We start from the raw sequence: 69849 nt of genomic DNA on the forward strand, positions 1-69849 counted from the left end.
GTAAGTTCATCTGAGTCCAGGTGTGGCAACGGCACATCTCTTCTGGCCAGTGTTTTTGATGTCTGGCTAGGCTAGACAGTCACTCGGGGCAGGGTGGGGGGTAGCCTGACTACCAATAGGAAGTGAGCCTAAACGGGGGCATGTTGAGCCCAGAAATTCTAATGAAGTTGTAACTTGGGAGGGGGGGACTGGCCCTAGCTGACCAGAAATGAGAATTTGAGGCTGTGGGAAGCTCAGTGAAATGTCCTGTTACGACATGAAAGAAAAGACTAATTCTATGTTAGAGCTTCTTGGAAAAGATAATGGGAATGAAATGGCCAGCATCATTTTATATAAATCTGTGGTGCAGTTGCATTTGGAATTTATTTATCCAGTTGTTTATCTCCTGTCTCTCTTCAGCAAAGTGGCGTATAATGCAAACACCAATACAGTAGGAAAGGAAAAAAAACCCCAGGAGAATGTGATAAGCAGGTCTTCCCTTCTCTTTCCACTAACTGATCACCCTCTCTTGTGGGAGCTATAGCCTCTGGGCACACTCAGGCCTTAAACACCTTGAGCAAAGAACAAAAGCAGAACTAGTTCTGCTTGCTGCTAACTCACAGGGTCTTGCCCACTTCCTGCCCTGCTTATTATGCCTCTGAGCATGCCCAGGACTTCAGTCCTTGTTAATATCTTGTACATCAACAGCTCTCAAATGTTAGCAACCTGTGTATGTGATGTGCCATCAAGACACCTCTGACCTATGGCGGTCCTATGAATGAGAGACCTCCAAAATGTCCTATCATTAACAGACTTACCCAGATCTTGCAAACTGGAGGACGTGGCTTCTTTTATGGAGTCCAGCCATCTCGTTTTAGGTCTTCCTCTTTTCCTACTGCCTTCCACTTTTCCTGGCATTATTGACTGTTCCGGAGAATCTTGTCTTCTCATGATGTGACCAAAGTACGGTAGCCTGTTTTGTCATTTTACCCCTATTTTGATTAGCAGTTGTTTATGGCTCTCCCAAGCCCTTTGCTCTTCCCATGCTGGCATGTACAAGGCAGCTCCTTTTCAAAGCATGTCCTCCAGTCATGTATGCCTGTGGAGGCCTCTGTCCTGCTTCATCTTCTAAACAATACGATGAGGCTCTTTTTATATCCACACTTGCTTTAGTTTCAGGAAAATGTTTGTATTTATACATTGCCTCTAATAGTTGGTTGATTCTATTAGGCCAGAACTTCAAGGCCTTCCCCCAAATTCTAATCAATTTGATCTCTTGGTTAGAAGGGGATTGGATTGCACTAGAGTCAGCAAGCAACTTTTACAACTTGTCACAAGCTGGCTGAACAGAGGTAGGAAAGGAAATAAAAAAAGACCGAAACCATTGGCTTTTATTGCATATGGCAGAGTGGCATTTCTAGGGCAAAATAATTTGCTTTGGGTGATAGGCCTAAGACTGAACTGGTTTCCACTCTATTAGAAATATAGCTACTTGGTGCAGCTTAAATCAGTTGACGTTCCTTGGTCTAAGCCTCTGGTTCCCAGCAACCAATCAGTGCACTTTCTGGTTGGTGTTTTGATGCGATTGCGAAGCTAGGGGACGGTTGGTGGGGCAGCTCTACAAGCTTTTCCCTTGGGAAGGGGGGTGGGAATCCAATTCCATTCCACTGCAGTCAAGTTAGGCTGTGTTTGTGTGTGTAAAGTGCTGTCAAGTCACAGCTGACTTACAGAAACCTTGTGGGTTTTCAAAGCAAGAAATGAAGGGAAATGGTTTCCCATTGCCTACCTCTGTGTAGCAACTCTGGATTTCCTTGGTGGTCACCCATCGAAGTATGAACCAGAGTTGACCCTGTTTAGCTTCTGAGACCTGTTGAGATTGGGCTAGGTGGGGTCAGCTGGGTCAGGGTAGGCTCCAGCAAATGCCACCATGAATAACTCATATACAAGCAATGTCAGCAGAATGTCTCTATTTGCTATTCTTCGCCATTCTGTGTCAGAGCCAGACCCTTAGAGGTGGAGAGAAGCACAAGTACTACAAATACCTTCCGCCTCTGCCTGCTCAGGCAATACCTAGGCCGAGAGAGGTCATCCAGAGGTCTGAAGTGCAATGTCATGATGGTGCTTGTTCTCCTCCTTGGAAGTCATGTCATCCATGACCACAGATTCCTGAGCCAGCGCTTGGAGAGTACAATAGGCTGGCTTGAGGGCTAGTCAGGGCTGCTGACTGAGAATATTGCCAACCAGGGACTAGGGAGCCAGCCTGTCCTAGAGAAGGTTGATCTGCTCCCAAAGGGCCAACTAGCAGCTCAGAAGCTCCGTCTGGGAGAAACTGATAATACCAGCTTCTCAAGAACCACCCAGGTTGCTTGTTTGCTTTGTTTCCGGGCACAATTCAAAGGGCTAATCCTGACCTTTAAAACTCACAGTGGTCCAGAACTCAAGTACTTCAAGGACAATGAGCTCTCATACAAACCTGCTTCGTCAGTCAAGATCTTCCACCAAGGCCTTCTCTGTGTAATTGCATTTTCAGACACAAGCTGGGTAGTTATAAAGCAGGGCCTCCTCTGAGCCGGCCCCTCAATGATGAAATTATCTCCCCCCAGATACCCTCAATTTGCAGGAAGGTTAATCTAAAATATCAATTTAAAGTCACAGGCGCTGGTTACCTAGTTTTGCGATGATTTCCCCTCCTCACTGTTCTCCTAAATTCCGTTCAGGTTCTTTTGGAGCTGGGTCGTTCCTACGACTGATTATATTGGGCTTTGCAAACATCACATTGATTTGATGCATTAATGACATTTTGCAGTTAGCCACCTTAGAGGCAGGATTTTTAAAAAGTCAAACAAAACCAAGACACAATTTTCGAGCCACTGACAGGCATGCATTTATTTAAATATTTGTAACCCATCTTACCCCCATGGCTCCAGGCTGCTCGCAAACTGAAATTTGAAACATGCAAAGTACAACAAACTCCTCCGCAACCCCCTCCTCCCTCCACGTGCATCCACTTGGGTGGGAGGCGGCGGCGGCGGCCAGCTGCCGGCTAGAGGCCTCTCAGTCCTTCCGACGCAGAACAGTCCCTGCCCTTCCATGCGGTGGGAGCTGCTCTCCTCGGCTCCCCTCCTCTTGGCCAAGAACCACCATAGGGTTGAAGCAGTTGCACATTCAGCCTCTGACTTCATCCCAATACCATTTCCTGTAGTATGTTGCTTGTTTACGCTCTCTGGCTTGGCTGCAGTGCCTGGGGCTGGGTTTGTTCTTAGAGGCCTCTCTCCGAGTCTGAAAAGGGTCACTCTGGATCCACAGACATTCACAAGAAAAGCACAGCTGATGAAACTTGTGTGATCATTTTATATTATTGCATAAGCACACCTAGCAGAGTTTCTTATTTCCTTGGATCCAAGCAGTCCTGAAACTTCAAGGTCATGGGCCGTTACAGGAGTCAAAAATGGTTTTTTAAAAAAACTCAGCAACTGAACAGAGAGTACATGCCAAGAAGCAAACACAGAAATATTTCTCAGTATGGTCATAACTCATAACTTTAGTTCTAGGTAAGTGTCACATGCTCCAGCTGGCTTTGGCATCCTTAAACAGGTCCCTCTGTTAAACGACTGTAACAGACCTGGATGGAAAGGCCTTTTTCCCTGCTCTGAAATACCCTGTAGTTGGGAGACAGCGCGTCCAGACTTCTGAAAAGGGGGAGTTATGCTTCTAGCTGGTTCTGCTCAGGCAGGCTCCTCTTCTCTCCTTTGCCAGACACAGGCAGGATGAAAGAGGAGGAAGACGGAGGGCCAAGCTACAAGTGACGAATGACGCTTGTACACAGACTTACGTGTATTCCTCCCTGTTCCCTTGCGCTCCACTTGATCACAGAGGCCTTGTCACAAGTGGGGGGGGGGCTGTGCATGTCAGGCACCAGCAGACCTCGCCCACCCCTCTCCCCACCTCCCAGAAACCGGAGCATCAGCTGGTGTTCCCTGGTCACTCACTCCCCCCTTTGCATCTATGGGAGCAGCCTAGGGTGCAAAGGAATGTGGGACATCCACTCCCACCACCAGCAGTGGTGCCAAAGGGGGCTGAGACAGGAATAAAAATAATGTAAAACAAAAGGATGACTTTCCCATTTTTCTTGGAAGGGGTTCAATATCCCCTCTCTCTTCATTTGCGGCTGCCAGGAAACTTGGTGGGATTTAAGGCACACCTCCCAGGCCATCTTTCTCCAGCCCAGGTTCTGAATACCCTCCTAGGCTGTGCCAGTGCAGCGCGCACACACTCACTAACCTCCTGCCCTTGGGCTCCGACCAAAGGGAATTGGGCTTGGGCAGCTGGCTTCACTGACAAAGCTGGTATGTAGCAGAACTCTGGCCTCTGAGTTCAGCCCTGTCTAGACTTGCATCCCATAATCCAGGAACCTGACATGGGGCACACCCAAGCACTTCAATAGGTCTGTTTTCTATTCAAAGGCATAGATCCGGAGGAGTTAGAGGTGGTAGTCTGTTGTTGCAAAACAGTGAAGGTTCCAGGAGCACCTTTAAGACTAACCAACTTTATTGTAGCATAAGCTTTCGAGAACCACAGCTCTCTTTGTCAGATGCAAGGTGCCATGCATCTGACAAAGAGAGCTGTGGTTCTTGAAAGCTTATGCTACAATAAAGTTGGTTAGTCTTAAAGGTGCTCCTGGACTCTTTACTATTCAGAGGCAGACAAGGTGGCACTAGGAAGGGGCAGCTTCGGTCTGCCCCTTGCCTGCCATTCCTGGACTGCAGTTCCAGATCCTTGGAAAGTCAGGAGCTGCAATACCAGAGGGATGCCATTGTAGGCTAGCCAGAGAGGACAGGAGGAAGGGGACGGAAGAAAATTGACACTGGGTGGCAGGAGGAGGAGGAGAGCAGCAGAAAACTGCCCCAAGAAGTCTGAAAAGTTTGTGTGGAGGTCTGTGGCAGAGAATTAAAAGGGGAAGATATCTGGGATACTCACAAATACAGTATGGCTGTCCAAATGTCTCGGGGTTGCGGCATGGGGGTCCACTCTGTTTATCTCGGCATTTGTTCAGGGCAGAGGGGCTTCTTGGGACATACTGGGTGTTCTTCCTTTGGCACAGCCAGCTCAGAGCCAAGCTACAAGTGATGCCTGACACAGGTTGGACACTTGTCAGCTTCCCTCAAGTTTTGATGGGAAATGTAGGCATCCTGGTCTTACAGCTTGGCTCTCCATTTAATTGAAGTTTACAGAACACCCACCCACCCCCACCCACCCACCCACCCAGCGGAGGGGAAGGGCGCCCGGCAAGAGCCCGACGCCTGCAATCCCCTCCCAACCACATGTTCTCCCTCCCATAGACTGCTGCTCTGTAAATTTCAATTAAATGGAGAGCCAAGCTGCAAGACCAGGATGCCTACATTTCCCATCAAAACTTGAGGGAAGCTGACAAGCGTCCAACCTGTGTCCGGCATCACTTGTAGCTTGGCTTTCAGCCATATAATCTACACCATCTTCATGATGGCTGGACGAATCAAAAGTCAACTAAAATGGAAGGAAGAACCTCATGCATCAATAGGTGCATTCATTCCACATTCAGATGAGGTGGAAATTAGGCACCATGCCAGTGTGGAGGCACTAACCTGTCAAGCCATACATGCCAAGCATCAGGGAAGCCATGCCTTTGGTTCCCCGAGCAAGGCCAGCTTGGCCACATGTCAGCGAAAGGGTGACAATGCAAAGGGTTTGGATTTGGGGGAGGGGGAAGAAGGGCGCCCTTTAGAAAAGGAGGCAATTAAAAGCCCTTGCAAAAAACTTTGAAACAAACCAGGGTTAGAAAAGCATCCCCTTTACGTATAAATTAAGCACAGTGGCAAAGAGGACAGCTGAGAAGCCGGCAAAACACACCTGAAAAGGAATCACACCTGTCTGACTCAGGGTGGAGGCAGCAGCCAGCAGGCACCAAGCAGGCAGGCAGCACTGGGCACTTGGCCTCCTTGCGGAGGACCAATGGGGCAGCCTGAGACTGCACCACTTGATCAGCAGACTGATTTGCCACTCTCAGTAGCTGATGGCTGAGCTGAAGCACAGAATCCTAGAGCTGGAAGGGGCCTTAGAGGCCAGGAAGTCCAGCCCTTCTGCTCAGCACAGGAAATCCGTGCCAGGGCATTCCCCCCACTGATGGCTCCTAGCCTTTGCTTAGAAATCTCCGCCAGAGACCAACCCAGATAACTAGTTCCACTGTCAAAATACTCCAAAAGTTTTTCTGAAACTAGTCCTCCAGTGACTTGGGCCCATTAGATCTAGTCTTGACTTCTACAGCTGCAGAGACCAAGGCTTTGCCCTTTTCCCTGGGATGGCCAGCCCTTCAGGGATTTGAAGAGTAGTTCTGGCTCTCTCCCCTAAAAGCCCCCATAGCCTCTCTCCCTTTCTTGCTTCTCTTTTTCACACCCACCAGCCATCCCACTTGTATCCCCTCCCCCTTCTTCAGCTTTCCTTCCTTGCCTCCTCCTGGTAGACTCTACTAGTGACCCAGTTGCACCTGTGCTTTCAGGGGGCATCTCATTTTCTCCAGTATCCCCTTCCCCACACTAATGTGTCTTTTCCTCCTCTGAAAACCCCAATATCCTCACCTTTCCTTGCTTCATTTTCTCCTTCCCATCTATCAACTAGCCTACCTTTTATCTACCTCCCTCTCTTTGGATATATCTGTTAATTACTTCATTTATACCCCATCTTTCTCCACAATGGAGACCCAAAGTAACTCACCTCATTATCCTCATTTTATTCTCCCAACTGCTGAAGGGTGCCAGCTTCACAAAAACGGTCTGAGATGCCCTCCTTTGTTTCTGGGCACAAAAAGTGCTAATCCTGACCTTTAAAAAAAACCCCAGTGGTCTAAGACTGGGGTGCTTCAAGGACAGCGTGCTCTCATACAGGCCTGTTTGCCACTCGAAGTTTTTCTCCAAGGCCTTGCTCTGTGTAGTTGCACTTTTAGGGGCCAGCTGGTGAGTTATAAAGCAGAGCCTCCTCAGAACTGGCCCCTCAGTGACAAAATGGTCTCCACCCCTCCCCCAGATATCCTCAATTTGCAAGATTTACTCTAAATTATTTATTTAAAGCCGCTGATACTTATACAACTGGTACCTGGTTTCTCCACGATATCCCCTCCCCCCATCTCCTCATTGTGCTCCTAAATTCCTTTCAGGTTCTTGCTGACCTGAGTTGTTCCTGCTGTTATCATATGACACTGATGAGGGGATAAATTGATTCTGCGAATGTTAAGCTCTGTTGCAAAAGCTCTGGCCTTCTGGTAGTAAGAGAGGGACACCTCTCGGTCCACCAGGAAGTTGTGGTAGATTATTGCTAGCCTTGTGTAAATCTTCAGCTGAGCTTTCTTGTTTCCCAGTTCCATGGCTGCTGCAAGAGCCAAGTGGTAGTACCCAGCGGCGTCAAAGGGATCCTGAAAGAACAAAACAAGATGTGAACAGCCAGAGCTGGCAGGAGAGGGGAGCAAGAGACATCAGAAGGCCAGCATGGAATTTTACAGGCAGCCACCACAGTGACTGAAGAGAACAAACCAAACTGATGCAGCCCTCAAGAAACTCCCACTTGCAATTTCTTCTACTTCCGTTAAGAATTCTTTTTTAATCCTACCCAACCCTGAAAGCTTAGATCAAGTTTCAGCATGAAAACATGGTATGGAAGATACAAGACTGATGGGGGAAACTTTTTAGGCATCTTTTGCTAAAATTTTCTGGGCTTGCCGCCTGCCACATAAGAGTAGTACCAGCTCTTAGCCAGCTTTGAAATTTTAAAATGAAAAATTGGAAATGCATATATATAATAAATAAGTCCTACTAAAACATTTTATATAGTTTTAAACAACATAAGCTAAAGTCTCTTTTCCCCTCACCCCCGCCCCAATCTAAAGTGTACCTCAGTCCTCAATAGCCACAAAAACAAGGGGCTAAAAATTGCCAACATCCTCCTTGAACTCATCACTGTTCTGTTTTTTTTAAAAAGTATTTTACAAATAAGAATTTGGTAAAGGATATTTTTGGATTTCAAGCCACCATTATGTCAAAATGTATTTTACTACTCTCAATGTATAAGCTTTTGAAAGGAATTACAAATGCGTAGAAAAGTGATGGGTGGCATTTGCAGAAAACGCTTGCCTGACTAGTTCTCTAACCAGTGAACAATGTGATCGGATTCACTGCACGTATACAGACAAGCTGTTCTTAAGGTACCACTCACAAGCCTTTCCAAGATGGAATAATGGGATCCAGCCACCTACCGGAGACTGCATGTTACAGTATAAACCTGATGTACCTTTTTAAAAGTGTGTATTCCAAATCCCAAGTGATGAAAAAACATTTTCCCTGTTCAAGTATTTATTCATTATACTATAACAACAACAACAACATTCGATTTATATACCACCCTTCAGGACAACTTAATGCCCACTCAGAGCAGTTTACAAAGTATGTCATTATTATCCCCACAACAAAACACTCTGTGAGGTGGGTGGGGGTGAGAGAGCTTGAAGCTGTGACTAGCCCAAGGTCACCCAGCTGGCTTCAAGCGGAGGAGTGGGGAATCAAACCCGGCTCTTCAGATTAGAGTCCCGCGCTCTTAACCACTACACCAAACTGGCTCAATTACAACATTTCAGCCCACTTTTCCCTTGAGCAAAAATAGTACCCAAATATCAATTCCATTCCGGCGTCTCACCTTCAGTTCATAGAAAATGATGTCTCCTAGAACAAGGTAGACCTGGACATAGTATAATGCTTCTTCATCATATTCCAGAGGGGAAGGGCAGAGAGACAAAGCTTTCAAGTAGAAGTGCTCAGCAAGCTCACTGTGCCCGAGATGATGGTGGATGACAGCCAAACGGTGATAGGCCGCTCTTTCATTTAACTGCATCCCTAATGAAGGGAGGTAGGGGGGAAATCAACATGGAAATCTAAGAGAAACAAAAGATTTCTAAAATCACTAGACTTCTTATAAGGAATACAAGGTATTAGGTCCAAATTACAGCTACCACGTGATTGCCACGGGAGACTTGGGGGGTGCCAGCGGTGCGTTCCCAGGAGGAACTCAGTTCAGAAGCACTGCAGAGGCCCAATTCAGTTTAGGACCAGAGTATGAGGGGAAGAGGGTCTCCTTGCTTTTGCGGTACCATTTTATTTGCCCCGCCAGATGTGTGCCCCAAATGCTTGGTTTGGGAAAATGACATGGAGGACAAGGAAGGAACCCCTCCTCTCCCTATGCTGTGTTCCTGAGCCAAATTAGGCCCAAGTGGCACTTTTGAACTGAGCTCCCACAGGGCACGAGCAGCTGACCTCCAGATACAAATCCCTGCGGCAATCATGTGGTAGATGTAATGGGTAGTTTGGCTCTTATTCAACCTTGTTCCAACATGCATGTGACTCATTAGACAGCAGCAGTGCCCCAAGATAATTTGCTCGTGTGAACAGGCTGTCACACTCTGAACAGTACATGCCTGTTTTCTCATAAACAAGACTTTCTGATTCTGATTCTATGAGCACATGCAAGGCTCAAAGAAAATACACTACATTGTGCACTATGTGCGAGAGCCAGGCAAGGAGTTAAGGCCTCTCTATGCACGAACCACACATGGATACCATGGATATAGACAGGAATACAGGGAACAGTGCTGGACTTGACTAAGAAGATCATGGCGGATACTTCTGCGGGCCAGACAGCAAGCGGCCCTGGCCTCTCAATTAAGCATGCCAAAGCGGAGTCTAGACACCCAGAACAGAATAGCCTTGCAGAGGCATTCCTCTTGCCAGGAGATTAATGAAAAAGACACACGGTGTAATTAATTCCAGGCTCTGGGAGAAGTTGGCAATTTTTTATAATCGGAGGTTTTACAGAGTCAACATTTGGAGAAGGGACCAAACAGCCGGTATGAGAAAGTCCATGTGCGTAACAGAAAATATACAGCTTAACTCTGATAATTAACTTCCATTTTAAAGTTGCATGAATCTGGGGGGTGAGAAAAGAGTCAGCGTGATTGTCTTAGAGCTTGGGGGAGGGGGAGAACCTCACCCTGCAGGTCCGTACCCTGGGGTCCAGAACGTTCCTGCAGCTGAGACACCAGTGGTTGCAATTCCTTTCTTACAAAGTGGTGCACATAAGGTTTCGCCATAAGCAGTGCTGGTTCCAGAGAGTTATGTTCAGGGTACTGTACCTAACCCTTACCAGCGAACCCTTCCTCGGATAGTGACTACCCCTCCCTCCTCAGCCTTCTCCTTCGCTCTTTTAAGCCTCTTTCCCCCAAGTCTCATCAGGCTTCCACCACCAATTCCTTTTGCCCTTCCCAGCTGGTGTGGCTTAAAGATTCGCAGCAGCAGCAGCCCTCCAAGGTGCTTGCACATGGCCCCCGTCCGGGGCTTTTTTTCTGGGAAAAGAGGTGGTGGAACTCAGTGGGTTGCCAGCACAGGGGGCAACTCCTGGCAGGAGGTGGTGCCCCTGGTACCACATGCGTGCGCACAAAGTGTGTGCACACTCCCAGGACCGCACAATGACACCACTTTGGGTCAGCTGGAACAAGGGGGGAGTTTTTTAAAGTTTAAATTACCCTCGGAGAAAATGGTCACATGGCCGGTATCCCCGCCCTCTGATCTCCAGACAGAGGGGAGTTGAGATTGCCCTCCGTGCCGAGCGGTGCGGAGGGCAATCTCAACTCCCCTCTGTCTGGAGATCAGGGGACAGGGCCACCAGCCATGTGACCATTTTCTCTGAGGTGCCAGAACTCCATTCCACCGTGTTCCAGCTGAAAAAAAGCCCTGCCACCGTCTTAAGAGTGGCCAGAGAAGTTGAGGACACAATGTGGGAGGGAGTTCTGCCACTGTCCTGAGCTCCCACAACAGCCTAAGACCACCCCCTGTTCTGCTGCCACCATGTACTGGCTAGGGCAGCAGGAGAAGCATGTCTGGTAGAGAGGCAAGTATCCCCACATGCTGCTAGATCCAGGTTTACTTCTGTACTGAGCCATATTCCCTATTCTGGGAGGCAAGCCCATCCCAATGAGGCCAAGGAACTGGAGAAACCCAACAGAATGAGGCAACAGAAATATGTTGTCAAGTCCAGAATCTCCAATGTAACATTCTCAGATATCCTACCTTTTCCACACACTGGCCTGCTAGGACAGGTGGAGATTAAGAAGTCTCTGTAAGTTGGTGAGATGGGGGAAGGAAGGTTTGGATTTGTTAGGCACTAAGAACTTCCTGGGATAAGTGGACTTGTACAAAAGAGATCTGCTCCACTTGAATCAAAATGAAAACAAACTGGTTCAAGTTGTTCAAGAGGGACCATGCCAGATCCTCTTGTTTGACCCAAATCACCTTTTATAGTCTTAGAATGGCTTTAACGTCTCTGAGGTTTCAATCCAGATGGTCATTACACACAAATACTGATTTGCTGCCCGTATTTGTATTTGTGGAGTTCAGTCCCGAATACCTTCCATGTTATCTTTTTTTTTGCCCTTTGTACACTTGAGCCTAAAAATACATTTCTGGGGGAAATCTTAATATGCATCGATTCCTCTTCCATGGTGGAAAAACTAACCTTCTTTCCTATTTGGATCCATATGTCTCTTATAGAGTAGAACAGCTCACCCGGGCAGCTAAGAAAATCTTTACTTGAGCTCTGCTTAATGGTTGAAATTCATTCACTTGTATACAGTGAAGGTGCTAATGTGTTTTAATGTGCTTTTATGTGTTTTTTTATCTTTCTATTTTTATCTACTGTTCATGTTTTAATTATGTGTTTTATTTGCTCAACTGTGATGGCCTTTGGCTGCATACAATAAACATTATACTGATTCTGAAAACAAGCTGCTAGCACTTAACACAGTTACAGAGCCATTTCTAAACTCACTCCTGTAGGAAAGCAGACAGAAAATGGGGAGCATCTATAGCTTGAAAAGACATCCCCCCACCAATTGCTCTGGGCCAACAAAGTGGAGACATGACAGAACTAGACAATGGATGCAGGAATTAAAGGAGCAACCCTCAAATAAGCTAACAGAAAGGGCCAAAAAGGCAGAGGGCAAAACCAACAAATTATGAAAAAGTGATAAAGATATATTATAATTATTTAAAGTGCAGTGTGCTACAGTGTCATATAAGGAACCTCATACAGTTACGTATCAAGCTAAGGGATACAACTTATACATGAATACTTATAGTCAGCAGCGAAGAAGCAATACAACTGTAATTCTCTATAACAGGTGCTATAAAAGGAGTAGCGATGAAACATCACAGCGACAGGTAAGTGTAACAATTCAACAATAATCTAGTTAATATTTTTCTCTCTTGTTGTTACTTTTCACAGGTGTGCAGAAAGAGGGTGCAGAGAGCCAGAGACTCGACAAGGAGCCAGCAAGTAACTTGTTTCGTGGAACCTTCCTCAGGAGTTGCACCAACAAATACACCTGAGAAGAAAGAAGACCACTATGTGATTCTTTAGTGGCACATCAGACACCTGAAAATGGTGGCCGCCATAAGTATAAGTTGTATCCCTTAGCTTGATACATAACTGTATGAGATTCCTTATATGATACTGTAGCACACTGCACTTTAAATCATATCTTTATCACTTTTTCATATTTCATTGGTTTTCCCCTCTGCCTTTTTGGCTCTTTCTGTTAGAACTAGACAATGAGCACGTGGCAGGAAATGGCGACCCTTGGAGAAGCCCAAAGAACTGTAGGGGAAAATGTGCATATCAAGGATGAGTGGAGAGGGGTGGGGGAGAGATACAGGCTTTTAAGTAACAGATGCTGGAAGACTCCAAGCCAAGTTGGGCAGACCGCAATGCTTAGTGTTAAATGGAGATGGGAAGAGTTTTCTGTCGGTTCTGGCCCTATGGTGGTGGTGGAAAGGGCTGTTAAGTCATAGCTGATTTATGGTGACCCCTGCTGGGGTTTTAAAGGCAAGAAACTGAAAGAGGTGGCTTGCCATTGCCTGCTTCTGCAACCCCGGACTTCCTTGGTGGTCTCCCATCCAAGTACTAACCAAGACCGACCCTGCTTAGCTTCTGAGATATGACAAGATTGTTCTGGTCCCATATTGCATTGATTTATCCTCTGATTTCTGCATGCATTTGTTTGCCTATAGTTTTCATTTCAATTTTTTGTTTGCTTGTTTTACCTGTTTCCCCCCCCCCCCCAGTTATTTTGAGGGTACTTTTATCCAGTCCAAAATTTTTAAAAATTATTATTAGGAACATAAAATAATCAAGAGAAATAATCAAGCAAGAAATGCTAAAAAAATAATTTAAAAAATAGATATAACCATTCAGGTGAAAAAAATCAAGAGGAAAGGATTGCAGGAATAATACCTTGAAAGTTGCAGGAATAATACCTTGAAAGTTAATGAAGCTTTCAAGGCATTATTCCCGCAATTAGTTGTGAATGATCACATTTTAAGTACGTATATGCATGTCTGACACAGGTTTTCATAGACTGTCTTTACCTAAATCAACACTGAGTGTTAGTGATGCTTGTGCATATCCCAGACACTCCTCATATGCCTTTAACGTTAACAGCAATCCCACCAGTTTGTTGCAGAGACGGAGCTCAGCATTTCTGTTTCGGATCTTAATAGCAAGTGGTAGAGCCTTGTCCTAAAATGAGTGTAAGTACAAAGTCATTATTTTGACAGTTTCTGAAAATAAATGTTCATATCCCATGTACTCTGGATGCCCCCACCACGGGAACAGAGGCAGGTGCCCATTCACCTTTTCTTTGGGTGTATCCCAGTTAGGGAAGTCTCAGGTGCCATGTTTTAGGGAAAGCCTATTCTCTTTACCTGAGCCTTCAGTGGCTGTGTGTGCTTTTGCATTAAGTCATTGAGAATGCCACTGGGACAAAAATGGTAGTGTATACAGTTTTGTGAACAAATCAATACTAGAGGAACTGAGTTAACTGTATGCAGTTTCATCAAAATCCATGCAACTAGACAGTGAAGAATTAGAAAAAAATTAAGAAGAACACCAACCCTATAGAAAGACACAGCTTTTCCCTTTTCCCAGTCTCCATTAAAAAATATGTCTCCAGAAGCTTCAAATAATTCCATTTCTAAGTTAGGATCCTGAGTGCAGACAGCAGCATTGTGGGCAACCTAAGAGAGAGAGATGTTTGCCACTGAAACAGAAAAGCTACCATCTCAAACAGAAGCGTAACATAATTCAGTGATCCAGAGGAGTTAGCCGTGTTAGTCTACAGTAGCAAAATAGCAAAGAGTCCAGTAGCACCTTTAAGTCTAACCAACTTTACTGTAGCATAAGCTTTCAAGAGCCACAGCTCTCTTCGTCAGAGGCATCGTCAGACAACACATCTGACGAAGAGAGCTGTGGCTCTCAAAAGCTTATGCTACAATAAAGTTGGTTAGTCTTAAAGGTGCTACTGGACTCTTTGCTATAATTCAGTGACTGTTTTAATTCACTCTTCCCTTGTGCCATACTGTAAAGAGTTACAAAAACACACTAGTGGGTCTTCATTCAGCAGCATTGGGAATAATGACCATGGTGTCTTCCTTGAGGAATTAATTGTTAATTGCGTAATCCTAATTCGGGCAATGCATTACCCCCTGCTTGGCAATAATACACTGTGGTTAATTGGAGATATTCACAGGAGGCAACTAAGTAATTTGATAAATAATATAGATTTGCCATTTATCAGAACATTTCCCAGTATATGAGACACTCCAGTATTCATTTCTCTTCATTAAGGTCTCAGGGATGCTAATCACAGCATCCTTCAGATTGCATCAGGAAACTGTGGCAAAGTTTCCCAGTCTGTGTACACAGCGCAAAAAAAGAAAGAAAAAGATATTGCTTCACATCTTTTAATTTGGTGCTTAGATTTTTCCTTCTTTTCCTATTTGGCACTTCCCCAGAAAAAATTAAGTCTTAGAAAGACTCTTACACACAGTTACAATTGCAACTGAATTTCTAAGATAGCAAATAGAAGTATTAATAAAGATCTGTATTTGGCCGTAGAATCCAGGCAGCTCTCAGAATCTGCAACAAAAGTCATTGTATTTATTTGAAAGCTGTATTGGCTGCTCTCCTTTAAAAGTGCTCAGGCACTCCACAACACTGCAGAAGCCTGCTATGAATGGGTGGAGGTCCTCATTGCACAACATGCCTTCAGCCTCCCTAGCAAAGCCTTTTCTCCAGATGCTTTTCAAAAGGAGCCAATGTGGTGTAGTGGCTAAAGAGACGGACTAGAATCTGGGGAACCCAGGTTCAATTCCCCACTTTGCAGGGTGATCCTGAGCCAGTGACAGATTATCAGCCTAACCTACCTCACACGGTTGTTGTGAGGATAAAATCGAGGAGAGGAGAACAACGTAAGCCCCTTTAGATTCCTACTGGGTCAAAAGGTGAGGCATAAAGGAAGTGATTTTTTTAAAGTCCTATTCATGAGCAACACTCACCACCTGGGCCTTCTTTGCTCTCTCGTGCCTACCTGTCAGACTCTGGATGATAGACTACAGCAGACAGGTTCCTGGTTCATTGTAACAAGACACTGGTTCTTGGTTAAATGACTTTATTCAGAAATCAGTTCTTTCCATAATCAGAGCCAAAGGTCTACTTAGGAGTAAGGTAAGCACCTAAGCAGCTCTAGCAGAAAGTTGATCAGAATGGCTACATAGGAAAATTACATCCCTCTTCTACCCTTGTTCAATCCCCCCTCCCAATTTCTAAACAACCTAGTGTTGTTTCATCTGTGTGAGAACAGTATGCATATTTGTGCTATCAGACTACAAGGAGAGAAGACATATCACAGTCAGGAAGAAAGCCTCAAACTGGTAAACACCCGGCGGCTACCTGGGAACGTGTGAGGACTCATTGGAATGTTAGCAACAGGAATACATCCAGGCATACAAAATGGAGTCACCCCTGACAGAATAAAGCACACACTTGACAGCAAAAATTATTGGCATGAATGAATGGGCACAGTCAGACATGACACTACCACTGTAGAAATGATCTCATGGAGTTTGACTCATTCACCGAGCCTTCTTCATGTGGTGCTTCCAGCCACCTGGCCCTGTACCACCGCCCCACCCTGCACTACCATCACCCTGAGCATTTTACAGGCTGTTGGGGTGCCAGCATCTCTTTGCTTTCATGAGCCCACATATTCAAGATTCTTAGTGTAACTGCCTCACCCCCTTTCCATTAACCAGAGGGTGTGTGTGTGAAATTATTGCAACACAATATATATACTTCAGCTCCATGACCCTCAGTTAATCCAACTATTTCCAACATTTCATTTCATTTCATTTCATTTCATTTGTTGGTTTATTTAGTCTGCCTTTTTCACTGAGATCCAAGGCGGATTACAACAGTGTGAATGAAAATATAATATAGTCAACAGCTAGGACATTCGCTGAGCGAAGTACAACAATGAACAACAGAATACTCAGGGAAACGGACACAATAGGGAATGGTCGCAGAAAAAATTTAAACAAGCATAAAGCTGAGCACAGAGATGAAATCTAACTGAAACAAAGTATAACTCATTTCCATGGCATGTTTAGTAGCATGGAAACTCTCTAGTAGGTGCATAGCTTCACCAGCAGACAGTACCCAGTAGCATAGCATTTAGTTCCCATCCCTTCCAAGACATCTCTCTGAACTATTTCTTATGACACAGACTTGCAATCTGGGTAGAAAGTCCTCCTGAATAATTCAGTTTTGCATAGACTGCGGAAAGCCAAGAGAGTGGGAGCGTTCCTGACCTCCTCAGGCAGGCCATCCCATAACGGTGAGGGCCACCCCAAAGTATGTGTGCAGGCAGCTGCTGATTTTGCCCAACAGCAGGAGGCTATCTGCAAAAGGCCCTCACCGGATGAGTGAAGCTGCCATGGCAGAGCATGGGGGGACAGGCAGCCGCACAGGTATGAGGGGCCGAGGCCATGAAGGGCTTTGAATGCTGTAGTCACACCTTGAATTAAGCCCAGTAACTGACGGGAAGCCAATGGAGTGACTGCAGAACGGGAGTGGAATGCTCCCTCCATCCAGCTCCTGAGTGTAAATGAGGTGCAGCATTCTGCACCAACTGAAGTCTCCGAGCCGACTTTGAGGGGATGCCTGTGTAGCTAGCGAGCATCTCGATGTTACTGCACCACGAATCCAGGGGGCAGATGGGCCTTGTCAAGGGAGGGGGCCATCTTCCAGGCTAGTCTGAGTTGTAAGAAGGCCTTTTTTGCAGCCACATTTATCATTATCGCCATTTAATTCCAAAGACATCTTACCTGAATATAAAGATCTACTAGCTCATTCTGCCGCAACATATAATATATTTTCCCCGCCTGAAGCCAGGCTTGCGCTTCTTTTGCTTTTGCCTGAAGATCAATGAACAGCCCAAGGCTTTGCTTGGTGTATTCCAGGGCGGATCTGTATGCCCTAAAGAAACCAATCTGTATTAGTGTCACAGGCTCTCCTGGGAAGAGATGGAGAGCCCCATTTCCCCCTGGAGTCTGTTTGGCTACGGTTAGCCCATGAAACGTACATGCTGGGTAGCTGCCATGGGATATCTGAGGCTACAACTAGATGTTATACAGGCCAGGGGTCTGACCATGTGACTGTTTTAGCACTTGAAAAGCCACACAGGGATGGGGAAACAAGAGCACTTGGTCCCACCATGTTGTGGGATTGTGGCATTTTTAATGGCCCAAGTTCAGCTATAAAATGGAAGCAGCATCCATAGATCCATGTGTTATGCACATGGACACCATAACTTTTAGTTGTGCCCAGAGGTAGAGTCTCTCTCTCTCTCTCTCTCTCTCTCTCTCTCTCTCTCTCTCTCTCTCTCTCTCTCTCTCTCTCTCTCACACACACACACACACACACACACACACACACACACACACACACACACACACACACACACACACACACCCCTCTCACTCAGTTGAGAACACAGCTTGGTTCACTTGAAAGCTGGCATACAGATAACCCATTCCTTTTACATCTAGCTACAAATGACGCCTGACACAGATTGGACACTTGTCAGCTTCCCTCAAGTTTTGATGGGAAATGTAGGCATCCTGGTCTTGCAGCTGTAATGGAGAGCCAAGCCGTAAGACCAGGATGCCTACATTTCCCATCAAAACTTGAGGGAAGCTGACAAGTGTCCAACCTGTGTAAGGCTTCACTTGTAGCTAGGCTCTAAGTGATGTTGGGACAGACACAGGCTCTCTTAACACAATATATTCTAATTTTAATCAGAGGAAACAGAGTAAGAAAAGAAGGTGGGTGCAATTACTTACAGAGGAGAAATAAAAGAGGGAAGGATTCCATACCTACAGGAGTACGCAGAACAGTTGAAATAATGCAGAAAGCTGAGTAAACTGGTGCCCCAGCTTAATGGCTTACTGATCCTAAGCCACATTGTCAGCACGTGGGCCTATCTTGCAAGGGATCCCCCCGGCATGGACAGGTGCCCTTTTTCGGCTGTGACTGATGCTAAGCCCATCAGGTTTTTTTCTTTTTGGAAGAGAAATGCTCTCCTCCTCTCTCTGTGGGGCATTGTGACTTGCTGTTCTGTGCCTGCTCTTTCTTCTGCTCTGCTCAATCTCTTCTGCTCAAAGAGATTGCCTGATTTTAATGAAAACAGGGACCCAGGACAGCAAGAAAAGGAAATACTGGCTTTCCCTAGGCCCCAGTGCAGCATCATTTCTCAGAAAGTCAAGGATTTTCTAGCACAACACTGCCCTCAGACTCAATGCTGGACACTGGACCACATCCAAAGACTGCATTAAGAGAGACAGTTGGCACAGGTTAGAGAAATGAATCACTTAAAAGTTTAATGAATCACTTTAAATCTGTGGACAGTCAAACAGAACAGTTACTCACGGACACTGGCTAGCAGAGAGAAGATCCAGTACTTAAGTATGAAGAAAAGATACACGTAAGTGTGGGTGAGCCAGCTGGGACAAGCAGCTCAGTTCTATTAGTTCAAGATATTTATCAAGAGACCGTTGTTTGGAAAGTTCCTATTTGATTTCAAAACAAGCTTTTTTTAAGAAAAAAAAATAGAAAGCTAAAAAGGTGAGCCAAAAGGGACTAATTTCTCCAGGACATTCATTCATTATTTAAAATAGCTGCAACATACACCAAAGATGGAGAAAAGAAAGACCAAACTCTGGAGAATGCCAACATGTTTAAGCAGCAGAGTCAAGGAGTATATAGAAAGACTCAAAGTCAAGAAACAAAAAAGGAGAAGAAAGAAATGATGATGGACAATGATAAAAGAAGAAGTTATTTGAGGAATATATTGCTAAATAAATTCAGAGCATTAGAGAAGATTTTAATAAATAAAAATAGGAAGCCAGCTGAGGTTTGATGGCAAAGAAATTAAAGAGAAGCCGGGAGGCGTCCCCCGAGTTTTCAGGAAAAATTTCCACCTGTCTAAACTATACAAATCTCCAGATTTAAGTATCTGCAAATCAGGAGCACTTGGCTATTAGTATTTAAGTTGATGCTAAAAAGCTACACTGCAGAAATAGCCACACAGAGAAAAAGTGTGTGCTCATCCCTGCCTGAACACCTCACTATGGACGAGCGACAGACACTGCCTTCCATTAATTGTTGTGAAATTTGTGAGCAACAAATCCAATAGATGTGGAGGCTGGGCCTCCCCAGCTTTGCAGATATGAGGGAGAATCAAATAAGAGAAGACTTACTCCAGTGACTAGCCTGTGCCACTCACTGACTTCTGGTCTCATTTTTACAGGAAAGTTGACTTCTCTAACCATAGCTCCCCACATACACCCTCCACACTTAAGATAAATAGCAGTGAAATTCGGCAGCATTCAGTTTGAATCGCTGGTCCTCACCTTTCAGTTCCTAGAGACAGATACAGCCGACTGATGGTTTCCAGCACCTGCCCCTCCATGGCTTTGTCAGGCATTTTCCTGAGTAAGGAAAGCTGGTACTCGTTGTAACGGACACACTGAACTTCATCTGGAAGAACCGCGCTGTAGAACTGGCACAGATGCCGAACAGCCTGGAGCTGCCCTACAAGGAAGAAGGAAGACGGGCTTTAAAGGCCTCACGTGGGGCAACAATCCAGTTTTGATAGGCCACCCTTGACAGGATGACTGGAAACTGACGGGAGACTAACTTCTGGTGTGTGCCAAAACACGGTGGCTACGTGAGTTAGGGTTCTGATCTTAAGATGCTACATTTTTTGGCTCCGAGGTGCCAGAAGTTCATTGTTTGGTTCATGTCAGCAACCCCTCCCCCCCCCCCAAAAAAACCCAGAGACTTATTTTTAAATGATTTATGTGCAGTCCATCCCCTTTCTCTCTACCAGGGACCTGAGGCATTCCTTGTAAATAATTTTAAAACATTAATGTATACATAATTTCAGGCCAGCTGGCAAGGGATTTTCTTAACTATCTGTGCTGGAGGGGACAATGCGGGGCTTCTGCCACTGGAGCCGGAACTGCCGGGGGGGGGGGGCTGGGCTGTACCAAAGAAATGGGGTGGGTGAGTTCCCCCTCCCCAGGGGGAACTGCTTCTTACTGCTTTGTTCTCTCTATTCCAGCCTTTGGCACTGGGGCAGTTTAGAAGGCAGGCATGCGGTAGAGTTCATCACAAAAAGGATTAAGGAGGACATTTCCCACTCTAGACAACTCGCCAGGGCTGACCATAAAACCCTATGATGGCCCCTCATTGCTCAGTTACTCTGGGGTGGGACTGTAGTGTCGACTTACCTGGAAATAGGATATATAAGGAAAATCCCTGACAGGTCAGCAAAATTAAACAGAAGTCCAGGGGCGTCTTAACACTTATTCCAGCATACGCCTTTGTGAGTCAGAGCTCATTTCACCAGATGCACAACGGGGACATCGATTAGGCAGACTCCTTTATACTAATTGCTGCAAGCCACAGAAAGCTGGTGGGGTAGAGATGTTGCAGAGACACGCCAGTTTTAAAACAAAACCAGTCCACTCTGATGCATCTGACAAAGAGAACTGTGATTCTCAAAAGCTTATGCTACGGTAAAGTTGGTTAGTCTTAAAGGTGCTACTGGACTCTCTTCTAATCTAGTCCACTCTAAGAGCGGAACTACAAGTGACAAAAGGCACAGATTGGACCCTTGTCAGCTTCCCTCAAGTTTTGATGGGAAATGTAGGCAGCTTGGCGGAATGTTGGACAAGTGACAGTTGAAAAGTCCATTGGACAGCAGTCGGAGAGCCAAGCTGCAAGACCAGGATGCCTACATTTCCCATCAAAACTTGAGGGAAGCTGACAAGTGTCCAATCTGTGCCTTTTGTCACCTGTAGTTCCGCTGAGTCAAGCTACAAGCGACACCTTACACAGGTTGGACAGTTGTCAGCTTCCCTCAAGTTTTGATGGGAAATGTAGGCGTCCTGGTTTTACAGCTTGGCTCTCCATTACAGCTGCAAGACCAGGATGCCTACATTTCCCATCAAAACTTGAGGGAAGCTGACAAAGTGCCCAACCTGTGTCAGGTGTCACTTGTAGCTTGGCTCACAGAGGAATACAAGTGAGTCTGTTCACTTGCCAGGCAAGTGTAATTCGTCACTTGTAGCTCGGCTCCGAGAAGCAGAGTATCCCCTGCTTCTGTACAGCAGCCTACCGATCTTTAGGAGGAAACACCTCTGTGGTGCCATTTCAGCCTCCCACTCTCCCTTCCTAACAGCAAACAGGAATATCTAAAGTATGTCCTGGTCCCAACAGTTGCAGCAAATACAAACATACTGTAGTTACACAAATGACTCTGAATATAAGACAACCGTCCCTTAAAAACAGAGATGCCAATACACAATACAGAATTTAAGATACTTCTCCCAAGAGGGGTCAGACAGCTTAATAGCCAGAGATACCTCCTTCCACCAGCCTCTCTCCCCCTTCCAGCCCTCTTGAGGCCCACCTGCTGCCTCTTCCTCTCACAGCACAGCCCACCCTTGTTGTCAAGCCATAAAAAATGACAATGAAGAAATCTACCAGGAAGAAAATTGACTCATCTGAACTGTGGTCCTGGAGGAGAGCTTTGCCGATACCATGGACATCCCAAAAGACAAATAAGTGGGTTCTAGATTACATCAAGCCTGAATTCTCCCTAGATGCTAAAATGACAAAACTAAGGCTATTGTACTTTGGTTGCATCGTGAGAAGACAAGACCCTCTGGAAAAGTCAATGATGCTAGGAGAAGTTGGAGGCAACAGGAAAAGAGGAAGGCATAAGAACAGAGAACTCGGAACTAGAGCAGACACTTTTAAAAGAGGACAAGAAGGAAATTTCCAAGGTATACCAAGTACTGCTGAAATGGTATACTGAAGATGAAACAGTTAAAGTACAAATGGTGAAGTGGGCCATAAATTTCAACAAAGAAATAACAATGGAGGCATGGGAATACTTGTGGAAGAATACAATGAAGACTACGACGTGTACTAATATTAAAGAGAACATTTACAAAATGATTTATCGTTGGTACATGACACCAAAGAAGATTGCGCTAGGGAATCTGAATATCTCTAACAAATGCTGGAAATGTAAAAAACATGAGGGTTCCCTGTATCATATGTGGTGGACGTGTGAGGTAGCTAGGCAGTACTGGGGGGAAATAATAAGAGTAATAAGTGAGATTTTACAATTTCAAATTAATAAGAACCCAGAACTCCTGCTACTGAACTTGGGAATGGAGGACATTCCAGCTCAACACAGGACATTGTTATTTTACATGACAGCAGCGGCTAGACTTTTGTATGCGCAAAAATGGAAAGTACAAGAAGTGCCAACTATTGAGGATTGGATTTACAAATTGCTGTATATGGCGGAAATGGACAAAATGACAAGAAAATTGAGAAACCTTGACCCAGGACAGTTCAACACAGATTGGGAGAAGCTGAAACAATATTTGGTGAAGAAATAGGAGGTGGGAGGAGAACTGTGGCAGTCCGAGAACTATTGAAACATAATAAAATGCAGAGGGGGGTGACTTTACCGGGGGGTGGAGAGGCAAATGAGAATTTCTAAGCAGTTACTTTGTTAGATTATTATATATAGAATAATATATAGAATATTGATAGAAAATAATTAATTATAAGGACTGACTAACTAATATTATTTTTGGTAAAAATTGTATAACGTACTAAATTGAATAAGATATATATGGGTCAAATTGATTGATAACTTTTGATGATAGTTATATAGATGTATAATCAAAGTAGAATAAAAATAATAATATAATTAAATATAACTAAAGCAGAATGAAGGTAAGATATGCAGAAAAAGTAACATATAGAGTAAAAGTTAAATTGGTTAAATTGGTTGACTTATATGAATGCACGGTTTATATGGTTTATGGTTTATAGAAATATTTGAAATTATGAAAAATGGGACAAATTGTTTGTCTAATATGGAAGAAGGGACTTAAAGATAGGGTACAGAATATTAAAAATAGTTAAAGAATTATTGCTTAGAATAAAGGGAAAGTATATGTTTGTTAGATAGATGAATTTAAAATGAGTAAGGGAAAAGGGACAAAGGGTTGGAAAACTGTTGGAAGTCTACAAAAAGGGGGGGAAAGGGAGGGGGTTAGAAATTGGGAAATGGGGGAATTGACTGTAATGTGAAATTAAATGATTCTAATCCAATAAAAATTTTATTAAAAAAAAAAAAAGGAAAAGAGGAAGGCCCAACATGAGATGGCTTGGCTCAATAAAAGAAGTCACAACCTCCCGTTTGCAAGTCTGTTCAGAACAGGATGTTTTGGAGATCTTTCATTCATAGGGTCGCCATAGGTCGGAGGTGACTTGATGGCACATAACACACACACACACACACACACACAAAATGAAAAATAATGACCTTCGTTTAGAGTAAACATGCTTTCATGTTTCTATTTTAACCGAGTTATCTGTTGCTGCTCTGACTTAATGTAATGCTTTCTATAACCTCTCCCTAGCCTGGAAAATGGCTTCTTACCTTGACGTGGCTGACCTGGCCAACCGGTAACATCAAGACTTGACTATTGTAATGCACTATATACATAGGTCTCCCATCTAAACTAACTAGGAGACTCCAATTGGTGCAAAATGCTGTGGCATGACTGTTATCAGGAGTGAGCAGGAGCATGAACATCACTCCCATCCTGCAGTCACTACACTGGCTACCCAAGGTATAGGTTATTACTTACAAAACTCTTCACGGCCTTGGTCTGGCATACCTATGGGACCACCTCCTTCCCTATGCTCCTCCATGGCAGCTTCGTTCTTCCAAACAGGATCTCCTGCAGGTGCCACCCTGCACATGGGCAAAATCGACAGCAGCCCGTAGACAGGCTTTCTCTGTGGTGGCCCCCATGCTGGGGAACGGCCTGCCAGAGGAGGTCAGGAGAGCCCCCACTCTCCTGGCTTTCCACAAACGATGTAAAACTGATTTTAAAAGGTTTTTTACTCAGATAGAAGGGCTGTATTGTAAGGAGGGGATCTCAGATGATCCACTAATGAGTTAGGAATCCTAGACTTCACTACTGTTTTGCATTGGATTTCTACTAATCCTATGTCTTTGTGAACTTGTATCTATTTACCCTATGGAAATGTTCTTGATATTGACTGTACTAATTTCACACTGTGTAATCTGCCTTGAGTCTTCATGAGAAAGGCAGACTATAGATTAAATAAATAAATAAATGTAGTGCTGTGGGGGCAGCAGTTTCAAACAGCATTGATATCCATTTATGAACCATATGTAAAATGCTATGGCTGCATCTCACAGCGTCTCTTTTTCTGGTGCCAGAACTGAGCATCCACCCACCCCTGGGCCAGTAGGGCTTTTGAAATATTATTTTAAAAATCTTGCCACTTGAATATCACTGTATCAACATACCATTGTAATGACAGGTGTCACAGGTTTTCAGAATTCCCAGCTTTCATTTTTTTTAAAAGTAAGTATAATAATAACATTCAATTTACATACTGCCCCTTCAGGACAACTCAACGCCCACTCAGAGCAGTTTACAAAGTATGTTATTATTATCCCCACAACAAAACACCCTGTGAGGTAGGTGAGGCTGAGAGAGCTCTGAGAGAGCTGTGACTGACCCAAGGTCACCCAGCTGGCTTCAAGTGGAGGAGTGGGGAATCAAACCCGGTTCTCCAGATTAGAGTCCTGCGTTCTTAACCACTACACTAAACTGGTATCTGGTCCCTTCCCTTGCAGAGATCTAAGAAAAAAGGCGTATCTCCACAGGAGAAGGGGCTAGAGCCTTGCTGTTTTAACGAAAGCTGGGAATTCAGAAAACCTGCTACATCTATCATTACAATGCTACAGTGCCACTCTATATACATTTTTAAAAACACGCTGGAACTGGGCAGGCACATCAAAAAGGTGGTGCTGTCAGAAGCGCTATGAACATTTCTAAAACGTACTCTGCAGTGAATGGAAGAAGGACATTGAAAACTTGAGAACAGGAAAAAAAGGTTTTTTAAAAAAACCCACTCAGCCCTGCATTGCAAAAGGGACACAAACGGCTTTGTCTAAAAAGGTTTTTAAAAAACCACTAGCAACCAGCAGCCTAAATGGTTTACAAAGGCTGTGTGGAAAGCACCTGAGAAGGGCGGAAGGTACACAGATGACTTTACAATGTGGAAGAATGCTGCTGCTTCACTTTCCTAGCATCCCTCAGAGCTGGACAGCGGCTTCTCTCAGTAGCCCGGAAGTCTTCAAACGGAAAACAAACAAACAAACTTAACTGGAAGGGACTGGAAATAAACTCACCTTCCAAATGGCCAGTTTCCATTGCCACCAAAAATGCCCATTCATAACACAGCCTTGCTTTTTCTTTATACACACCATTAGAGTAGCAGCACCCCAGCCTGAGAAGAACGGCTATAAAATCTCTGCCCCAATCAACACTAGGCAGTTCGGAGAACACCTTGACTGCCTTCAGCAAGAAGTGCTCCCCAAGGCTTCTGGCAGCTGAATGCAGACAGAGGGCCCCCAAGTTGGCCAAAGCCACCGCCTGATTGTGTATCATGTTCATCTCTTGTGAAATGTGCAGGGCGATATAGTAGCTTTCTGCTGCCCGCTTGGTATCCTGCAACTGTCTCAAAGCAATGGCCAGCATGTTATGCGCAACACCGAACTGCGGGCAGCTGCTCTGCAAAGACTCGGTTATGGCATCCAAAATACCCACAGCCACCGTATTCTGCCTGCGGAGAATGTATAACCAGCTGAGAAAAAGCAAGCGGTTAATCGTTTCTTCAGCGCTTGCCTGCAGGTTTTCATCCAGCACCTTCTCCATGAAATCAGTGGCTTTCCTGTACAGCTTGTGACGGCTGTACAGGACAGAGAGGCGGCGGCAAATGACATCACGCAGTTTCCCATGCTTGTTGCTGGTGTCCAACAAGGGGAGCATCTGCCGAAGGTAACGTGCAATTTGGGACGGGGGTGTTTGCCCCACAGTTTTGGGACCATTTTTTAATACTAGCTCCATGCCCCTGAAGGACTCGGGCAAGGTACCTGAGCTGCAGGAGGAGGCACTGTGGACACAGCTAAGCACCAAGTGGGGCAAACACTTCTGACTATAAAGCTGGCCAAGTGTAAAAAAGCAGTCTGTTGACAAGGCACTATCTGGGAAGCCCATGTCTTGATTCAAAAGCTGCAGCCTTTCCAGGAACGGCAGGGCTTCTTCCCCCTGCTTAAAGTTTAAATAATGCTTTGCTAATAGGAGGCAGGCCCTGGCTTCCGCACTCTTGCTTTGGCTAAGCACGGCTCTTTTTAAAGCGTGTTTCAGGATCTCTGACTCCATGGCTGTGCTGCTGATATAGTTGGGAACTCCCATGAGCAAAGAAGCAGCCTTGTCCAAAACGGAAGCGCGTTTGTCTTTGTTCTTCTGCAGCAGGTAGATCCCAGTGAGGTTTGCATAAAGAGAAGTGACAAGATAGAGGTCGCTGAAGTCCCCCTGCAAAGCTGCCACAGCTTCTTCGAAATAAACCCGAGCCTGAGACAGTTTAAACTTGCGGACACCCATTCTCCCCAAAAGGTAGCACAACCTCGTCAAGGCCCACGGCAGGCGGGCTCGTTTCGCGGCTTCCCTCGCCAAGCCCAAGTAATCAGTCAGGTCTTCTTCGCTCTCATAGCCATAAAACAAAGTCTTGAGAAAAGAAAATGAAAGATCATACAAGTTTTTGAAGCTGGTCTCATACCCTTTACGGTTTAGAAACAGCAGCAAAGAATCAGAGACTTCTGGCCTGCCAGTTTTATCCTCTTGGCCTATACGGAAACAAGGCTCCTGTGGGATAGAAGGTACTTCTGCTTCTGGAGCAGAGAACGGCTCCTTCTCTTCAGCTCTCCCTTCCTCGTACAAGTCTTTCGCTTTCCTTAGCAACTGTTCCACCTTGCATTTCATTCTGCAGGAGTTTTTGTCAAGAGATGAATGTGAAATACCTGAGAAAGAGAAAGACTGCTATATGAAGGGAACTCCAGAAAATTAACGCAAGTAAAAATCAGGAGCGTGTAAGGGTAAGGGTCACCTTCAGAAAACAAATTTCTTTTGCAATTGCCATACCTAACCTAAATCAGTCAGAAGCCAATTCACACGTTTCAGAGTCCATGTGTCCCTCACATGGACTTTTGGAGTTCCCAGATGGGAACCTGATTCCTAGGGGGCACAATCCAGATTCAGACTAGATCAGGGCAAGAAGGGACTTCAGCCTCCCCACCCCGCCCCAGGCCATTTGCCAGAATATAAACACACCAGGGCAGCCACTGTGCCCGTGAGGAAAACTTGTATCTCCTGATAGCTGTTAACATCAGGGCTCATTTTAAGGGGGAACGCACAGGAACGCAGTTCCAGCAGATTTTGGGCCCATTTCAGCCTGGATTGGGGCTGAAACGGCCTGGATCAGGCCTCTGACAGGTGGTAGATCACTCTCCCACTCAGCAGCAGCCCCAGCCTGACCATTTTGGGCCCAAGTTTGGCCCTGAATGGTCAAGATTGGGTCCAAAACAGCCAGGATAGGTGGTCAGCGGGTGCAGCATATGCAAATCAGTTATGCTAATAACACACTTCTGGTGATGTCAAGGGGCAACGCATATGCTAATAAGTTATGCTAATGAATTCCTCCAGCTCTTTTTCTACGAAATGAGCCCTGGTTAACATATGAGCAGAACCACAAGTGACAAAAGGCGCAGGTTGGACACTTGTCAGCTTCCCTCAAGTTTTGATGGGAAATGTAGGCATCCTGGTCTCGCAGCTTCTCTCTCTGACTGCTGTCCAATGGACTTTTCAACTGTCACTTGTCCAACATTCTGCCAAGCTGCCTACATTTCCCGCCAAAACTTGAGGGAAGCTGACAAGTGTCCAATCTGTGCCTTTTGTCACTTGTGGTTCTGCTCATAGTCCTGAAAGCTGATTCTTGAACCCCAAAGAAGTCCAGTCTGATTACTTTGAAGAACCACCCAGAGTCTGGCCTGTTATAGGCCCAGCTATGAGATGGACAAAAAGTATCTCTTTAAAGTGGGAGCATCCTATCTAGTGATCCCAGGAGCCGCAGCTGTGGTAAAGACTCACCAAACAGGAGAATGTAACAGTCTGGTTAAATAAAAAATGCGGGGGGGGGGAGGGAGGGGGGATTTCTTGGCCATACGTAAAGCTGAAGAAGCCACTCTTCTGTGCCAACTATCTTAAAACACACCCCTGCACGAAGGTAGCAACAGGATGGACAATTGAAAGGGTTTTCTTGAAAGCAAAGGGCAAGAAAGGGAGTTTTCTTGAAAGATTCACCAGTCATGGTGATTCCCACCCAAAGGGAAAAGTTTGTATAATTACAGAGGCAGGGAAAACCTGTCATGTCTCCTAAGGCCAGAGAGGCTGCTTCTGATCAATGGAAAAGTGTGTAAACGGCCATCTCAAAACACAACATCAGACTTCTCCCTCTGAAGTCCTAAAAATTCATTCTAACCCAAACTTAGTCCTACGTCCCCCAACTTTTCTCATGCGCTGTGCAAGGCCTTCATGCTTTGCTTATTTCTAGCATTACTGCCTAGCCTCTATAGCTTTGCTTCTTTTTGATTTCTCTTAAGGATTTCACCTGGGAACTCCAAAGCAAGAAGGCGGCGGCTACACAAGCTGCTTTAGAATAAGGTAGCAATCTAGAGCAACTTAAGAGGATTTCACGTAGCTTTTAATTAGATGGGTGAGAGGTGATTGGTTATTGCAGCTATTACATATTTTTATTATGTATCAAATCTATAGAATCATTTACTGCTGCTCCATTTAATGTCCCTTTTCCATATTGATGTATTTCATCTCTCTATGGCATTTAATTGCTTTGCTGAAAGGCATTAGAAAGTACATTTTTCCACTACCGATGTTGTCATCATATTACTTCATTTGAAGAGTGTAAGGTATTAATGTTCTTTATTTGCTGCACTGTGGATTGTGCTTAAGAAATCATTTTCATTTATTTTCGTCAATCAATGAGTCTATGTTCCCCACTGGTCAGTGTTGCCTACTAGGGTAAATTAGGACCTGACTTTCAATGGCTACATAAAGAGCTTCCTCAGCAGGGCAAATAATGCCCTCTGGGCCATTTCAGGTGAAGAAATGAAACCAGGGCGGTGGTGGGGAGCTGAAGCCTGCTTTCCTCTTGTGTCCCAGCCCCAATCTAAACCAGGCCTGCATGCATCTGGAAACCAAGTTTCCAACACAGAACTCCAGTCAAGCATCTGACCCAGAAGTCCTCATGGTCAGCCACGTATCCACTGGCCCAGAGAGATACTTTATCATGAAAGCGCTAAGTCTCAGGGCCTGGCCAGAAGCCAGTTTGGGATCCAAAGAGAGCCCCTTGCCCAATGCTGGGCATGTAGGCCAAGCAGCACATGTGACTCCAAGGGTGCCTCCCATACCTATCAAGTTTGTACAGCACCAAATGATGAGACCCTAAAACAGAATAAAGTCAAAGTGGATGCAAAGCAGCTCCTGTTCAGTGAAGGTCAAAAAGAAGCTTTAAAGAGAAACCTTAATACTATAGTAAAGAGTCCAGTAGCATCTTTAAGACTAACCAACGTTACTGTAGCACAAGCTTTCGAGAGCCACAGCTCTCTTCGTCAGATGCATGGAAGGTATACATGAAGCTCTCTGATGAAGAGAGCTGTGGTTCTTGAAAGCTTATGCTACAATAAAGGTGGTTAGTCTTAAAGGTGCTACTGACTCTACTATTGTGCAACTACAGACTAACACGGCTAACTCCCCTGGACATAATACTATAGGAAGTTTGAAACACTGCAAAACATTAATATAAAACACATACAAAAGATAAAATTTTACCTTGCTTCATGGATTGTTCAAATTCAAAATCTTCTTCTCCATCTGATAAGAAAATAAAAACCCTTTCAGGTGTCTTTTAGTCACATGCTTTAAGCAGAGCAGACAAACTTATTGCAGAGAATGGACCACATACCAAATGTATCATGGGAAAGCAAGTCCTTTCATTCACCTCACTTGGGTCAGTGACCAGTTTAAGCCCTTTCGTCTGCACATGTGTGAAAACAAGCCTTCCATCCCATGCTACTCCAAGCATGCCTCTTTGTTTGCACATCTATAGCTCAGTTTACAAGCTACCTGTGAGTCGCAAATGGCTCAGGAGCATCCAACAGCTTGCATTTGTCAATTCTTCTTGCGTGTTCTCATATTGCTTTGGTAGGATTCCATACACACACACGCCCATTCACCACCACCACCACCACCCCTCCCATCCATCTGCTGTCCACTGCATTTCATAACCATAAAACAGCAAATGGAGACTCCCTCCACCCTTCCAAAGGAAGGGGGTTTGGTATGCCAGATAGGCAAGCTAAATATGAGCTGAAAGGAGCAAAAACTCTCAACTAAAATAGGAAGAAAGAGGATTGTGCATATGTGCGTGCCTCCTGCTGTTGTGGAACGTGGGCAGAAGGAAGATAGAGCATGAGCACAGTTCTCATTCTGCCCTCTGGAAAACTTGCTGCCCTTCCGCCCAAGGGAAGCACAGTAAACTCTCCTTCCCTGGCACTGAGCCTGAGCAGCTAAATCAGTGAAAAATTTCCATGTAGAGAAACCGTCCATGAGGACTGAGAAGAAGCTTCTTGCCTCTCTTCTCTTCCTTTCAGCACCAGCGGAAGATTCCCAATGGAGCTCAGTCTTGGGGTTTAGCCAGCTATTTTCCTATTTTCATTGGGTTGGCTCCCTTCTGTTTGCCAGCAAGGACCCCGTTTCTTATTGGACTTCTCAGCTTTTCCAGTGTGTTTATCAGATAACGTTCATGTATCCAAATAGCACAGTCAGGTGCAATGGGCAGTTCTTTCCACAGGCATGTTTTTCTGCAGCCCAAAGGAGTCTCGGCTCCCCCTTGACCCATAAAACCCAGCACTGCTGCTCATTGCTGGCCAGTCAAGTGTATAAACCAGGGCTTTTTTTCAACTGGAACGCAGTGGAACGGAGTTCCGGCACCTCGTGAAAATGGTCACATGGCCGGTGGCCCCGCCCCCTGATCTCCGGACAGAGGGGAGTGTAGATCGCCCTCTTTTCCCAGAAAAAAAGCCCTGGTATAAACAATGAGCAAACCAGTTAGTCAGCTAGTCCGTTATGAATCAAAACTGTTTTTCTTAAAAGATATAGTTTGATGTTTAAGTCAGTGTTATTGTTGCATATTTTCCTATAACCTTATTGGAGTTTATAGTACCCTCCCATGCCAATTAATTACCTGACCATCCAGAACTGATCTTGCCTACTCTGCAGACACAAAAGCAGCTTGCAAGGAAACTGAAGGCAATGAAGCTGAAACATAACAGCTACCGCACAATCACCAAGCTCTTCAACCACTGCAGGAGTTACATGTTGGCAAGGAGAGACGATCTGGCTCACAAATGATCGCTACCTTCAAGCAGGGGATGTTTGCGTGTTGAACCCATTCACTACAAAGTTTGCAGCATCCCTATACCAAGCTAGAGAGACAGCCACCTGCTTCCTTAGGGAGACTACCCTGCCCCTTCTAGATCTGGAGTGAGGGTCCAGTGAAGAGTGGGTGGCATTTTGTTGTAGGTCACCAGTGGTATAGTCCTCACTAGAGTCTTACAGGAAAGATTATTATTCAAGGAGTTTTCATTATTCTTGGTAGACTGAATTTCTTTATAAACTGCTCTAAGCTGTGGAGAAGGCCAAAGACTCGGTTTGTAACAGAAGAGGGCCAAAGTTCCCTTTCATGGCATAACTACGAAGAGTGGCTTTTACTGAGTCCAATAGCCAGAGACTTCACAGTACTGGGGTGGGGAATCACTGCAGAATCACCTGAGTGGAAAGAGAGACCGCTTGGCCAGTTGACATTTCATCAATTGTGTTCAAGATGGGCTGGTCTATTCATCCGCTGCCCAGAACACTGGAAGCTGGGAGTATTGGCTTACTATAGCAAGCAACATGTTCATCCTTGTACCTCCACAAACAGAACCACTAGGCCCCCTTTAAATTAAAGCTGAATATTCAAAAAGAGGCCTAAAGTATCTGAGGAGCAGAACCTCACAGGCCCATCTCTCTGCTTACAGCCCTGTTTTAACCTTGGCGGTGGAGAATGCCTTCAAGTCAGGCTTGACGTATGGCGACCCCTGGTGGGGTTTTCATGCCAAGATGTGTTATATTCTCATGGAGAGATTTTCAAAGCAAAGACTGCCATTTGGCCTGTGGCTGCCCTCTACAAGATGTGTTATGAAATCTTTGCAAAGAGTTTTGGGGATGGAGCCACATGGTCCGACAAGCCCAGTGCAAAAGGAGTTCATTTTGGGGCACAGAGAATTGCTTGGCACCAATTGTCCCTCAAGACAATATTTTGTATTCAAGACAATATTTTTCAACTTCTGGGGAATGGGGACCCCCACTGGACTTTGAAAAGACTGCAATCCCCTGCCCCAATACCAGGAGACACATTAGTTCTTCAACTTTAGAGAAATATTAAAACTGCCAGTTTACTATCTTCAAGAGGCTACACGGTCAAGCCCACATATGAAACTGGGGGATATTTCTGCCATTTCTTTTATGGTAGTAGAGCAGTTGTGTTGTGTCATTACTTGTTAATTCTTATGAAGTGGTTGGCATGATTGCCAATGCAGTGGCAGAGCTCTGCGCTCAACCAACAAGAGGGGAAACTGCTTTCCAGCATCTCTTTCATGCTTTTGGCTATTCTAGGAAGATTGAAATCAACAAACCAACTAGGGAAGCATCAGTTGCAATTGATATTTGTGGGACGTCGGGATGCAAGTGACTTCACGGCATATAACACATACACACACTTGACAACTGCAGGTAGATTTTATGTTTACCAAGAATTATGCCATTAATTTGCTGGATGCAAATTCATGGACCCACAGGTCAGTTCAGATTATGCTATTTAAGTTCCATGAGATTTAACCTGGCCTCACTAGGCATTCTACATGTTACTTGTGGCAACAGTAGCACAGAACTCAAGTGTGTGCATATGAAAAAGACCTGCATGCCCAATGCAAGTAATCGTGAAGAAACAGAGGTAGTGTTATATACTGGTTAGAGCGTTAGGCTAGAGTTTAGGAGACCTGGATTTAAATTGCCACTCAGTCACCAAGTTTACTGGGCAACCTTAGTCCAGATACTTGACTGTTTAAACTACCTCGCAGGGGGGTTATGAGGATACAATGCAGGAGAAGAAAACCACATATGGTGCTCCAAGCCCTTGGCAGAAGGGCTGGATGAACATACAACAAACAGACGTAGCTACATAATATCAGAACAGCTTACCTATTCGGTACACATTACAGATGTCTTCATGTGATGTTTGTTTCAAGAGTGTTATCATGTTATCTTCTGAAAGGGCTTTTTCTTTGGTGAAGAAAGGATACTCATCTTCAATGAAAGTCAGGCATAGTGATCTGAGAGAGGCACACAATATACAGAGAAGTGAGGATATCTTTTATCCCTCGTTGGTTATGAACTGGAATACAAACTAAAATTCGTCACGAACCAGGCCAGTTCATGGTTCGCAAACCAGTGGTTTGTCAGAGCCCATTTCTGACGAACCATCACGAAATTGATCGGCCTGGCGCCAATCAGTTTCCTAGGCAACAGGAGGATGGGCTTTCTGCTGCCCCAGAAGTGATGTTCTCACAAACTAAATGAACCAGTTTGTGAAAGTTCATTGTTCGTGAAAAGCAATGAACCACAAACCGCACAGTTTAGTATTTTTCCCAGTTCATGCCCATCTCTAGTCAACATTTAATATACTCTGTTACAACTGTGATACAGTTTGGATGCCATGTCAACTACCCATTGAAACAGGAGCCCTTTAAAGTTTACCACCAACAAGGAAGAACTGGTAGACGAGGTGAAGGTAATGGGAACCCTAAGGTAGCAGTAATCACATCATTGTGGAATTCAAAATTTCAGGGATCAGAGCCAGATGAATTTCATCCCAGGTACTAAAGGAATTTGTGATGTAATTTCAGAACCATAGAACCTATCTATGGTTCTATCTTTGAGAATTCTTGGAGAACAAGTGAAATGCCAGAAGACTAGAAGCAGGCAAACGTTGTCCCCCATCTTCAAGTGTAGGAAAAACAAGGATCCAGGTAATTACAGACCTATCAGCTTGACATCCATCCCTGGAAAGCTTCTAGAAACAAATCATCAAGTAGTCAGTCCTTGAGCATTTAGAAAAGGCGGCTGTGATTACTAAGAGCCAGCTTGGGATCCTCAAGAACAAGTCACATCAAATTAAGCTTACTTCCTTTTTTGATGGAGTTACCATTTTGGCAGATCAGGGGAATGCTGTAGACATAGTTTATCTTGGTTTCAGTAAGGCTTTTGATAAGGTCCTGCATGATACCCTGGTAAAATGTGGTTGGGATGCTGCTACTGTTAGGTGGATTTGAAAATGGATGACCGATCGTACCCAAAGAGTGCTTGTAAATAGTTCCTCATCCTCTTGAAAAGGAGTGACAAGTGGAGTGCCTCAGGGACCTGTCCTGGGCCGTGTGTTATTCAACATCATTGCAAATGACTTGGGTGAAGAAACAGAGGGGATGATCATTAAATTTGCAGGTGATGCTAAATTGGGAGGGGTAGCTAAAACAGAAGAACACAGGGCCAAGCTACAAGTGACGAATGACACTTGAACAGCAAGTGAACAGACTCACATGTATTCCTCCCTGTTCACTTGTCGTTCAAGCGGAGCTTGATCAAGTGGAGTGCAAGTGGAGCGCAAGCGAACAGGCAGGAATACATGTGAGAGTCAAGCTACAAGTGACAAATGACACTTGCCTGGCAAGTGAACAGACACACGTGTATTCCTCCCTGTTCACTTGTCATTCACTTGCTCTTCACCTGATCAAGTGGAGAGCAAGTGCAGCGCAAGTGAACATGGAGGAATACACGTGAGTCTGTTCACTTGCCAGGCAAGTGTCATTCGTCACTTGTAGCTTGGCCCATAGAATCAAGTTCTTGACAGGCTGGAAAACTGGGCAAAAACTAATAAAATGAATTTCAACAGAGATATATGTAAAGTTCTGCATTTAGGCAGGAAAATTCAAATGCATAATTATAGGATAGATGAGACTTATCTTGGCTGTAGTATATGTGAAAAGGATCTAGGGGTCTTAGTAGGTCATATACTGAACATGAATCAACAGTGTGATGCAGCAGCTAAAAAGGGGGATGCAATTTTGGGCTGCATCAACAGAAGTACGGTGTCCAGATTATGCAAAGTGATGGTCAGACCTCACTTGGAGTACTGTGTTCAGTTTTGGGCGCTGCAGTTTAAGAAGGATGTTGATAAGCTGGAACATGTCCAAAGGAGGACTACAAAGATGGTGAGGGGTCTGGAGACCAAGTCCTATGAGGAAAGGTTAAAGGAGCTGCGTTATGTTTAGCCTGGAGTGGAGACAACTGAGAGGTGATATGAGAGCCATCTTCAAGTATCTGAAGAGCTGTCGCATAGAGGATGGAGCAGAGATGTCTTCTGTTGCTCCAGAGGACTGGACCAGAAACAATGGGTTAAAATTAAAGCAAAAGAGTTTTCAGCTAAACATTAGGAAAAACTTCCTGACAGAGCAGTTCCTTAATGGAACAGGCTTCTTCAGGAGGTGGTGGGCTTTTGTTTAGAGGTTTTTAAGCAGAGGTCAGGTGGCCATCTGTCAGCAATGCTGATTCTGTAACTCAATCTGAATTCAGGCAGATCACGAGAGGGAGAGCAGGAAAAGATGAGCCAGCACTCAGCTCTCGTGGCTCAGTCTTATGTGCCCAGAGTGCTGTCAATAGCTTTATTGCCTTTATCACTCAATTGGGCTTTCAGCAGGGTTCACTAAAACAGAGGGGGGGGGTAGCTGTGAATTTCCTGCCTTGTGCAGGGGTTGAACTAGGCGACACTTCAGATCCTTTCCAGCTCTATAATTTTATGCGCCACTTGCAGAACAGCAGAAGGGCTCTGATCTCAACCTGATACCAGAAATATCTGATATTTATTGGGAGTGAAATACCACTATTAGGAAATATCAGGAGTACCTTTTACAATATTGGATATTGCTGATCCTGGGATCGTTGGATGTTTTATCAAGTTGGCAATATTCAATGGCACATACCTATAATGACTCACATTCTGTCTGCTGGCTCATGTGCAAGGAGAGCTAAAGGGATGCCAGACATGGAAAGGAATATGAGGCACTTCCATGGAATGTCTTTGTATTTCTTAAACTGGGAGATAATCAGAAAACTATTAAAACGCCAACTACTTATAAGTGCTGTGGCTTACTGCTAGCACACCTGGTTGGGATGTAGAAGGCCCCGTGTTCAACCCCTGGCATCTCAAGTTAAAGGAAATGGCAGTGGGTGATGTGAGAGACCTCTACCTAAGACCCTGGAGAGTGAGAGACCTCTGCCTAAGACCCTGGAGAGTGAGAGACCTCTGCCTAAGACCTCGGAGAGCCATTGCCAGTCAACAGTGATTTTTAGGGATTCAGTATAAGGCAGCTTCAGTTTTATGCATTCAAAGGATCACAAAGATGGCAAGGTAGCCAGATTAGATAGAAAGATCACTGAGATAACATATAGGAGGGGCTCTCAATACAAAGTCCAACTAGTATACCCCCAAAATGGATTTACATTTTTGCTACCGCCCAACCAAAGACTCATGTAATTCAGGGCATGAGTTATCGTGTGAGTTTCCACAGGGCCCAATGTTATCCCCCATCAACATGCAGATGACACCCAGCTGTATCTCTATTCACATCCCCTGGGGAATGCAGTACAGGTTTTAAATAGCTGCCTGACAGCTGGGGTGAAATGACTGAAAATGAACAAATTGAAACTGAACCCAGACAAGATGGAAGTCATGCTAGTTGGAAGGTAGAAATATTAAAGGATATTGTACTCCCTGCTTTAGATGGGGTTCAGCTGACCCTTGCAGACTCATTTAAGAGCCTGGGGGTTATACTGAACCAAGCACTGCTGCTCGAGAAGCAAGTTAATTCAGTTGGAAAAAAAAAAGCCTCACACAAACTCAGTCTAGTCTGAAAGTTGGATTCACAGCATGGTAACATCGAGACTTGACTACTATAATGCACTCTACATAGGTTTCCCCCTTAAAGTCAACTCGGAGACTCCAGTTTATATAGAACCTCACAGATTGATTATCGCCAGGAGCTGGGCGGAGCACGCATATTACTCCCATTCTGCAGTCACTCCAACCTGGTTCCATCAGGTACTGGGCTCTATTCAAGGTTTTGGCTACCACATACAAAGCCCTTCGTGGCCTTGGCCCCTTATATCGACAGGGCAGCCTCTCTCCCTTTGCTCCGCCACAGCTACTTCACCCATCTGAACAGGGACTTCTGCAGGTGCCACCCTGCGAATGGGCAAGATCAACAACAGTCCGTCCATGCGCATTCTGCGTAGTGGCCTCGGCCCTGTGGAATGACATGTCTCACGTGGTCCGGAAGGCTCTTGCATTTCTATCATTCCACTGAACGTGAAAAACAAATATTCAGGAAAGCATTTTTATGAAGGAAATGGGACTGCAGTATAACAGAATGGTTTGGGAGCCTACCTTTAATTTGGGAGTAGGTCTCAATAACATTAACAGCAGGTAAGATTATTATAGCTCAAAAATGCAAAAGTGACTGTACACCCACCATCAATCAATGGATAGCACAGGTCGGGGATCTTTTAATTTCTGATGAAATAACAGATTAAATAGCTTCTTCTGAGAACCCTAATGACCAATGGTTCTTTATGGAAGGATGGCTTCCTTTCTTAAATTATCTCTCAGAGCATCCTATTGGAGATTATGTTGTGCCTAAGAAATATGTAGACATTTGTCTTTATTGACTGTTAACACTTGTAAAAATGTTCTTAACTCATTAATCTAGTTCAAAATGTTTGGAATCTTGTTACCGTTGTATTACTGTTATTGTTAAATTTAAAAATTCAGAAATAAGTTATTTTAAAAAGAAGGGAGTAGAATTGTAGTAGACAGCACTGCTTATTGTATGATTTGCTGCTTGGTCTTCAACTTTTGTAAACCATTTTCCATAATTATTTATGGTATGGCACCCCTTAGACAGGTATTTTGGTCTGCATTATCTTATTTTGTAATCCTAGTCTTATGGCATTGCTCATTGATGTCTTATGTACTCTGTCTGATTGCACTGTTTTTAATCAGTCTCAATAAGAAAGGGAGGTTATAAAATAACTAAGTAAACAAATTCTCTATAACCACACCCAGCTGGTAGGTTTGAGTTCTAAGTTTCACCATCACTTGTTCCCAGGGCTTTTTTTCAGCAGGAATGCGGGGGAACGGAGTTCCGGAACCTCTTGAAAATGGTCACATGGCTGGTGGCCCCGCCTCCTGATCTCCAGACAGAGGGGAGTTGAGATTGCCCTCCACGCCACTCAGCAGCGCAGAGGGCAATCTGAACTCCCCTCTGTCTGGAGATCAGGGGGCGGGGCCACCAGCTATGTGACCATTTTCTCCGAGGGCTACCCACTGAGTTCCACCGCCTCTTTTCCCAGAAAAAAAGCCCTGCTTGTTCCATTGTCTCTTAGGAGCCATCATCCCCGCTACCATAGCACTTAACTGACAGGTATGGAAGTGGTACAACAGATGGCCACAGAACCTTTTGGAAGTGAGATTTTTGTTCAGGACCTCCAACGCCATAGTAAAGGACCCTTTTCAAAGCTGAACTGCTCCTAGCTGGATCTCCCAGCCTTGCCATTGATACTTACTCCTTGAAGATGTCTGGTTTAACATGAGCGCTCTGTACAAAACCAATTCGGCCCTGAGGGACCAGCCTTCCCACAAACCACTGCATGCTTTTCATGAAGTAGCCAATAATTTCAATTCTGTCTCCTTCCTGGAAGTCAATTTCCTCTGGCACAGCGCTTGCATGGCCAATAATGGCTACTGAAGCTCCCACAGCTATATAATCAGGGCCTGGAAAATACAGGAAGTGGACAGTGTCAGCACACAAGACCTTTAAGACCGCAAAACAAACTGTCAATTACTTCAGCACTGGTGTAGCAAACGCCTCCATTACTTACGGTCTCTTGACCTAAACGCTACTTGTTGCCTGTATTTGATTGTGACACTACAATAGAAAAGAAGGACCACTGAAATCCTGACTTTTGGTCTTCTTTGGAGCAAGTTGTTCAAGAGAGCATGGAGAAGAATGGCATTTGATGCTCTGTACAAGAGCACAGCCAGTCTCCACTACACCAAAGGACACGATGCCACGGTCTTTAAATGACTATCCATGCTAGCAAACAAGGATTCACTTAGAGGCTCCTAAAACCAGAGAGAAATGTGACCCAGCGATAAAGAAGAGCAAAATTAAGTCCCCATTGCCTAGGCTCCCATAGCAGTATTCAAGGACAATGGCTCCCCTTCAGAAGGCATAGTTGCAGAGGTGGTTTCGGGTGCCTCCTTCCAGAAACCAAGTACAGCTCTATATCTAGTACTTAAGGGGAGCTCAAAACAGGCATTGAAATACCCCCTTGCCCATGCTGGGTCCTTGGGCTCCAGTGTGCATGTAATCCCCCCTCTCCCCCCGATAAATCTTCATTCTGCAGAGGAGTCTCTGAACACCCAGTTGCAAGCTTCCCCAGTATTCATCATTCTCTTGTGGAAATGCCTGCATTCCCTAAAGTCTCTTCAGTTGTACTGTATATTTCAGAGGTCTTCTCCACTAGCTTTTTAATGGGCATTTCTGTTGCGTGCCTCCTTTCTGCAACAAGGCAGAGACAAAAAGAATCACAGCCAGCTGAAGCTCACCCTGCAAGGGTGGCCGATGGCCAAATATTTGGGGGCACACAAATATGAACAGATGCATCCAGCAGCTGATGGAAACAAAGCAGCAAAAGGCGTAACTACATTCAGACCAAGCTTCTGACATTAGAGAAGGTAGCTGCCCAAGAGTCTGAAGGAAAGGAGTTTCCATGCTGTGGAAATTCTGGGATGAATACTGTATATTTCTGTTTTCATTTCGACTTATTCCAAATATGCACCCTGCTATTGCGGCAGTGCCCAAAGATGAGCAGGCACAAAAACCAAGTAACGCACCTCACTTCACCAATATCAATCTGACTTCACAAATCTGGTTAGGAGGCAATTAACTCAATTGTTTTATGCTCGCTGAACTTTCTACATCAACTTGTGATGGGTATTTTTTCCTTCGCTTTGTCTTCCAAATAATTCAGGTGCCACAGATGGGGTTACCCCCCTTTATTTATCAGAAGAGTTTATTGATTTCTTTCTCAATTCACAAACTATATTGCCCAACCCAAGCTAGCAGGTAGAAGCATCACAGCAGGTCTCCCTGGGAAGACAGGCAGTTTCAGAAGGGAAGCTCCATCACCTAAAAAGACATTCTGCACTGGCCATTTTAAACTTCAGAACAGAAAGAACACAGAGCAGAGCACAGCTGGGCCACCTGTTTCATTGATAAATCTTTGCATTTGTTGCACGTAGCTTAAATGCTTATTAAAAGCTATTCACAAGTCAGAAGGTAAAATGGAATAGAAAGGTAGTGTGTTTAGTGGTTAGAGACTGATCAGGGAGAATCAAGTTCAAACTAAATCAGTCTTGAAGCTTGCTGGATACCTTGGGCCATTTGCTCTCTCTCAACCCAACCCACCCCGTAGAATTGTTGCAGTGATAAAGTGGGGGTGGGCATGTCTGCCATTCCAAGATCACTGAAGGATGGATGGATAAAAACCTAACAAATAAAAATTGGGCATGGCTGCTCCTACTAAGTTAACACAGAGGCCATGCAGCCACTTCACTCTTTGGGAGAGATATTTACTTGACGGGTTGAAAATGATATGTAGAATCGACTTGCTGTTTGAAGCTACCCCAGAGACTAAGATCAAGCGATACTCATCGATTTTGCAGTAACAGCACTTACTTACCAATTTGATTGGTACCAACATGTTGGGATTCTTTGGCAAAGTCAGCAGGGTCCATGTTTGCTTTAAGAAACCATCTAGAATGAAAAGTTCAAGGAAACTGCAAACCTTGATAAACAGTATTGACATTTTTTACCAATACCGCCACAACCTCCAAGCCTCCACAACATTCATTTAATCTAAAATAAACACTACCTATTAAAGTAGTGAAATCACATCAATGAAGGAATGTTCGAACAAATTAGAGTGCATATTAGAACAAATTAGGGTGCATATTAACTCAGTTTCCTGGTGATATAGAACATTACTGCACACAAACGCCACCAGATCAGTTCTTGATCAGTGGGATTTCTGATGAGAAGTTCAAGGCAGGGCTGTACTTTTATCCATTTCTCCATAGTGTTCATGAAGGTCAAGGGGCATTGGGGTGAGGGGCATTTAAATACAAGTGTCCTTCTATAATCTCACAACAAGAACTGTAAGGAAAACAGGGCTTTTTTCTGGGAAAAGAGGTGGTGGAACTCAGTAGGTTGCCAGCACAGGAGGCAACTCCTGGCAGGAGGTGGTGCCCCGGTACCACATACGCACGTGCATAGTGCACACACACTTCTGGGACTGCGCAATGACGTTACTTTGGGTCAGCTGGAACAAGGGGAGGAGTTTTTTAAAATTTAAATCGCCCTCAGCGAAAAGGGTCACATGGTTGGTGGCCCCACCCCCTGATCTCCAGACAGAGGGGAGTTTAAGATCACCCTCTGCGCACAGCGCAATCTAAACTCCCCTCTGTCTGGAAACCAGGGGGCGGGGCCACCAGCCATGTGACCCTTTTCAAGAGGTGCCGGAACTCCACCACATTCCGGCTGAAAAAAAGCCCTGCCCATGGTTATCCTGAGGGTCCCAAATGCCTGCTAAGGGATTTTCCCTCTAAAGTCCTGCTGAGGGTGTTTCTCCAACAACTTCTGACCAAAAAAAATGCATATCCACAATGTCTACCCTTGAGGAATCTTAGAAAAGCCACAGGGTATTTCTCCCCTGATCCCCATGTTGTGGGATCATAGAAATGTGCATCAGTGACACCTAAAACCTCCCACAACCCTCACAGTCTCTGCTGAGACTGGGAAAAGGGTTAAAGGCGTAACATTATATAGGTTCATTAAAAAAAAAAGTGAGATCCTTGAAAAGCTGACAGAAGACTGTTGGAACCAATTCCAAGTAGAATCCCAGAAAGAATGAAAAAAAGTAGAGAAATCCAATCACTCTTACTCAGACAGGAAGTGACTTCAGGAGTATGAGAAAACAGGGGAACTTCAGAGCCCAATCCAAGGCCTAGAGGCTTCTAAAGAATAAGTGCATGTGGACTGAGATTATGAAGCAGCTGCCCCCGCCCCATGTTCTGATGCCCCTGGAGCCAATTTCTTCTGCTCTCCCTGCTCCAATTCAAATAAAGGGAAGTCTGTCACTTTGACAAATAGTTTCCTTATGCATCTCATGTAAAATTACATCCAGGAGTTAGAAATAAAAATATACTTTATTCTAGGGAACCATTCAATGTTCCCCAAACCCTTCTTGAGAAACTGAGTGTTAAGCTCAGGTACCTACTGCTGAAAAGGGACCAAGGGCTTTGAGAGTCCCTCAGCGAGGGAGTCCCATTCGGCTGCCTCCAAAGCTCTCTCAGCAGTTGCTCGATTCAGCGGGTAAATTCGACCTCCAGGATCTGAACCTCTCCTCTCACTTACGTTTTCACGATGAAATACAAAGAAGGCCCCTTAAAAAGAAATCTTGTTTATAAAACAGATCTTGCATTTGTACAGACAGTTAAACATGAGTCACAAAAAAGTCACTGCATTCAAAATCGCTTTGCGTTACATATGAACACATACCACTGGGGAAGATGGGCCCCAATGGATATTAATGGCAGAAGTAAACACAGATTGGAAGATTCTGGGTGCAGTAGGTCTGTACCTACTGTACCGACATCGCGCAAAACTTGCGTCAGAAAACGCGATATTTCGTGTTTTCCCTGGCACGATCCGAAACGTGGCGCGACTTCCCGGGTGCAGGCAAGCCATCTGGAAATGGCCCAGGTCTTTATTTAACCAATTTTTCCTCTTCAATTAAGATCTCGAAGCGGTTCACAACACTTACAACAATTAAAACCAATACAAAAATATAATATTCAATAAATCTCAATAAAACAGCCTGATTTAAATAATTAAAAACCACTCTAGTCCCAATCCCAATTTATAACACCCTGCAAATAGCGTAAAAATTGCAAAATGCATACCTCACATCTAACCTGTCACACCATGCCAGACCATGTCTACACCTGCTCTCCCAGCTTCATTCATTTTAAGCACACACATTTTTAAAAAGTACACTAAAGGCTCTATTAAAAGCCAGATCATCCACAAAGCATTCTTTGAGATGAAGCCTGATAGCATAGCAGAAGGAAGACTTTACATCTCTGTTACGACTGCTACACATGTTACAAGCAGGAACTGGCACACTTTAAGGTTTATTGGGCCCACTTCTACCGTAAGAAGGTTACAAAACAGCAAAGCCCACTTCTATCATTTGACTGAAAATATTAAATAAGAATTGTATGGTCCAGTACAGATAATAAATTTCCATGTACAACCATTTTACTACCCCCCCAAATTAAAAAAAATAGGCCACTGTTGTGTTTTATCAGTTTAGCACATTAAATATTAAATGTTATTCTAGTAATACTGAACATTCTACAACATTTATTTCCAAAGCTCTTCAATCAATTTTCTGGATATTAACATTTTGGAGGGAAAGCGGGGCTACTCATACATCAGTCCAGTTGTACTCAGTTTCTAAGGATTGCAGAGTTGCAACCTTTAATAGATTAAAAACAGTTGCAATTATTCCCTGACGATTAGCCTTTTATAAGCACAGCTTCTCTTACCTTCTTGAATTAAGAGATCTCTGTATATCACACCAAGGCATTCTTCATCTAAATGGACATCAAGACCAGCTGCTGCCTCCTCCTCCTCCTCTTGTGTAAAAAGCCAGAAATGGTCTCCAAGCAGCAGATTCTCCATGCAATGCTTTAAAAATCCTGTTAAAGACATTATTTGCCACAAATGTGTTATTTAACATATTTAACACTATTTCAATGTTACTAACATAGTAAGTTGGCAGGCAGTAAAACTAAGCTTTAGGGATGTAAACGTGAGCCTCTCACACTCTATTAAACTCTCATTCTACGCAATACTTTTGGACATGTGTTGGGTTTAGTTTGCCCCCCAGTGGGGCAACTCCCAGCTGTCTCAGCTTGGGAGAACAGCAATGGGAGGCAGGGGGGCTAGAGACCCTCCTCTAGCACTCCCTATGCAAATCTTGCAGCACGCACTTGGAGAGACAGCTGCTATGGGGTTGTCAGGAAAGTGAAATGGGTTGCTGGAACCCCAACCCCCATAGAATTTGGCTCTGAGCACTGTGAAATTGCAGAGTTTATAGAACCAACTGCATTACAGGTACATGTACAGAACCAACAATACTCCTGATCAGGGCTTTTTTTCCTGGGAAAAGAGGTGGTGGAACTCAGTGGGTTGCCTTAGGAGAAAATGGACACATGGCTGGTGGCCCCACCCCTTGATCTCCAGACAGAGGGGAGTTTAGATTGCCCTCCGCGCTGTGGTTGCAACATTAGGTATACAAGTACACAGGGCTTTTTTCTGGGAAAAGAGGTGGTGGAACTCAGGACTACACAAAGACGTCGCTTTGGGTCAGCTGGGAAAAGGGGGCAGTTTTTTAAAGTTTAAATTGCCCTCGGTGAAAATGGCCACGTGGCCGGTGGCCAGCGCGGAGGGCAATCTAAACTCCCCTCTGTCTGGAGATCAGGGGGCGGGGCCACCGGCCTTGTGACCATTTTCAAGAAGTGCCGGAACTCCATTCCACCGCGTTCCAGCTGAAAAAAAGCCCTGTTCTTGATGGTCACAGAATTACATAACCAGACCACTTCACCAGGCAGTTTAAGTGGACTTTTCTATTTAATTCATCTCTCTCATAAGAACATAAGAAGGGCCCTGCTGAGTCAGACCAGAGGTTCATTTAGTTCAGCATCATGTTTCACACAGTGGACAACTCTGGAAGGCCAACAGCAGAGCAGAGAGGCTGAGGCCTTCCACTGAAGTTGCCCCTTGGAACTCTTATCAGACGTTCACTGCCTCGCAATGTGGAGGTTCCCTTTAGTCACCCGGGTGAGTAGCCTTTGATAGACCTGTCCTCCACGACTCTGTCTAATTCCCTCTTAAAGCTGTTTATGCCTGCAGCCATCACTACATCCTCGGACAGTGAATTCCACATCCGAATCACTCACTTCTTCACAGAATTTCTTTTTGTTGGTCCTGAATGTACTGCCCATCGATTGCACTCGGGTGCCCCCGAGTTCTAGTATTATGGTGGAGGGAGATAAATTCTCTATATCCACTGTCTCTACCCCAGGCATAATTTTATAAACCTTTATCACATCCCATTTCTGTTGCATTTTCCCCTACTAACTGAAACATCCCAGGCTGTTTAGACTTTTCTCTCCGGAAAGGTGTTCCATTACCTTTATCATCTTGGTTGCCCTCTTCCATTTTTTTGCAGCTCCACAATATCCTTTCTAAGATACAGTGACCAGAACTATACATATTATTCAAAATGTGGCTACACTTTGGCTCTACACAAGGGCATTACAATACGGACACTTTTATTTCCAATCCCTTTCCTAATGCCAAGCATGGAATTTGTCTTTTTTCACCACTTTTGCACACAGAGTCAATATTTTCATCCAGCTATCTGCTACAACCTCAGCCATATCAGATGCCATCAGCATATATAATTAAGAGGTTTTTTCCCATTGTGCATTACCTTACACTTGCCTCCATTGAACTTGATTTGCAACATTCTTGCCCACTCACTGAATTTAGAAAGATCTTTCTTAGTTGTTCGCTGCCTTTCTTCACCATGCTGAATAACTTGCTATCATCTGCAAACTTTAAATAATCATTTAGGCTAACCTGCCTGTAATTTCCTGGATCCCCACTCTTTTTTAAAAATTGAGGTAACATTTGCTACTTTAGACATACTTCCCCAAAACAGTAGTTCCAACTTGAGTACCTACTTGCAGGGCTTTTTTTCAGCTGGAACACGGTGGAATGGAGTTCCGGCACTTCTTGAAAATGGTCACATGGCTGGTGGCCCCGCCCCCTGATCTCCAGACAGAGGGGAGTTTAGATTGCCCTCCGCACTGGCCACCCGCCACGTGGCCATTTTCACCGAGGGCAATTTAAACTTTTAAAAACTGCCCCCTTGTTCCAGCTGACCCAAAGCGACGTCATTGTGCAGTCCTGAGTTCCACCACCTCTTTTCCCAGAAAAAAGCCCTGTGTACTTGTATACCTAATGTTGCAACCTAGCATGTGGCACTGGCTGAGAGAGGAGGGAAGAGATTGACCTTTCCCAGTTGTGTCTGCCAGGGTACTCCGTGATACAGTAACATAGGTCAGGTGAGCAGGGAGGTGGCATTGCTGTAGTCTGTAAGGATTCTATCTATCCAGCATGGTGCCCCACCCAGCATGGTGCCCCATCCAGGACTAATGAGACTGAGAGGCAGGACTGGGACTCTGTTGGTGCACCAACCACTCTGCTGTCCTGCGGCAATGGCCTGTTAGAATCAGCCCCTTGGAAAGATTTTTCCCCCAGATGTATGAGAAAACTGGTAAATGCTGAGTCAATTTCAAACCATGCTGAAGAAAGTTCACCCATCGCTTCTTTCCAATTACCATGACATTTCATGTGAAATAGTAAAGTTCCTGCCAATTCTCCCACTGAAGGACTACACTGGATCCAGTGGGGCTCAAGACAAAATAGTTTTTGAGGGGATCTGTTTTGTTTTATTGTTTTGAATTAAATTACATTTAAAATGCATTTTTGATTGTTGTACACTACTTGGGTCCCTTCAGGGAGAAAGGTGCCAATCCAAATAAATATTTACGTAAAGTTAACTAGGTAGTTTGTCATTAGTTAGTTAGTTAGTCCCCCTCCCTGCATCAACTGTTGCCATTCCCTGACTCTTTAAGAAGCAGGTGGCTGGGTGGGAAGTTAAAGTAGACCAATATAATAGATAATTTGAATTACCTACATGAGTTATTTCCTCAAGTGGAATTTGGTTTATTATTTTTATTTGGTTGCTCTGATGCATGCACAGATACACTATCTCCATGAGAGGAAATTTTTTTTAGAAAGGGTTACCTTCACATATTAAAATATTAAGGCTCTACAGAAAGATGCCTTTTCCCAGTCCTTTTACCACACAAACAATCATGAACTCCAGGGACCAAGAAAAAGGTTTTTCAGCAAGAACAACCACCTTAAGGCATCCGTAATTATTAAAATGAATGCTTTTAAAAAAAAATCAGTTTACAAGAAATCCTCAAGACAATTGCAAGTACCTAAATATTTCAAATTACGTAAACTGTACTTGGCACTGTGAGATCTGAAAAACATAAATAACAAGACAAAGCATTCCTTGAAAGAAGCCTCCAGCCACAACCACCGCAGTTAATTAGTTAATGAGAGAGCAAAATACCAGCTTGTTCCCTACCCATTAAGTACAGAGCCTCCCTCCAAAAGAAGAAGCTCTTCTTCCAGCAGAAAACAGAGGAGCAAGGCAGAACTTACTTGCCCCAAGCACTAGCCACTGATGACTAATACAGATTACCGTCCAACCACTCTGAAATGTGGGGAGCCTGGCTTAGTAAAGTTCCCAATGTGTACCATGCATAAGAAAGCATGTCAGAGGGGGAAAAATGCACCATGACCAAGCGACCATTAGATAGAAAGCCGTATTACACGGTAAATGGCCCCACCTATAGCAGTTCACAGGAGCCCTGGGCACCCTGCTCAGTAAATTGGAGAAATATGGGCAAGGAACGCTCCCTGAAGCACTCTAGACTGAATCCGATCCATCTGGAGCCTAGAGGAGCTTAGGACCAACTGGAATCAACGATGGATTCCTAAACTCTGGCACACAACACATGCACACACATTTTGAGTTTTGCTCTACCATTAACCACACATTTATATACTACTGCTTTAACTTGCGAATTGCTTTAAAATAGGTCTATTATTTTTCAGACATACAGGATATAAATAATACGTAATAAAATATTGAACTTTCCTAAAGTATATATACTTTACCAAGGGAATAGTAAGTTTTAAACTTCCAGATTTCTTCAAAGGTCCAGAATGTCACCACTATTAAGTGGTCTTCACTATGAATAGACAAGAGCCGGGCAGACAACTCCTAGCAAAGGAAAAAACATTCATATGTCAGTCTAATGGAAAGAACTAGTAAGTCACATTCATAATTAAAGAAAAAGAACCATGATGGAAGCCATTGAACTAGATAGTTCTGATGCATTCGGGGATGGTAGACTGGAGAACAGCCATCTCCTCAAAAAGCAAATGTGTGAAAAGACCATCTTATTTGCTAAATCTGCTGATAAAAATAGTCTCCTGCGTTTCCCCATCTTGGATTATTAATCTATCATACAGTTTATAATTATAAGGAAAAGTTGCATTTAACGGTACGATTTTCTTTAAAAAAAATGATTTAATAGAAAGTGCTTACAAACGCATTCATACACCAGAAAAGAAATGGAAATAGCCACTTAAAAATTTGCTTCCACTTAATTTCCACCTGCTGAAAGCAGCTCTCATGTTCCACAGTCTCCTACATTCTGCTCTGCTCATTCACTGCTTAGCTATCAAGGCCCCGCTGGTATTTCAATATGATGGTGCTTCCATCATGTTTCTTTATCTTTAATTATGAATGTGACTTACTAGTTCTTTTGTATCCATCAGCAAGTTGAGAGGAACAACCATATCAGAGTCAGTGGTATACCAGCCTTTAATAAGACAGAGCTGTGGAAACTCCTATGGCCATATAAGGCTTGTCAACTTTCTTCCATTACACAGCCTGAAAATTCTATTTATCCTAACAAAGTCACTTGTTCCATCATTCAAATACTGGACAGAATAAATCTACACAAAGTATTTAGCCCGGACTGAGGGAAAAAACTGAGACAAAATGGTAAGATATAGACATTTACACAATTAATCCAATCTTGAAAGCTCCTATTTGCGAGGTTCAATTTCTCTTTCTTCTGACTGACATTGTGAAACCCCCACAAATTTTACAGGAATTTTGTCCTAATTTACTTAGAGAAGATCTATAGTATATCAATTGTCAGGAGGTTTCAAAGTTCCCCTCTTAAAGAGGTCCTTGAAGTGAGAGTGAGTTATAGCTAAATGCATATTATGCCCTTAAGCCTTCTAAGGACAATGTCAGCCCTGAAGAAAAACAGCCATGGCCTGCCCAACTAAAACAGAGAAAGCAGCCACTGCAGCAGATCTGGTTATCAAGGGGAATCAGGGAACAGATGAATGACAAAAGAAATATCTTCAGAGGATAAATTCCCATTTTTAAAGGTGGAAGTGTTTGGTTTCTTTGTTTTCTGTTTACAACAATATGACATATCCTGGGACTTGTTACATCACAAAACAGAAAAGGTTAATTTGAAAGATTTTTAGAGGTTATTTTTTCCCTTGCACAATTAAAGAAACTTTGTTGCTGTATGTGCCGATATACACTAGTAGCTAGAGAGCCAGTTTGCTGTAGCAGTTAAGAGCGGCAGGACTCTTTATCTAGAGAACTGGGTTTGATTCTGCACTCCTCCACTTTAAGCCAGCTGGGAGACCTTGGGTCAGTCACAGCTCTTTCAGAGCTCTCTCAGCCCCACCCACCTCACAAGGTGATTGTCATGAGGATAACAACACACTTTGTAAACCGCTCTGAGTGGCTGTTAAGTTGTCCTGAAGGGCGGTATATAATCCAAATGTTGTTATTATTATTAATTTGAAAGCAATTTTATTTTTAGTGAGGGTTTTTAATGACTAACAGAAGTGGCACTCAGCAGTTGCTCCCTTTCACAGAATATTTACTTTTGTCCTAATGTATATATAATTCATCATTTACTTAAAACATAGGAGAAAGAAATTTTAGATCAAAAAAGGCTTGGTTCTAGAGAAGAGCTTTGAGACTATCCATTTTAACTTCTATAGCAGTTAAATATTTGCATGACTATGCATTATTGTATAAACTATGTTAAATAGTTTAGCAGATGCAGAGAGTTTCATTAAATATTAATCTAAACAAGGAACAGTGGTATGATTAAAAATATTATGCAGTGTAAAATTATATGATCAGATACTAAAAATGCAGATGGGTGCAATTCTTCTCAAATTATGAAGTAGTCACCATCAGGTTTATGGTATTTAGACACAAGTATATGGGGATAACTGGATCCATGCTTGCAGGTGGAAGGCTTTGTTTCTCTCTGCCGCACCAAGTGCCTTTGCCAAACTGCAGCTGGTTTGCCAGCTTTGCCTTGTTTTGGAAAAGCAGGATTTGGCCATTGCCCTCCATGCTCTGATCACCAGATCTGCAGTGCACTCCATGTGTGGTTGCATCTGCTGAGGATCAGAAACCTCTGCTGGTGCAAACAGTTGTGTCAAGACCAGGGCCAGATCGAGGGGAGGCAGGGGGGGTAGCCTGCCCCCAGTGCCGCCAAAAATGGGGCGCCGGGAATGGCTGCCAGCCACCGGGAGCGTGCCAGAGCTGGCGGCTTGCGGCACGGAAGGCTGAGCGCAGGGTTGGGAGAACCTCGCCTGCCCAGTCAATGGGACAGCTGGCTTGCCCCATGTGCAGAACCTCCCAGCTCTGCACTCAGCCACCCATGCGGCAAGCCGCCACCACCACCACCAACTCCATGGCGCACTGTGCGCAGGGGTGGCGGGCTTGCCACACGGGTGGCACGGGACAGCGGGGCAGGCGAACCATGCGGAGGGCCTGCTAGCCCTGTGCTCAGCTGCCTACACGGCAAGCCAGCCACCACAGCACATGCTTGCGCTGCCGCCACCAGCTCTGCAGCATACCAGGCGCTGAGGCAGCCGGCTTGCCATGCGTGCGGCACACCTCCCACCCTGCGTGATGACATCATGGAACTGACATCATCGCGCAGCGCTGGGAGTGCACACACAAGCTGTGCACACGTGCGAAGGGTTGGATAAGGGTTGCACCGGGCACCGGCAACCCTAGATCCGGCCCTTGCCAAGATGGTTGACAAATGCCAGCTCCTGGGGAACATCCACTTCAAGTCTTGAGAGCGTTGCCTTTTTTGGCACAATTTATCTTCAAAGCCCTAACCAGTCTGGGAGCAGGTGCTGGTGGACAAAACTGCCGAGTGATTATTGGGGCAGTGGGAATAAATAGACAGATTTCTGTGTTGATTAGCTCTAGAAAAATACTTTTACTACATATCAGGGAAGAGGGTACATTTAGTAAGAAAATAAAGAATAGCTATCTCTATTCATTTTGATGGTTACTACATCTCAACTCTTGTAAGACAGTGACTGAACTAAGAAATGAAGATTTGAAGGAAGACTTAACAAAGAATAATAAAACCTTAGTAATAACATAATAATAACATTCAATTTATATACCGCCCTTCAGGACACCTTAATGCCCGCTCAGAGCAGTTTACAAAGTATGTTACTATTATCCCCACAACAAAACACCCTGTGAGGTGGGTGGGGCTGAGAGAGCTCTGAGAGGGCTGTGACTGACCCAAGGCCTCCCAGCTGGCTTCAAGCGGAGGAGTGGGGAATCAAACCCGGCTCTCCAGAGTCCCGCACTCTTAACCACTACACCAAACTGGTATATGTTGCTAGTTTAGAGTCCCATGCTCTTAACCACTACACCAAACTGGTATATGTTGCTAGTTAATTTCCCCCCAATAAACTAGTTACCCAATAGTGAATCTTAGATCTCTTCATTGAGCATAATACTTGCCCCTTCTCTGGTGGGAACTTTCACTCGAGGACTAAGTGGTTCAATACAAACTAGCTACATGACTAAACAAACAGAACAATAATTTAACTCTTTCATGACTGACACTTGCTAAAATCCCAACACCAGAGCACTCAAAGGATCCACTTGCTCCCATATAAATGAACCCATCAATTAATATTATTTATACTGTTTGAACTGTATTTTTATTGATATTTTTAACCTCCTTAGAAGTCTTTTAAATGAAGGGGTGAGATAATTTTGTAAAAATAAGTACAACTAACTGGCTACTTAGACTGTGCTCATTTGGGATGTTACAGCTAGGTGGGCCATGAATCCTTTCTTAGGATTCTTAGGATCTCAGTTTGACACTGAGAGATCTCTGTCTTTCGGTGCTACACCTCTGAAGATGCCAGTCACAGCTGCTGGCAAAACGTCAGGAACTACAATGCCACGACCACGGCAATACAGCCCAGAAAATCCACAACAATCGTTGTTCTCCGGCCGTGAAAGCTTTCGACAATATAATCCTTTCTTACTTTCCAGGATAGAAACAGTCTGTAATATGCATTAATAGACAGTGGCACACGCCCTCGGCTTCACAAGGCTGACACATGGGATTGTCGTATTGCACGACAAATAGAAACCTTACTTTTGATTAACCATTTGGGTACATAGATCACCAGCAACTTACACCAAACACAGTCCTTGCTTTACTATCATCGTTCTCCAGAAGACGAAGCCGTTCCCTCAGATGTCCCTGCAGCTGAGAGTCAGGAAGGCCAGTCTTGTGTTTCCACATGGTTATCTTCAAGGGTAGAACTAAAAATACAAGCAGTTTTGAGGACTGTGAATATAGACACGTGAAGCTTCCTGACTTGAATCAGACCAGTTTTCTGCCATCCCAAAACACGATGCTGATTTGTTTCTATCCAAATGCACACTCCTATGCGTTAATGTTAGGCAGCTAAACCCAAGCTGAAATGAACAAGCAAGTAAAGCTTGACAGTCTGTGAGAAATGTTCCTAACTGTAATGAACACTTTTGATGGTCCTTGTTGGATGGCAGTATCAGTTACAATGGCGGCTCTCGCTACCAGAAGGGTGTGGGCCGTTTGAGGCCAGTATCAGCACCTGATGGGATTCCCAAAGTTTCAACCACTGTAGTTTGCTGAAGGAATTGGGAAGGAGCTATCTGAACTCAGGTAAGATTCAGAAAGGCATTTCAGGTAGGGTAAACAATAAGGAATTAAGAGCTTCCAAGACCCTACTTAACTGAGAACTGAGCAAAATGAGTTGCCTAATTCTATACTGTGAGAAAGCAGCAGAGCTTAGCAAGGTTGGGGGGTGGGGGAAGGTAATCGATATTACTTAGCATTAGAAAAGTTAATGACTAGGAAAGAGGCTGATTAGAGGAAGCTGGACCCCTACAGTAATGTATGCTTGGCATTAGGAAGCTCTTTGTAACCAAAGGCAGGAGAGTCAAAATGGCAGGAGAGGATGTGTTAAAATACTGGGGACTGAGGAAGAACCATTACCTTGATATGGTGAGGTGGGAAAGTGATCAAATCATGAGGAGAAGTGGGAAGGGATGCTGTGGAAGGGGCCTTGACATTATATTTTTGGGACTACCACCTCTGGGAAATAGCATGACTCCTGTTCAGGAGGGGCCCCCACTTATCATCCTTCCTGCTTTTTGGTGCCTGTCTGAATTGAACAGCGTTTTACTTCCTTAAGCCAAAGTGTTTTTGACACCAGAACTGTAATACATTGTCAAAGTATGAGGAATCGGGATTCCTGTGATGTTGCTATAAGCTTGGCTCATGAGGAATCCTAGCAGGGAGTCAAAGACTGGGGAATCCACTCTCCACCCCCACAGCATAAAGGAGCAAGACTTGGCTTTCTGGAGTGAAGCAAAAAGAAAGCAATAGAAGGGCGATTCCCCCTCAGCTCTTGGCTCTTTAAGGACCCGGTGCGTCATTTGGCATCAAAGAGACGTGGTCAACTTCCAATTGTCATGTTTTTATCTGAGTGGCTTCCATTTTTTATTTCTTCTCCCCAGAAAGCTCCGCCCATCACCCACTGAAGTTGGCAGAGCATCCGATACAGAAGGCAAACAATGGGGACATTAAGATCATGGGATTTATTGTCAACAAACCAGGTTCTTCTAGGATCAACCCCCTTTCATAAAAAAAAAATTACTTCATTTATATACCATTTTTTTCCACAAACCAGCTTACATCATTTTTCTCTCCTCCATTTTTAACTCACAACAAACCCTGTGAGGTAGGTTAGGCTGAGAGGGCGTCACTCAGGAGGCTTCTGTGTTGAGTTGTGGAACTCAGAAAATCTCTCACCCACAATGCATGAAAAAGACAGGTTAAGGCACTGTCTCCATCACCTTTAACATTCGCACCACAAAAGCAGTACATTGAAAACCTTTTATAGATGCTTATGTGTAGATTTCTCTCTGTTATCGTGGAACACACTTCCGATGGAGATCCGGGCCCTGCAAGACCTATTGCAGTTCTGCAGGGCCTGCAAAACAGAGATGTTCCACCAGGCCTTTGGCTGAGAGCCAGCCAACTGTCCCCTTTCCTAACTGCCATGCCCCACTTGCAGCCGCCCTGGGCCGGTACCATGGCTGCGCCCATGGATTTTATAGCAGTTTTACAGTAGCCTGGTATTATTAGAGGTGCCTGGATTTTAAACTGTCCAATTGGTTTTATATTTTTATGTTTTACATTTTATATATTCAGGACTTTTTTTCTGGGAAAAGAGGTGGTGGAACTCAGTGGGTTGCCTGCGGCGAAAATGGTCACATGGCTGGTGGCCCCGCCCCCTGATCTCCAGACAGAGGGGAGTTTAGATTGCCTGGCAATCTAAACTCCCCTCTGTCTGGAGATCAGGGGGCGGGGCCACCAGCCATGTGACCATTTTCAAGAGGTCTCTGAACTCCGTTCTACTGCGTTCCTGCTGAAAAAAAGCCCTGTATATATTTATGTTTTAATTGCATGTTTTCTGTTGTAAGCTTCCCTGAGCCAATTCACTGGGAGGGCGGAGTTGAATAGAATAAATAAATGAATAAATATTACCATATTTTATTTTTATTATGTATGAGGCTGATTTTAATTTTTTTTTCTTTTTTCTCTTTTCAAATAAAATAAGATTTTTTTTAAAAAAAGAAGCAGTACATAACTTTTATGCTTGAGAAAAGGAGGCAATAAACAAATGCCTGTGCTCACGTACAATTTTTCACCTCCTGTGATAGAACCACACTTCCCTTTGGCTTTTCAGCCCCAGTCCAGGGGTGGTCTTTGTCAAAGGATAACAGGGCAGCTGTCTCAGGCCCCACACTGGGTAGGGTCCCAATGACCCACCCCAGAGCCCTACCCCTCAATGAAGGAAAAGCATAAGAGCAGACGGCTGCTGCTACGTCTGGCACTTGGGTGGTAGCATCTCTCACATACATCACACAGGGCATGGGTCACCTCTTGTTTAGCATCAGTTGGGGGGCAGCACTGATTCTGGGACCCCATTCTGGCCTTTTACCCAGGGCCCCAGAATCACGGAGACCGTCCCTGGCTCAGTTTAATGCCCCAGAACAGGAAAGGCCAGGCCACTTGTGGGGTGCGGCTATCTTCCCAAGCCCTGCTCAGTCTTTCCCTGGAAGCTTCTCTTTGGATCAATTAAGGGGCGGGGGCGGGGAGAGGGCAGAGAAGGGGGCACAGGCAAGGCCACTTGCTGGGAATCAAAGCAAAGTCTGACTGTCAAGACTTACAGGGAGACGTGGTGGAAAAGCACCGTCTATACAAGGGGAGCCCAAATTAACCCAAACCTGATGCGAAGCAGCCGGAAAGCAACTTACCCTTCTGCTGCCGCTGCCTGGAAGGGCCCCCTCTGGCGTGGGGGTCTCTGGGGCAACCAGAGGTGGTCTCACCCAGCAACTCTGCTCTAGCTTTTCCCCTGCAGGCAGAAGAGCTCTCTGCAGCAGCCTCGGGGGCGCCAAAGGCTTCCCGCCTTCTTTTGGAGGACTCCATCCCTGGAGAAGAAAAGGTGGGAAGCAACTCATTGGAAAGCCCGGGGGGGGCGTTGGGAAAGTAGGGGGGGGAGATTGCTGGGAGTTGGGGAGGGAGCCCACGAGGGCCTCTGGACCGGGCAGGAGAAGCTATCGGGGGAAGCGACAGGGCGGCAGCAACTCCAAAGGGCCGCTCCGCTGTTTTTCAGAATTGCACAGCCAACAAAATTCTGCTGGGAAAACTAGTCCCGCAATCAAAGCAACCGCGGCACTGACCGACACGCACATCCCTCTCCCCCACCCCCCGCTAACGGGGGGGGCTCCACCCTTATCTTTCCTCTGCCGCTTTTCCAACGCAACTCCCCCCCCCCCTCCATTGACCTACAACTGCTGCACATAAGCTCAGCTATGGGGAAAGGAGCTGCGGGGGTAAAACGCTCGGCGAGGGATTATAAATTCCCCCCGCCCGCTCACACTCCCCGGCCACAAGCGCCGCCTGGGACTCCGAGGGTTAAAGCAGCGCGGGTCTCCCCGGCCTGGGCGCAGCCCCTCGCCGCCCCAACTCGCCTCGGACCTCCCGGGAGAGGAGGCGACGCGTGCAGCGGCCAAGCGAGAAGACCTGCGCCGAGGGCGCTTTCGGAAAGGTCTTTAACGCTGGGGAGGAGAACAGCCCGCCCAACTTTCTTTTTGCACGGGTCCCTTTACGGTTTTTTGAGCCTTTCCCGCTGCAGAAAAAAAGTCCTTCCGCACGCGCTCAGCAAAAGGGTTTGCTCCGCTGCTTCATCGACGCAAGAGCGTGGCGAAGGCGCAGGCGAAGCCGTCCGGACCCGCGCTTACCTGCGCCTCGCTTACCTCCTCCAGCGGCTTCTTGCACTCCCCGCAGGAGAAAGCCGAGCGGCGGGCTGAGGGTGTCCCGGCGGATTTCCGACGCGGCCCTTCCCAGCTGCCCTGTTTTTGTCCGAGCTTTTCCTGTCCCGAGCAGAGGGGAGCCGCCAGCGGGTTGACCATTAACGCAGCTGTTCAGCCAAGGCCGCCTGTCAGGGCCGGCGTCTCCATTGGGTTGGACTTTAGAGCTTCTGGTTGCTGCCAAAGCCAAGAAGAGCCGCCTGGCTCAAGCGTCTGGGCCGTTCATTCAACAAGAGTCAAGACTTATCCTCGGGTTGGGTTGCGGGGCTCAGCTCTTCTTGAATGTGAGGATTTGGTAGGGTTGCCAGCCTCCAGGTAGTGGCTGGAGATCTCCCGGAATTACAACTGGTCTCCAGGCCACAGAGATCTGTTCACCTGAAGAAAATGGCTACTTTGGGGAGGTGGACTCTATGGAATTATGCCATGCCAAGGTCCTTTACCTCCCCCAACCCCACTTTCTACAGGTTTCACCCCCCAGATCTCCTGGAATTTCCCAACTTGGAGCTGGCAACCCTAGGATTTGGTCGTCATTCAAGGCCAAATCATGTGACAGAGCTGCAATTTACTTTTTGAGCTTCTCCACCACCACAGCCCCCCCCCCCCACACACACACTTTATTTCAAAGTAATAGCAGAGGGGTGATGCATTTCATTGGGGAAGTGGCAGTTGGCAGTGCTTAAACCTTACTGTGCCATTTTACCAATCGAATCCCCTCCACTACTGCTACTATTAGCCTACCCGCCCCCCCCTCCCGGCAGTGGAGCAAATAGCACCACATTTTAGATTGGGGAAACAGTGAGGGAAGAAAAGTTTAAAGTCCCACCCCCATGTCCTAAATCAAGGTCTGCATCCAGTAGCACCTTAAAGACCAACAAAAAGTTTCCAGAGTATAAGCTTTTGTGAGTCAAGCTCAACTTGCCCTATACTAGTAGGAAGGGAGATCTCCGAGGCTTTGTACCCCAGTCAGAAGGTGGGAGGGGGTTGCAAAGAAATAAGGATGGGGTTGCCAGCTCCAAGTTGGGAAATTCCTGGAGGTCTGGGGCGGGGGGGAACCTGGAGAAAGTGAGGTTTGGGGAGGGAAAGGACCTTGTCATGGCATAACTCCATAGAATCCACCCGCCAAAGTAGCCATTTTCTCCAAGTGAACTGATCTCTGTGGCCTGGAGACCAGTTGTAATTCCGGGAGATCTCCAGCCACTACCTGGAGGCTGGCAACCCTAGGAGGTACAATGTGAAATGTAATTAGCTTGATTAGAGCAGGGAAAGAAATGCAGAAAAATAGAATCTAGAGTGAGTGATGACTTTAAAGCAAAGAACAAGTGCTCCCCATATGTGCCCCAGAGGATGCTTCAAACCAGTGGAAAACAACTATTAACAGTCCCTAGTCCCAGGGAGGCCCGTCTAGCATCGACCAGAGCCAGGGCCTTTTCGGTCCTGGCTCCAACTTGGTAGAATGCTCTGTCTAATGAGAGCAGGGCCCGGCAGGATCTGTTATCATTCCGCCGGGCCTGTAAGACAGAGCTGTTCCGCCAGGCGTTTGGTTGATACTGGGTCGGGCCCCTGCCGGCCGGATAGGGTAGAACGGAGCCCTCCCTATCAAAACATCCACCTCCAAAGAAACTTTTAAATGCTTAATTATTTTTAGTGACAGTGGAAATGGTTCAACTGAATTAATTAGTGCTGCGCTGTATTTGTATTTTTAAATATTTAGAATGTGTTTTAACTGTAAAATTTAATGTGCATCAATGTAATCCTCCCTGAGCCTGCTAATGTGGGGAGGGCGGAATAGAAATCGAAACAAATAAAATATTTGGCCTCCCACCTTTGGGGTGGGGAAGGTTCTCCCCACCACTGCACCTTGTTAATTTGTTTTATTATTTGTATATTGATTTTAGTTTTTGTTTTTATCGATTTTAACTGTTCACCGCCCAGAGCCCCTGGAGATGGGCAGTATATAAATTGAATGAATGAATAAATAAATAAATACATAAAATAAGCTAAGAAATCCAACCAGGTTTCAAAGGGGGGAGAGTTCCCTAAACTCTCCCTGGGCTGCAAGCCCTTTCCTTCTGCTGCCCTGGAGTTAATCTTTTCTCTAGTTTTGGATTCATTCTTTGTGGGTTTCTAGCTCTGTGTGCCTGCTGCTGGATCACCTCTCCAGTCATGTTTGGGAGAGTATATTTAATACGTCAACATCCCGCCCCCCCCCCCCCCGCCCTCTCCCCTGCCTGCACTTCTTTCATGCAATAGGATGCTGTGCTATTGTCATAGCAAGGGGATTTTTCTCATTTCTGAAATACCATAAATAGCATAACAAGACATGTTATGGCATTTGTCAGTTTTCGTCATATAACTTTGCTCCCTAAAGGTATTGGCTGTACATGATTTTGGATGGTCCATCTCTTTATGCTGCTCCCTCCTGCTACTGTGTAGACTAACAATGTCTACACGAGCTTTCATGAGTCTGAGCTCAATTCCTGAGATGCTATGAAGAGGAAATCATATTCTGTGTTTATAGGGAAATTACAGAATGGGAAGGGGAAAGGGAGGAATTGGGGGCAGAGTAGGGTTGCCAGCTCCAAGTTGGGAAATTCCTGGAGATTTGGGGGGGGGGGGGACCTGAAGAAACCTGGAGAAAATGGAGTTTGGAGAGAGAAAGGACCTTGGCGTGGCATAATTCCATAGAGTCCACCCTCCAAAGCAGCCATTTTCTCCAGGGGAACTGATCTCTGTGGCCTGGAGACTAGTTGTAATCCCGGGAGATCTCCAGCCACTACCTGGAGACTGGCAACCCTAGGGCAGAGAGAGGCCTACAGTGAATCCTGAATAAGGGTCTGAGATGGATTGTAAAGACAGGAGCAGAGAAAAGGGGTAGAGGGGGTATCACACAAAGGCTAAATACAGGGAGGCGGCCCTGGCCCCTTAGCAGGCCTGAAGCATCTGTGGGTGGGAATGAAGATGTCTGGAAATCAGTGGGCAATTTCATAATCTAAAGGCAGCACAGGGAAAGTGAAGCAAGTAGGCCCCATTCAACAGTGCTTGGCCTGAACTCAGAACTGGTCCCCCCCCAAATCAACACCTCCATTTTAGAGCCACTCCCTCCAGCATGGCCGATAAAAAGGTATTTTAGGTTCTGGTCCCCCTCCCTGTGTGTTCTCCATGTCCAAAAGCAGGTAAACACTAGAGAGTGGGGATAGGTAGCTAGAGGAGGTGTTTGGCTGGCCACAAGCAATGTATTTTTTTTTCTGGGAAAAGAGGAATCAGAAAAATATTCCAATACACTAAATAGAACATGATCAGATTTAGCAGTGGAACAAACGAACTACAAATAAACAGTTACATTACCACAAATCAGTGAGTCAAGCTATAAATAAAAAGTACCTTTTATAGTTTGCTTAATTCAAAGAACAGAACATCAATGAATTAAGCAAACTATAAAATAGAATGCAATACAAGATCTTCAATCAACCTAATACACCTTGTAACTTACTACTACAAAAAGAAATGTAAAGAGAATCTATATCTGTGCTTCATGTTGTCTAATGTCAGTCCTAGAATTGTTTATGTTCTGTTTCAGAATTTCTTCAACTCTGTATTGGATTTTTGCTAATGTTCTGTCTTTGTAAACTTGTATTTATTAGCCCCATGGCATTGCTTATGGAAATGTCCTTGAAACTGACTGTACTAATCTCACACTGTGTAATCCGCCTTGAGTGTCAGTGAGAAAGGCAGACTATAAATGACGTAAAAAAAAAATACCCTACCACACATTTTGTTAGTCTTTTTTGTTACTCTCTTCTACTGTTTTAGGTTCTGGCCAAGTTGGGCTGCTCTTGGGAAAAAGTATTGTGAAAACTAACTTCCTAAAAACTTAAGCATTGTCAAGGGGATCCACTCATCTCTTTCATCTTGCCTTTCTGGTGGCTGATGCCAAAGGAATCCAAGACCATATTTACACTTCTGTATAAGATGACACCAGCATGCCCCCCCCCCCCCCCAGTCTACTCAGGGGCCCTGATGCAGCTGCTTCTCAGCTCATACATATGAAAACAGTTACACAAAAGGATTCTCTTCCCTAGCTTGTACCATCCCTTTGTGTTTGGATCACCGGATGTTTTTAGGTCTCTTTTGAAAGGAAGTGGGAGGGGAGAGCCAAGACATTTCCTGGTATGGAATCCTGCAAGGCCAGCACCATTTCCTGCTTCCCTGCAAGTTCAGGGCTTTCTGAAACAGCATCCAAAAACATACCGCAATTCACCTAATACCTTTTATTAGGACAACCAAAACGACACACAATCGTGTGTGTGCTTTCTGGAAAAAATCAATTTCAGGTACAAAAGCAGAGGAGTTAGCCGTGTTGTCTGTGGTAGCAAAATCAAAAAGAGTCCAGTAGCACCTTTAAGACTAACCAGTTTTATTGTAGCACAAGCTTTCGAGAATTAAGTTCTCTTCGTCAGATGCCTGATACAGAGACTGGTCAAATACAGAAGAGGAGGAGAGAGAAGAGGCAATTAGGGGGGGAAGGGGAGGGTGCAACCAAAACATTCCTTTGCTAGTATATGTAAACATCTCCTTTTGGTGTGTGTATCAGTTGGCTTCAAAGGAGTTTGCCCTGTTAGTTTGTAGCAGCCAAACAGCTAGACCATCCAATTCCAATGCAGTATGAGCCTTCGATAACCACAGCTCTCCCTGCCAGATGCATCTGACAAAGAGAACTGTGGTACAAAAGCTGCTCTTTCCAGAAAGACAGAAACCTGATAGTCACGAGACAGTCAGATCTGTAAAGGCTCCGAACCAAGATCCAATCACAACGGTTGTTTTAATAGGAGCCTTTCAATTGGTGCTAGAAATCACACACACAAAAACAAATACATGAAAAATAAAGCCCAGGCTGGTCTCCTGTTCTGAATCCGAAAGGGCACTATGCCAAATCAAATAATTCCCGTTCAGTCTCTCGATGTGTAACAGTCATATCTGCACCTTCGGAGTATGGTCCTGACTCAAAGGTTCCACTCACTGTCTGTAATGCCAGCCATTTGTCTCTTAGCCTCCGGCTAAGTACCCTGGTTGGTTGATTCTTGTGTGTGAGCCCGAGCTCTTAAATATTGTTGGAAGCATCACAGAAGAGAGACTGCTTGGATGTCTCTGCTAAGGTTTAAAATGAGAATGGAAGGCTGAAGCTTATCCCCTTCAGCTAGACAATCTCATTCCCTCAATGTGCCAACCTCTTCACCAGAAGTCCAGATCCCCTGAGGTATCCATCCCATACTCTGAACTGCTTGCTGGTGGCTTCTGGAGAGTGCTGGAGGTTTGGTCTAATCAGTATCATGTGAAAGTTGAGATGAGACTGCTGCATCTCCTGCAGGAGCTGGAGCCAAGGACCGTTTTGGATGATACCATCTCACTCCCCACCCCTTCCCCGCTGTCAACATGCAAAGTGCTGGTTCTGACTGCAGCTGAGGTGGATGAGGGCACTTCTTGGTGTCTAAAAACTGACAGGCAGAAGAACCCAACAGACTTTCCACAGCACTTTCCAACTTTCATATACTCCTCACTTTTCAGAAAACAAAACTGCTCTCATCCCTCTCGACAGTATTCAGAACCGTAGCCAGTTTGGTGGTTAAGAGCCCATTAACCTAGTCGTAATGATGTATTTAGAGTCCCTTATCTGCTGTATGAGTCTTGTCCATTCACCTATGTCCGTCATTCATTTGGAAATGTAATAGGTCTTGAGCAGTCACGTTGGAGTGGATTGGCAACCTGTGAGTACACGATGCCTACGCATGTTCGTTGGCACTTCAATGGATTAATTAAGGTTTGACTTATATATTAATTTTTTCAGTCCAGTTGTACTTGTGCCCAAGAAGAAGTATGTTTCATACGAAACGGGGATTGTATAAGATGCCTGCATAATCCCGTCGGCACCTGTGGATTTTACATCTCATTGGACTTGAGCCACCACCATAAGACTGCCTTGTGACTTCCTCTTTAGTACATCCCCATTGTGGGTCTGTTTCGGACATTTATATTATGACTTGGACAACTGAATTGTATTATTTATTGTATTCATTGCATGTTATTTATTTGCACTTTGCACTTTGCACGTTTGCACTATTGAAACATTTATATAAAAGTCAGCATTAATTGCATATTTCCGGACTTGTTGCTTGTACTCCTCACAATCCGGTTTTCTCCCCTTGTTTGGCTTGGTGGTTAAGAGCGGCAGGACTCTAATCTGGAGAACCAGGTTTGATTCCCCACTCCTCCACCTGAAGCCAGCTGGGTGACCTTGGGTCAGTCACAGTTTTTGGGAGCTTTCAGACCCATCTACCTCACAGGGTGATTGTCTTGGGGATAATAACAACACACTTTGTACAATGCTCTGAGTGGGCATTAAGTTGTCCTGAAGGAAGGTATATAAAACAAATGATGTTATTATTGTTGGTCCATGGATTTTTGGTGCCTCAGGTGACCTCTGCCTTTTTGTCCACCCCCACCCCCCTTCAGTGTGCTTCACTGATGTATAGCGTGATCATTTTAAATTCTTGAAGGGGGAAATGTCTTGCCAGAAGCGGCAATCCTAAAAACAGTTTCCTGAGAGTCAGCCCCATTGAATAAAATGACACTTCCCTCTGAGTAGACCTTCTCAGAGTTGCTCTCTATTCTGCTCTCCTAATCTCCCACTAACCATATCTCCTATATCAGAACTGAAATGAAAAAAGCAAAATATTGCCCTTTTTGGGCTTTTAGAAAGCAAAATGTGTAAATACTTGGGTGACTAAAACACAAGTAACCAAGGCCCGTCTGAAGTACAGAGGAAGGAGCGAAGATTAGTAAGTGTTAGACTCTGAACCAGAAGTGGGGGGAGGGGGTCGATAAGAGGGCAAGGAGTCACACTGGCCAGATAAGCCCTGTAGCTCTCAGGTGCTCCCGAGGGGCTGGCAAGAAACTCACAACTTCAATAGGGATCTCACAAGACAGGTGGCAGAGGAAGGCATGAAGGAGAAAGCGCATTCAGCCTTCCTCCTGCCCCAAGCCAGCTGATAAGGGGTTGGAGTTAGGGCTGCCAGCCTCCAGGTAGTGGCTGGAGATCTCCCGGCATTACAACTGGTCTCCAGGCCACAGAGATCAGTTCACCTGGAGAAAATGGCTACTCTGGGGGATGGACTCTATGGAGTTATGCCATGCCAAGGGCCTTTCCCTCCCCAAACCCCGCTTTCTCCAGGTTTCACCCCCCAGATCTCAAGGAATTTCCCAACTTGGAGCTGGTAATCCTATTTGGAGTGGAAAACACCCCCCCCCCAAGACTTCTCGTCATCTGACCAGCAGGGGATGCCCACTGCCACCAGCCAAATGATGTGCCTGCTTTCCTCTGCAACACTCCCCCCGCCCCACCCACACACCAGCAGTTGCCAAGCAGCAACCAGTGGCTTGCAGTGACATGGTGGAAGAGGGAGCCAGAGAGGGAAGCGGCTGACAAGAGGGTCAAGGCAAGCAAAAGCTGAGGGGGGGGGAGCGGTGACTGGGGAGTCCTCATGGGCCCTCTGCTGATGGAATTCTAATACCCAGGGCTTTTTTTCTGGGAAAAGAGGTGGTGGAACTCAGTGGGTTGCCCTCAGAGAAAATGGTCACATGGCTGGTGGCCCCGCCCCCTGATCTCCAGACAGAGGGGAGTTTAGATTGCCCTCCGTGTTCCGGAACTCTGTTCCCCCGCGTTCTCTCTGAAAAAAAAGCCCTGCTAATACCTGATTGGCCAGCTCAGTTCTGTTGGTTCTCCAGTTGCTGTCTCATAAATGCATGGATTCCTCTACAAAGCTTTGTGGTTTGAGTCGGACAGATGAAATTCAGTTGCTGTCCCCTTGCTCAGTCGTACCCAACCTCTGCTGTCTTCCTGTGCAGGTCACACTGGGAGGGAATGGCAGGGTGATCTTTTTTTTTAATAAATATTTTTATTATTTTCACACATACATATACAGACATGAGACAATTACTTGTCGATATCTGTTATCTATTTCTTTACCTCTTATATTTCATCTTTTTACATCTTTAATGGTGAGTTCTATTATGTCATTATACAGTTAGTCTTAGTATCATATTTATGTTTAAACATTGTAATTATTTGCCATCCATTTGTAGAAGGGATCCCATGGTACCGAGATGTCTTCTTCCATTTGCCCTTTCATTAACAATGTTAATGTATCAATTTCCGCCATCCCCATTACTTTTGTTATTAATTCTTCTTGCTGAGAGATTCTTTGTTGTTTCCAATAAGTTGCTAGTAAGAGGAAGGGACGGTATCCAGGTCTATATTCTTCCACAGCTGGGGGATAAGCCAGGTGCGCAGGCGGGTAGGTCTGTAGCACAAGGGCGGCCAGGAGAAGGGGTGGTAAGAAGCCCCTTCAGTACAGCCACTCAGCAAGGAGAGGGATAACCCCCCATGATGATGTTTGAGAGGGCTCAGATAGCAAAGAGTTCAGTTGCACCTTTAAGACTAACCAACTTTATAGTAGCATAAGCTTTCGAGAGCCACAGCTCTCTTCGTCAGACTTCAGGGCTCAGACTTCAGTTGTGCTCAATTGTTAATTGAAATTATCTTAACTCCTCTTTACCCAGTTTATTCCTAGAACCCTGCAATCTGTTTCCTCCCTCTTTTTAGGAACATGGCGCTTACTTTGAATTATTTAAAACCCTTTTCGTTCCAGATTTTCAGTCGTAGCAGTGCCACATTTGGCCAACAGATGTCCCCGCTCACAATCAGAAAAGGATGGTGGAGTCCGCTAAAGTGGCGGCCTGTATGTACGTGCGGATCTCTGGCTGAGACTTTTAAAAAATTATTTATTATAATAATAATTAAAAAAAGATCTCTGGCTGAGATTTGACTGCCTGAGGAAGGAATTGACTGACAATCACTTAGTAGAAGCAAAAGAGAGTTTTAATTACCATAAGAAGGGCTGACTACGTTTGAGAATTTGCTACCTGCCTGCCTCATCCCCATATTTTTCTTCCACCTATACCAGTGACATTCAACACTTCTTTGACATGCTACCTGTGGCTCTTCCTCAATTTGGTCCCCTTCCCATCTTCCAGAAAAGTAGACAAGGTCATTATCTGGTAGCACTTGTCCTTGGCATCTGGTTTTCTCCTTAACACAGGCACTGCTGGAGGGTGGTTAAGCTAGGAGCCTTCCTGAACTGCAGGTCCTGGCTAGGGACAGAAGTCAAGGGCTTGCCCTCTCGATCCCTCACCTCGGCACAGCCTCCACATCGTCATCCCAGCACTGGGGCAGCTGCAGGAGAAGACCGAGCTTACTGCAGAGAAGAGATAGCAGAACCACCACCACCAGCTTACCCATCTGGGGGTCTAGGGGCTGGCTTGCAAGCTGCCCCCTGACAACTCTTGCACTAAGCACTTATAGGGAGAAGAAGATTTCTTAACATCCGATCTATACCCAGCAGGCAAGCAAGCTCCAGTCTCTCCCCTGCTGCCTCCACTGCAAAGTGGAGCCCTCTCTTCTTTTAGGGGCTAACAAAGGGTGGGGTGGGGACAACTGTCTCAATTGGAATGCAGGCATGTATGTGTGCCCACAGACAGAAATTCTCCTAGTGCAGTCCCAGAGAAAGGTAGAGTGTCTTCAGCTGTTGGTTTTCTGCATGCAGCAAAGTTCATTCCAGTGGGGTTGACAGGTTAGTCCATTGAATCAGAACAAAACAGAAGTCCAGTGGCACCTGAAATACCAACAACATTTATTCCAATAAGAGTTCTCGTAAGGCACATCTCACTTCTTCAGATGCAATGGGAAGAAAGAAACTGGTTTACCTAATTTTTTACAGAAAATTACAGAACAGGAGGCAGGAAGAGGGAGGAGCTATGCAGAGAGAGGCTTAATATAATAAATCTGGTAAGATTCTCTATGTGGGGATTTGAAGCTTGGGTAGTTTAGTGGTTGATGAAAGAGATTAGACATTCTAGCCTCTCTCACAGGCAGTGAAGATAAACAAAAGTACAGCAAAGTAAGCTAAATAAAATAATTAAGAAAGAGGCAGTTTAAAGCTTGGGGAAATTGACCGACATCAGTAAAGGGTTAGTAACAGTCTATTGAAGTTATTAAGTTATTAAAAGGAGATTCTTCTTAAGTTATTAGAAATGACTTTTATTAATTGTTTTTATTAAAACAGAAAATAGCATTGGACTGTAGAAAGAATATCAAAAGCAGACAATATAACAGAAAGTAACCTTGGACAGTAGACATAATATCAAAAGAAAATATTTAACAAAGTATTAAAACTACATAATAATATAACAAAAAGCAACATTGAAGAATAAACATAATATCAAAAACAGAACGTATAGCAAATTATTAAAATTATATAATATTTCTCCTCTCCATCCTTTCACTTAGTTATGTTAAAAAAATACATTATACTCACCATTTTATATTCAGCATATTAAAAAACTTTTTCAGCCACATAATAAAAAAAGACTTTCCATTTTTCCTGAAATCAGTCTATTATACGTATAAGAAGTTAATATAGCCATTGTCACATAAACATACAATTTATTAATCCATTCAGGACAACTTAATACCTGCTCTGAGCGGTTTACAAAGGTTGTTACTATTATCCCCACAACAATCACCCTGTGAGGTGGGTGGGGCTGAGAGAGCTCTGGAAGAGCTGCGACTGACCCAAGGTCATCAACCTGGCTTCAAGCGGTGGAGTGGGGAATCAAACCTGGCTCTCCAGGTGAGAGTCCTGCTGCTCTTAACCACTACACCAAACTAGCTCTCATTGGCCAATGGAATAAAAAGGATGGAGCAGACTGATCAAGCGCTAAATTATCACCTGGCGATTAAGGACTGGTTCTCAGGGTTTGGGGTTTGAGAGGCAGCCCGTTGTGAGACAAGATGTGTCCATGAGGGGGCAGAATTTGTGTGCCTTTCCGCACAGTCTGATCCACTTTACGCAGTCTTGTAGAGGGTTCTTGCCCTGTGCAATTCTCATTGAAATGGGGATAGAACACTGTAAATGCTGACAAAACACACCCTTCCTCTTCAATGTTATTTTCAGAGTGCCAAGCCTATCTTGAAACTGCAGCTGCTAAAAGTACAGGCAGTCTGCCAGAAAAACGTGGCAACCCTCTAAATCCCCAGGACTTGCTATTCTTATTGGAAAGAAAAGCTGGGTCTTCCAGACCATTGCACCATATGGCCAGAATTATATCTTCTCACCCAGTGAAATGAAGAGATGAGGGGCAAGAAGGAAAGCTCTACAAAAATTTCACTCTGCAGATGCTCAGAGGCAGGCAACATCTTCACCACCCTACCTAACATCCTGCTAGGCACTAATCTGTGGCGTGTAACAATTTTTTTTGGGAGGGGGGCAAGGGCCAAAGTTACAAAAGGGGACATAGAGCACCACCATATGGGGAAATATAAGATTACAAGGTGAAATCAAAGAGAAATTAAAGAGAAATTCCTCTTTTAAAAGAGAATAAGAGTAATCAATGGGTTTATCTAAAAAAGAGAATTTTGATAGAGGAGGGGTGCAAAGTGCAGAAAATTAGCATCTGTAGTGTGAAAAGAATTCTATATTCCGGTTTAATCGTAGGGGTCCAATATTACAAATTTGCAAATAACTCAATTTCAGCAGTCTCGAGTGGTAATTTCCCTTTGACCCTCTGGTCCTCTGTTTGAAAATGGCACCTTTTAAATCAGCATATGAATGTACTGCAAGGTTAAAGTGTTCACCCAATGGTTCTTGGAAGTTGTGATTTTTTATGTCACTTGTTCACTTACTCATCTTCCAATGTTATATACGCCATCAAGGGTCAGCAGTGCCCTTCCGCTCTCTGCCTTGAACAGACAGGTCAGTTCCTACACAAACGAATAAATGGACATATATCTGACACCAATCTATGATATTTACTGGGTAGGTTTCCCACAAACAGGAACTGTGATCAAACAATGATCTTTCGGAGTGTAGACTTCTTAATTTCCTGGGAGTAGGGAAGAATCTAGGAAAGAGGTGAAGTAAAAGGCCAAGATCCAAAACTACAGATCAGAATTAAATGATAATAAATAGAACTTTATTACATACATTAGCAACAAAAGTACCACAGCTAAGTAAAGTATTTAGAACAAACATAGTCTATACATACTGCAGTCTATAATACTAGGATTATTCAACCCTGAGAGTTTTTATTCTGACTGGTGTTCTCCTAATGAACCCACAAGCTATAATATTAAGAGAGAGAGCCGCTGAGAGAACCACTTATATCCAAGTAGAAGAGCCATGTGATTGAGCCTGGCTTTGCCCTGCGATTGACCGCAGAACAGTCTTTATCCAAGGATGCCTTCAGAATGACCTCTCTCTGATAGGATGAAACAGGTATAGAAAGACCTATTTTAATTAGCGGCATAGCAAAATAAAACAAAAGTCTAAAGTCACTGTAAAGAGTAGCAACATCTATTTCAACATGAGCTTTTGAGAGCCAGCACTGGCTTTCAGATAGGTAACAAGGAAATCATTTCCAGAGCTCTTATAGGGAAATT

The 69849-nt window shown here is 44.7% G+C and overlaps 1 protein-coding gene across 5 annotated transcripts; it reads right to left on the reverse strand.

Moving 5' to 3' along the window:
* Positions 1 to 5403: 5403 nt before the first annotated feature.
* On the reverse strand, positions 5404 to 57314 carry SH3TC1 (SH3 domain and tetratricopeptide repeats 1). 5 transcript variants are annotated; one of them, XM_054999960.1, is made up of 17 exons: positions 57246 to 57314; positions 56244 to 56417; positions 53071 to 53198; positions 48665 to 48770; positions 44383 to 44535; positions 43050 to 43215; positions 41454 to 41527; positions 39273 to 39480; positions 33798 to 33928; positions 30327 to 30368; positions 25772 to 27442; positions 19854 to 20034; positions 17268 to 17418; positions 13998 to 14120; positions 13473 to 13623; positions 8695 to 8891; positions 5404 to 7420 (listed from the first exon to the last, which is right to left on the reverse strand). In XM_054999960.1, the coding sequence occupies exons 2-17, from the start codon at positions 56413 to 56415 to the stop codon at positions 7151 to 7153; spliced, it is 3924 nt and encodes a 1307-aa protein (XP_054855935.1). In that variant the 5' UTR covers positions 56416 to 56417; positions 57246 to 57314; the 3' UTR covers positions 5404 to 7150. The 5 variants fall into 5 exon arrangements, with proteins under 5 accessions (XP_054855935.1, XP_054855936.1, XP_054855939.1 ...); XM_054999961.1 differs by having other exon boundaries at positions 57231 to 57287; XM_054999963.1 differs by lacking the exon at positions 5404 to 7420 and having other exon boundaries at positions 8763 to 8929.
* Between the last annotated feature and the right edge of the window lie 12535 nt (positions 57315 to 69849).

Source organism: Eublepharis macularius, chromosome 15 (assembly GCF_028583425.1).
Source record: "Eublepharis macularius isolate TG4126 chromosome 15, MPM_Emac_v1.0, whole genome shotgun sequence".
Taxonomy (NCBI): domain Eukaryota; kingdom Metazoa; phylum Chordata; class Lepidosauria; order Squamata; family Eublepharidae; genus Eublepharis; species Eublepharis macularius.

Coding starts and splice junctions, on each gene's coding strand:
- SH3TC1 (XM_054999960.1), bottom strand. CDS start 56,415: ATGGAGTCCTCCAAAAGAAGGCGGGAAGCCTTTGGCGCCCCCGAGGCT. Junction 43,216..44,382: donor AGATCTCTTAATTCAAGAAG/GTAAGAGAAGCT, acceptor TTTCTTTTTAAG/GGGCCTTCTTTGTATTTCAT. Junction 13,624..13,997: donor AAGCTGTGTCTTTCTATAGG/GTTGGTGTTCTT, acceptor CACTCATTTTAG/GACAAGGCTCTACCACTTGC.